Genomic DNA, 71,201 nt, shown 5'->3' with positions numbered 1-71,201 from the left:
CAACCATAACATTATTCTCGTTGCTACTTCATAACTGTAATGTTGCTACTGTTATGAATCGTCATGTAAATATCTGATATGCAGGATGGTCTTAGGCGACCCCTGTGAAAGGGTCGTTTGACCGCCGAAGGGGTCGCGGCCCACAGGTTGAGAACCGCTGGTGTAAAGGATTGAATACAGAAGAGAGATTAGGGATGGAGTTGAACCTGTCAGTGCAAAATTTTTTTTTAAAGTATAAGACCTTTTTTTTAATGACTTATAGTAAAAATAAATAAAATGACTTCTGTTTAAGCCATAGACTCTATGACAGTGATGGCGAACCTATGACACGCGTGTCAGAGGTGACACGCGAACTCATTTTTTTGGTTGATTTTTCTTTGTTAAATGGCATTTAAATATATAAAATAAATATCAAAAATATAAATCTTCGTTTTACTATGGTTGCAAATATAAAAAAAAATTCTATATGTGACACGGCACCAGAGTTAAGTTAGGGTTTTTCAAAATGCTGACACGCCGAGCTCAAAAGGCTCGCCATCACTGCTCTATGATAACATAGACGCTGGTATATTTGATTTGAACTCACTTCACTTATTTATAAAGCACACGTTGATACCATATGGGAAGTCACTGAGCAGAACCGGGCATGTGGCAGTCAGACGCCTGTCAGGTCTAAAGCTTCTCCAGTCAGCACACAGGCGAGGGCTCCTTCTCCAGGGAGAAGGCATCGGGACTCTGAGGAGGAGCTCGTTCCCCCAGCACGGTCTCCGGGAGCGCCTGTCCCTCTGCTTGGCAGGCCCAGCTGGGAGTACGACGCGCCTCTCCCAGGCCTTTGAAGCAGAAGGAATATATATGAGCCGCTGAAAAGTGTTCTGCAAGTCAGAGTTGCAAAACCAGTTTAAATTTCATCCTTAATGCTGCAGGTTAAAGAAAGCAGGGCATGGAATCGAACTCAGAACTAGACTGGAAAAAACTTAGCCCATAGCCTGGCCGGGTGGCTCAGTTGTTTGGGGTGTTTTGTTCTCTTTGTCTCTCTCTCTCTCTCTCTCTCCCCCCCCCCCCTCCTTTTCTCTCTTTCCTTCCTTTCTCTCTCTAAAATATCAATAAACATATCCTCGGATGATGTTTAAAAAAAAAAAACTTAGGGAGTCCGTTGGGTTCCATCTGAGTGGAGCTCTGCTGAGCCCTGGGTCATGAGGATTTTTAGGAAGGAGAATGAAATGGAAAAGCCTCTCCAAAAACAGACTCCGATAGCCAGGTCCCTGTTGGCATCACTGCTGACTGTGGCTGAATTGCTACTATAAACTAAAGGTATAAAAAGAGGCATGAGTTCCCTTACTCACATTTTCTTTTCCAGCAGCAGCTTTCCAGTGATCAGAGTAATTTGTGAACATAAAACTGTTACTAAAGGATGAGGGCATCCAGGGTCTAAGCCAGGGGTGGGCAAACTTTTTGACTCGAGGGCCACAATGGGTTCTTAAACTGGACCGGAGGGCCGGAACAAAAGCATGGATGGAGTGTTTGTGTGAACTAATATAAATTCAAAGTAAACATCATTACATAAAAGGGTACGGTCTTTTTTTTTTTTTTTTTTTAGTTTTATTCATTTCAAACGGGCCGGACCCGGCCCGCGGGCCGTAGTTTGCCCACGGCTGGTCTAAGCCCATGAAAAAATAATGTCTCATGTTAGGTTGTCAAACACGGAAAGTATTAAAAAGGCCCTTCCCCACACTGCTCAGCACTTTGCTTTTTTCAGTCTTAAAAGCCATTATCTCACTGTTTCATCCAAACTTTTGACTTCTCAATCTCAAGATAATTTGTTTCCTGTAGCTCATTTCTGCCTAATAGATGGTTTTCCGATATAAATAATGGGTAGGTGCAGCCGAAACCGGTTTGGCTCAGTGGATAGAGCGTCGGCCTGCGGACCGAAAGGTCCCGGGTTCGATTCCGGTCAAGGGCATGTACCTGGGTTGCGGGCACATCCCCAGTGGGAGATGTGCAGGAGGCAGCTGATCGATGTTTCTCTCTCATCGATGTTTCTGACTATCTATCTCTCTCCCTTCCTCTCTGTAAAAAAATCAATAAAATATATTTAATTAAATAAATAAATAAATAAATAAATAAATAAATAATGGGTAGGTGGGAAGTATACCTAAACCAAAAGAACAAAGGTGGTCCCCTTCTCTGTGCTATCAGATCACCAGCAGTGTTCCAGAAACCTCGATCAGCGAGTGGCACAGGCAGGTTGAGTGTGGTGAGGGAGGTGCCTGGCAAGGGGAGAGAATCCAGATGAACCATAATAGAAGGGAAGAGAATTGAAAGGTAGAAAAAGGCACATGTTTATACTTGGAGGAGATTTAAGAGCTGCCTCTACCAGGCTGTGCTGTGTGACCTTGAGGAGTCATTTTACCTCTCTGGACTTTGGTGTCGTTTGTAAAATTGGAAATAGTGCCCATCCTCACTGTACATGATTGTTGTGAAAATTAAATAAAATTGAATATGTTGCCCTGTGTGTACAACATACTTTGAAAATGTGAGATAATGTAAATGTTAATTAGCTTGATTGCTGTTCACAGCATATGCATATATCAAATCAAGCTGTACATGTTAAATGTGTGCATTTGTAATTATTCCTCAGTAAGTCTGGAAAAAATGTTGGCTTCATGAATGCAGAGACCCTGTAAGCTTTAAGTAGTCAATTAAGTTTGTGATATGAAAAGGAAAGGAAATGTTGGTGTATCAGTAGTGCTTCGTGGAGAAGACGTGAGGCTAGAGGAAATACAACATTGTTGACATATTTTAGGGTTATCGTATGAAGAAGGACTTAGATTTATCTTGAATGGTTCCAAAAAGCAGAACTGACTCATGAATAGAAGCCGCCAGGAGGAAAGTCCCGGCTCAGGGAAGGGATAAGTTTCAGCGGTTCAAACATAGGACGGAATAGTCCCCATTTCGGGAGGTGCTTCTTGGCCGAACACGTTAAAGGGATAAAAAGCAAGCCATGGATGTTTAAAGCTCCACCACATTAGGATCCCTTCCGCCTCTATTCTTCCCTGGGGATGGGTACTCCAGTTTCCTCTGTGTCCTTGACTGTGTGTGTGTTTTATTACTTACATTGTCAAGATTTTACAGCCCAGAAATGTGCTCTTCTTTCCGATCTTGTGGATTGCTTTCTTGACACTGCTCCTCTATATTAATTCAGGTTATTTTTCTTTGGGAACATTTCACTAAAAATTCCATTTTTCTCTTCATGGCCATCCCCTGTCGTCATCAACCTATCTGGCCTGAACTGGACTCAAAGTCCCCATTCCCTTTTCAGCAAAGGTCAGCGTCTCCTTTATAAAGTGCATTAGAAATTACATTCCTGATCCTTATGCCTTAAAAGGTAAATATCCACATTTATGATTTAACATGCACAGAGTTGTGTCTGTCCAAAGTTTCTTTTAGAGAGTGGACTATTTTTGTTAAAAGGGAGCTTAATTTCCTAAACTCTTACCCTATTTCTGATAATTCCAGAGCTTAAACATAATACCATATTTCATTATTTCAGAAGTTATGGTAATTCAGCAATGGCATGGTCAGAATTTTCCCCTTGAACTCTTTAAGAAAAAATATTTTAAGTAAAGTAGTACAACAAAAAAGATTGCAAGAAAATTCTTAACTTTTTTCAGAGTAAATACTTTAGATGTTACTTTAGATGTATCTCCTGAAAAAGAAACAAATGGAGTATAAGTTAGAAATAGTATTTCTCCATAGCAGGATAGTGCCATTTTTAGACTACTTCAAGCTGGCATTCCTTTGAAAAGATATCATCTCTTATCTATTCACCACTTAGACTGGTCCCTTTAGTGTTATTCCGAATTATGTTTTATGTCCTGTAGTTTTTAAGTAGCCTAAATTCTCCATCTCTATGTATGTTCATAAGATCTTAGAAAATAGTTTAAAAGCTCTGCATCTTCTATATATTTTGTGTTTATATTTGGTTACTTGCATGAAGCCACATAACCCAGCTCGTTTATTTTGGTATATCAGCAGCCAACTTGCTTAAAACACTGTATAGCTTTAAAGTGACTTGCTTTTTGCAGTCTTTGGTAAACTTACTTGTACCCCAGCTAATTTTCTTTTCCCTTTGAAAAGCCTGGCGGTGAGAGAGTTTCTTTGTCTGGACGATCCACCAGGTCCATTCGATAGCCTGGAAGAAAGCAGGGTGAGTGCCGTGTTATATGTCGCATGAAGAGAGGAACAATAACTCAGCACAGTAACTGCATTGTTCCTGGCATGGAATAGCAAACAGCAAAATATCATAACTGCAGACCATGGGGGTTTTGCACAGAAAGCTTTTTAGTGTTTGAGTCAGAGGTTTCTTTCAGTGAAATGCATGTACCTGGTTCAGTGAAAACATAAAACTCATAGATGTCACGTCGTCAGTGCAGCTCTAAAATTAAGTCCTGCATTATATCCTCTTTATTTGTACTATTTCAAAAAAAATTATTTGCAAATTTGTTTTACTGCATTTAAAAGTGTTATTTGTATGTTGAGTTTTCTTCCGTCTGAGTATCAAAGTCAAGAACCTACAGGTGAAATCAAAGTGAAAACTCGCTTTCAGAGGTGGAAGGTATTGTCTTCTTATCAGTTCAGCCCGGGCTGGTGCTGCTCAGATTACACTAATTGACGTGTTAACGTGGCCTATTTCTTGAAGCAATTGGCTAGATTATCCAAGCAGATTTCGTAATAATAGATTAGCTAGAATTTTTCTCTTGAGTTTTTTCCCCAAATGTTTAATGGTGCTTAAATGGAACAGATTTAATTGGTAGGTTTGTAATGTTTTCAATTAAACTGAGTCAGTTCTTTGTATTAGAGTGAATACCATGGCTTTTTAGAAACAGCTTTATTGAAGTCTTTATCCATAAAAGTTGCTATTTGCTAATCCATTGTGAATGTACAATTTAACAATTTTAGTACATTTTTAGAGCTCTGCCGTAATCCAGTTTTAGAAACTCCCGTCACCTGGAAAAATCCTACAGCCCTTGTGCGGCCCTTGCCCCCAGCCCCTGACAGCACTGATCTGCTTTCACTTGCAAATATGCCTTTTCTGGATATTTCATATAAATACAGTCACACTATATATATGTGTGTATGTGTGTGCGCCTATATAAGATCAGTATTCAGTTATATAATTTTATGTGTACAGTATTTATAACATTATATACATTCTGTATATATATAAAAACATAATATTTGCATCTAGTTTCTTTTACTTAGCATAATGTTTTTGAGGGTCATCTGCGTTATAGCCTCTATCAATATCTTAATACTGAATGGTTTTCCATTGTATACATACACCACATCTTGCTTACCCAGTCACCATTGAGGGACAGTGGGATTGTTTCCAGTCTACGCTGTTACGAACAGTCTTGTGTGGACCTGTGCTTTCATTTCTTTTGAGTTGATTCCTAGGAGAGGAATATTTGGTTATGTGGCAAATCATGTTTAACTTTTTTAGGAAACTTACAAAGTGTTTCCTAAAATGTCTGTACCATTTTACATTCCCTCCAGTAGTGTATGAAGTTGCAGTTTCCTCACAAATATTTTTTCTTTTTTTTTTTCCTAGGATTTAAAAATTAGGGTGATTTTACATTTAAAATTTACATCCCAGCTCCTCTTGGAAGATGCGTAGAGCTGTGGCCACTGGGTCTCCCTTCCCATAGGCTTCAAGTATCTCAGGATGAGCTGTCTGCCCTTTTCAACAGAGCAAGCACCCTCCAATCCCCACCACTCCCTATTGTCCTACACATGTCTGTACCAGGTGTCTGCAGAGATAGTGGGAGAGAGGCTGCAGAGAGAGGAGTGAGGCAAGGGCATGCTCTGAATGACCAGAGCATTGATGAAATAATATTATGCTATCTGTCTTTTGGATTACAGCCGTTCTCGTGGGTGTGTAGTGGCATTCAAGAGTTTTAATTTGCATTTCCCTAATGAAGTTTTTATGTTGATCACTTTTTCATGGGCTTTTTAGCCATTCATGTTTTCTTTGATGAATTGTCTGCTTAAGCCTTTTGCTCATTTTTTTTAGTTTGTCTTATTGAGTTGTAAGAGTTCTTTGTTTTGGAGACAAGTCCTTTATCAGATACATCATTTATAAATATTTTCTCCCAGTCTGTATGTGTCTTTTCATCTTATTGGTCTTTTGAAGTATTAATGTTTTTTAATATATTTTATTGATTTTTTTACAGAGAGGAAGGGAGAGGGATACAGAGTTAGAAACATCGATGAGAGAGAGAGAGAGAGAGACATCGATCAGCTGCCTCCTGCACACTCCCTCCTGGGGATGTGCCTGCAACCAAGGTACATGCCCTTGACCGGAATCGAACCTGGGACCCTTGAGTCCGCAGGCTGACTCACTCTCCACTGAGCCAAACCGGTTAGGGCAGCCGTGGGCAAACTACGGCCCGCGGGCTGGATCCGGCCCGTTTGAAATGAATAAAACTAAAAAAATAAAAAGACCGTACCCTTTTATGTAATGGCGTTTACTTTGAATGTATATGAGTTCACACAAACACTCCATCCATGCTTTTGTTCCGGCGCTCCGGTCCAGTTTAAGAACCCATTGTGGCCCTCCAGTCAAAAAGTTTGCCCACCCCTGGGTTAGGGCGAAGTGTTAATGTTTTTAATTTTAATGAAGTTCATTTTATTATTTTATGGCTTATGCTTTTTGTGTTGTATCATAAGAACTCTTTGCCTAATACAGGTTCACAAAGATTTTTTTCCTACTTTTTTTTTTGTAATATATTTTTTATTGATTAAGATATTACATATGTGTCCTTATTCTCACGTTACCCCATACCCCCCCACCCCCCCACCCCCGCCCCCGCTCATGCCCTCACACCCCCCCACCCCACCCCCCCCCCCCCCCCCCCGTTGTCTGTGTCCATTAGTTAGGCCTATATGCTTGCATATAAGTCCTTTGGTTGATCTTTCCCCCTTACCTCCACCCTCCCCTACCTTCCCTCCAAGGCCAGACAGTCCAATCAATGCCTCTCCATCTCTGGATCAGTCCTTGTTCATCAGTTTATGTTGTTCATTATATTCCACAAATGAGTGAGATCATGTGGTATTTATCCGCTCTCCAGTTCCATCCATGCTGTGGCAAATGGTAAGAGTTCCTTTTTCTTCTTCCTCTTCTTAAAGAATACCTTTCAGCATTTCATATAATGCTGGTTTGGTGGTGATGAACTCCTTTAGCTTTTTCTTATCTGTGAAGCTCTTTATCTGACCTTCAATTCTGAATGATAGCTTTGCTGGATAAAGTAATCTTGGTTGTAAGTTCTTGCTATTCATCACTTTGAATATTTCTTGCCACTCTCTTCTGGCCTGCATGGTTTCTGTTGAGAAATCAGCTGAAAGTCGTATGGGTACTCCCTTATAGGTAACTGACTTTTTTTCTCTTGCTGCTTGTAAGATTCTCTCTTTGTCTTTTGCTCTTGGCATTTTAATTATGATGTGTCTTGGTGTGGTCCTCTTTGGATTCCTTTTGCTTGGGGTTCTCTGCGCTTCCTGGACTTGTAAGTCTATTTCTTTCACCAGGTAGGGGAAGTTTTCTGTCATTATTTCTTCAAATGGGTTTTCAATATCTTGCCCTCTCTCTTCTTCTGGCACCCCTATAATTCTGATGTTGGTACGCTTGAAGTTGTCCCAGAGGCTCCTTACACTATCTTCATATTTTTGGATTCTTTTTTCTTTTTGCTTCTTCGGTTGGGTATTTTTTGTTTCTTCGTATTTCAAATCTTTGACTTGATTCTTGGGATCCTCTTGTCTGCTGTTGGATCTCTGTATATTATTCTTTATTTCAGTCAGTGTATGCTTAATTTCTAGTTGGTCTTTTTTCATATCCTCCAGGGTCTCACTAAATTTATCGGCAGTTTCCATAAAATTCTTGAAAAACCTTATAAACGTGGTTTTGAACTCTATATCCAGTCGTTTGCTTTCCTCCATTTCTTTCATTTGTGACCTGTTTCTTTGTCTCCGCATTTTTTATGCTTCCCTGTGTTGGTAGAGTGGTTTTGTGTGCTAGGTGTCCTATAGGGCCCAGTGGCTCAGCCTCCCCAGTTACCTGAGGTGGACACTCTTGGTGCACCCCCTTGTGGGCTTTGTGCACAGTCTTGTTGTAGTTAAGCCTTGATTGTTGTAGGTATCACTGGGAGGAATTGACCTCCAGGCCAATTGGCAGTGAGAATCAGCTGTGTCTGCAGTGGGAGAACTTGTGTGCTGAAGACACCCTTCTGGGGCAAGACTTGCTTCAGTGGGGCTTTGCTGCTCACTGAGTCTGCCCCCTGACTGTGTCCCTTATGGATCTGAGGAGTTTTAATCTGGATGGTCCCACTCTGACCACTGGGTACACTGGCTCTTGGATCTAAGGAGGTGCTAATTTAGTCTCTGCCTGAGGTTACCCAGCAGGAGCTACGAAAAGATCTGCAGATTCCCCTTCCTTTTTTGGAGTTTGGAGGTGCCCAGATGAGGCCCAGCTGTGAAGCAATGCAAGCTGCTGTGGGGCCTTGGGCCTTCTCTTGGAAGTTCTGGGTCTGTCTGGCCCAGCTGCAGTTTGTTAGGTAATTTTCAGGTTGCAAAGGGCCGGGGCATTCATATATGCAAAAGCCTCTGCTGCAGCCTGGGTGGGGCGGGGTCTCAAGGAATCAACAGGGCGGAGCAAGCAGCTATGGCAGATCCTCAGCCCTGCCCTAAGGGGCCGCGCGTCTCAGTGCCCGGGTAATTTAATTGCTGCAAGCACCTCTGAGGGAAAGCCGCCCTCAAGTTCCAAGTTCTGCCCGCTGCCAGACAGTCCAGTTTCTCCCCGTATGAGTCCTGGGTCCCCAGAGACTTCCCGGAACTGGAGTTCAGAGCAGTCGGGAGCTTGTGACTCCCTCCCGATTAAAAAAGACAGCCGCGTCCTCAGGTACCAGCCCCCTTCCGCGCACTCGAGCCTCCGTTCCTCTGTACTTTACTTCCGCAGCTCCTGACCCTCAATGTGCTTTTCTCTTTCCTTCTAGTTGTAGAATTTCCACTCAGCCAGCCCTCCTGTAGTTCTGGATGATGTCCGTTTTGTCTTTTTGTTGTATTTGTGAAGTTGTTGTGGGAGGCAGCAAGTTCAGTGTTTACCTATGCCGCCATCTTGGTTTCTCCCCATTGTTTTACTTTTTCTTTTCCTACTTTTTTTCTTAGAAGTTTTATAGTTTAGGTCTCTGGCCCAATCCCATACTAATGTTTTTGTAAGGTGTGAGGTTAGAGTCTTAAGTTTCTATAGATATCTAATTGTGTCACTCCCTTGACTGATTTGTGTTGAAATCTTTATCAAAAGTCAAATGAAAATAAAAGGACTTTAATTTTCTTCATTGATCTAATTCCCTGTCCTCATGTCGACACCACAGTCCTGTTTACTGCCACTCTCATGGCTCCTATTGACATGGCGTAGCTTTTTCCATGCTTTCTGTTTGTGTCTGTCGATATAAAGTCTGTCCATCTACATAGCATATGGTTGGGTGTTGGTCTTTTATAGACTCTGACATATCTGCCTTTTACATCTGCCATTTTGAAATTTGTTTCCTCTCTCTCATCGGTTTGGGTCTTCTTCCCCTGAACTGCCTAACTTAATTGTGTGAAACAAATACGTGTGCCATTTTGATTCCTCTGTAGAAATTTTCATCTTTTTCTTAGTTATTTCTTAGTCTGCTCGAGGTATTATAGTGTTCATCTTAACGCAGTCTACTTCAGAATAAAACTTAATTCCAAGGAATTAAACACTTGGCTCCCGACTGTTCTCTTTGCCTTTCCCTCTGTGTTGCTGCGGTTGTATATTTTATAACCTATGCATAACAATACAGTGCAGTAATTATTTCTTTTCACAATCTTTTGTCTTTTAAAGGACTTAAGAGAAGAAATGAGAAAAAGCATTTTACACACTCTTCTATCTACTCATAGATTTACTATTTTCTTCCTGTGGAATGGTGTTATCGTTTGGTATCAGTCAATCCTTTCAGCTTCAAGGCTTTAATGTCATATCTCTCGTAAGGCAGGTCTGCTGGCAACAAATTCTCAATCTTTGTTCTTCTGAGAATGTTCATTTTTGAAGCATAGTGTGTTAACAGGTCTTTTTCCTTCGCTGTTAGGTGTCATCCCAATGTCTTCCAGGCGCCACTGTTCCTGCTGAAAGTCTGCCTTTGATTATATTGTCGTTCCTCTACACTATGGGTCATTGTGCCCTTCTGTTTTCCAGATGGTTTGTTTCTTCGGCTTTCAGCGGCTTGATTATGATGTATTGAGGTATTGATCTCTTTGTGTTTACCATACTTTGGCTCATTGAGCTTCTTGGATTTGGCAGATTAATGCTCAACATCAGACCTGGAAAGTTGTTAGCCATCATTTGTTCAAATAATTTTCCAGTCCTTTTCTTCCACCCTTCTCCTTCTGGGATTCCTGTTACATGTATGTTTGTACACTCTATGTTGTACTTCATGTTTCTGAGGTGCTGTTCATTTTTCTTCAGTCATTGTTTTTCCTCTGTTCTTCAAGTTGGACAGTTTCTATGTTGATCCATCTTCAAGTTCACTGATTCAATCTGACGTCTCCAGGCTGCTGTTGATTTTTCATTTCAATTATTATACTTTTCAAATCCAGAATATTTCTTTCTCTCTCTCTCTCTCGTCATTCTGTTTTTTTGTTGAGGTTGTCTGTCTGTTCAATCCATGGTTTGTTCATTACTGTGGCTTTAGCATCTCTGTGTCTGGCAGGTTAGGGTTCCCTGCCTTGTTCTTTAAGTTGACTACATTCACTTCCATAATTTTGAAGAGTACTGTCTTCATAGGAGTGAATCTTCCTGTGAGATCTTTGCTTACTTTTTAAGTCCTTCAATAAAGGTTTAAGTTTTTTCTTAAACTTCTAAGGGAAGCTATAGGACTTATTCTTATATTTAATATCATAATTGATATTTTTATTCTAATTTATTTTATATTTTTGATTTTTGTATATTTATTTTATATGTCACATCCTTGGTTAAATCTCTCATTAGTTTGTAGATTCTTTTGGATTTACTATTTACTTACCGAACTAATACAAATTAAATCATAGTATGTTAACAGGTCTTTTTCCTTAAATATAATTATTTTTTTATATAATTATTTAGGACAGGGCAAAAACAGACCAAGGAGAATAAAAACTCATACAGTGGTGGTTAGTAATTTTCCGTTCTTCACTGAAAGATCTCTCACATATTCTCCTCAAAGAGCTAAGATAGCAGAGACCAGAAAAGGTACAGGCAAGTCGTTCAGGTTGCAAACCTACTATCTTGATTGTCCATGTTCCTTGACTTCTCATGATCTTGAGAAAGACACTATATACGTAATTAACTTTCTTTTCCTGCACATGATTTTTGTTTGTTTGTTTCTAAGGCTTTCTGCGAAACTTTAGAGGACACAAACTACCGTTTTCAGAAAGAATTACTTGAAAAACAAAAAGAGGTGGAATCGCTGAAGAAACTGCTCGGTGAGAAGCAACTTCGTATAGACACGCTAGAGAGCAGGATCAGGTGTGTTGCCATACCTGTGCTTCTAGCCAGACTGTCAGTTCGCACTACTCTGGGGCAGACGCCTTGTATTTTCATGATTTAGGAAATTCCTAGTTCCAAATGGAGTCATAGACTTCAGGCGTACTTCCTTGTAGTTGAGAAAATTGTCTTTTGGTTATTTATTTAGGAGCCTGAACATTGGAAGGATGGGAAACAGCAGGATAATAAGCCACTATCTGTTCGACAGGATAAGCATTATTCATTGTGGCTATTTAAATGGTATCTTTGTTTCTAGGCATGTATGCCAAATTTTCACATACAGAACTTCCAGTTTCCCTTCTCGTCGCCATGTATTGATGCTAAAATTGTTTTAAATTAAGCATGAACACTGTTGTCTGTGACTCCCAGTCAGCAGTGCGTGAGCCGGGTGACTGCATTCAGACTTGACAGGGTCCGTCAGGAGAGCTGCGGCCTTCCCGCAGTGGACGTCCCAGCGGGCGTGTCGGGCGGGCGCTAACCTGCCTGTCATTCCCCGCAGGGCGCTGTGTGCAGACGGCGAGGAGCCGCCGCACTGGCCAGGCACCGAAGGCGAGCGCGTCCCGGAGGTGGCGGTGCCTGCGCTCCAGGCTGAGCCAGAAGTCCCGGCTGAAGAGTGCAGGTGTGGAATGTTCCGTCCGCTGCAGCATTGCAGGGAGGGTGTTAGAGGACTCGATAGGGTATCTGTATGAACTCGCTGCGCCTGCGCCTGAGCCTCCTGGGCCAACAGGACGGTGTTCCAGGCCGCCCTACACACGAGGCTCAGGCGTCCGGCTGCGAGTTTGCTTGTCACTGGAGCTGAAGCCATGTCTGATGAACTGGGCTGTGAGTCAGTTAATTTTTTTGTAAATCTTGATAAATTACTTTAATCTCCCACAATGTCATTCTTTTTCCATTCACGGTGTGGGCACTCTACTCGCCAGCACCCTGCCTACACGACAAGAATGACAAAAAATCGTATTTTTTAAAGCCTATAGAATTTTTATTGCATATAAGTCCAAGTTAATTATTAATACTTCAGTGATAATGGTTAAGCTATAATTATAACAACAAATTTGTGTGTAGGGTAGTTACAAACTAGATTTTTATTGATAAGTGATTGTTGGGAGAGCTGAGGAATTAAAATATAGCTCAGAAAGTTCTCTGGCAGTGACACGTGAAAAATGTTACATTTCTGATTCATATTCCAGTGCTCTTCCATTTTTAAAGGTGATAGCATTCACCAGCCTTGACACTGACGCGTCTCTTTCTTCTCAGAGCTGCTGACAAGCCGCGCGGTCTCAGCGAGCCCGAAGCCTGCGCGGCGGAGGTGGAAGTGGCAGAAGTGGCCTACGATGCTGAGGACTGAACCACGTGGCTGCCTCTGTGTCTGCAGCTCAGCAGCTTCCCGGCAGAGTGGCCAGCGTTGAAAAATAGAAAGACTGAAGCATTTACAGAAAACAGCAAGAATGCATGTGTATAAGGTTTACATAAAGAGAAGTTATTGGGATAGGAACTATATTCCCTGATGCTTTAAATGGTCTTTTATTCAGTCTTTGTATTTATAGTGTGCGTAAATTATTTGCCAATATATTGCTCCAAACTAACGTGTGTTTAAATTGCCAGTCATGTTGGTCAGATGGGCATGAGCTGCATGTTGCTCTCATATACTCCTTGGTGTCTCTGACATGATAGAGTTTCGCTGACAGTTTAAGTCAGTGGTAAAGAATTGTTTTAAATATTGACATGTTTACCATCTCCAAATAGAAATTGCTTATTTAGAATGTTAACTGCTGTTTAAAAGTAGGAAACTTTCTGGTACCAAAGGAAAATTATTTGAAAGAGCTGTAATTACGTAAAATAGCCTTTATTTTAAATAGCCTATAATTCATTAATATCAAAATGCTATACTAAGCATCCCAGGTTATTGTTATACTTGTTTATTTTCCATATAATCTTCATCTTAAATCTTTACCTGTAGAATCAGGAGTTTGCCTCTTTCAGAACACTACCTCTTTTTGCTAATCAAGGCATACTCGTTTGAAAATACAGATTCTGAGTAAATAAGGAGTTATAAGAAAAAAAAGATATATATATATATATATATATTACAAAGTTCCTAACTATGTTGGCTCCTGGCATTGCCTTTTTACTCCCATTTGTGTAAATATGTTACTATAATCTATTCTTGGCCGATTTTCTTTTTAATATATTTAGCCAAGTGATGCACTTTATGGTAATTAAACTCTTTCGTGCCAAGTTGAATTGGTGAATTTCTTTAGTGAGTAGAGTCAGGGCCTGCACTTTTTACAAGTCTCCTGGGGTCTGTGAGTCAGCTTTAGGAAAAAGTGTTCATTTCAGCTTCGCGGACAGTTGTCAAAAGTGCCTTGTTTCATTTTTATAATAAGTTACTCACTTTATTTCTACTGTTTTGCATATTGCTGTTAATAAGCTTCGTACTCATGCAGCATTTTGAGATCCCAGTTGGTATATTGGACTCCATGTCCTTTCTGGAAACTGAGGGGAACTTGCTGAGAAGTGGAGTAGCCAGCCCCAGTTCTGTTCACGGCTGGAAGCTGCCGTGTCTCGATGACTGTGCTAAGACGGGTTATTTAAAATTCCACTCGCGCAGATGAACACATCCAGTGGCTGCTGCTGGCCTTTGATCTGGAAAGGAGACGGTTTTAACAAAGTTCCACACATTTTAAAAGTCTGTGTCAAAATGCCGCCAGGGTGCTCTGTCCCAGACTGCTTTCCGCAGACTGTGCCGGAGATGTGCTCTGTCCTGGGGCAGAGGCCAACACCTGCTCCACTCGTCTCTCATTTTCCCAGGCTTAAAAAGGGTTTAAAAAGAGCAGTCGTTTAAATTAATATGATTTTTTAGTTTAACGAAACAATGACCTACACTAAATTCCAGATATTATAACACTACACATCTGTTTAAAGTGAACCACACACTTCCACAATCCGGCCTTTCGGAAGATGTTATTAAAGTTTGGGGTGAGTGAAGAAAAGCTCTTACGAATTAGGTCAGCCACTGTCATTTTATAGAATTTACTTTTTACTTTTATAATGCATTTGGTTCCCAGTGTTGTGTGTGTGTAATAAATTATTTCTCAGTGCAACAGAAGCCGTGTCCGATGTTGATGCCCTCCCCTCGGCCTCTGCGTCCTCTGCCCCTACCCATCGTGTGAGCTTGATGGTAGCCAGCGACTGCTTCCCACGATGGGAGTGCGTTTTCCAGTTTATAGCAAGTCTTTCTGAAAAGGTGGGAGGCACTTCAAATGCCCCCAACATTAATAAAAGACTGAACAAAACTGAAACAGGAAACTCTTCCGTGGGTAATCTTTTAACCTTTGAAAAAGTCACTTGACTATAGGTGGTACCACGATGAAACATAGCATTTTAAACTCATCCGCCTGCCGTGCTGACATTCGCCATGTTAAGCACATTTATCTAGCGAGCCGTGTTCCTCAGATAAACCATCTTCATAGTCTGCTTCAACTGCCTGCAATGCAGTGAACAGTGGCCTTAGTCTAGGAAGGAGTTGGACTTTGTAATTTAGGAGAATAGAGGGATTTGGAGATGAGTAGGAAATAGGCGAAATTAACTTATCCTCAGGAGCTTTTCTCAGAGCGTCACAAGTGACACTGACCACGCAGCTGCCTGTCTGCGTCCCCTCCTGCACGCAGTCGGCTTCCCCTGGCAAGGCCGGCATCGAGCTGCGTCTCCAGGGCGTGGCCTAGAGGCTAAGGCTGTGTTGCCTGGGAAAGTCCTTGTCTCAGCTCCGCTTAAACCTTGAGCAATGGACAGTTCTTTTTAATCTTAGGACTGTGGCTGTCCCCTCCCTCCTGGGGCTGTCCCCTCCCTCCCTCTGAGCCACACCGGCTCGTTACCCGAAGCCTCGTGAGTCGGCCTTGTGCGCAGACGGGACTGCATTTTTCTACCTTATTTTCTTACCTCCAGACTCGTCCCTGGGTAAGCTCTGCTACAATGTACATATTTGTGTTCTGACAAAGCCCAGATTTGAGTGTTTCAGACGACGTGAGGTAGGAACTTGTCACAGCCTGTCCTGGCACACACGGCACCACCCCGATGCCAATACCCGCCCAGAACTGATGGCTGCTTGAGAGGCGGCTTTCAGAGCGGCCTGCGGAACGCAGACTTGGCAATGCTGGCTCGGGCGCTCGGCAGGCTCTTGGCCAGGGCACAGTATTGATGAACGTGACGCTTTTAACTGTAGCCTCACATTGGAGCAGACCCCACTGCCACTGGCGAGCTGACAAAAGGACTGCCGTCCGCACACACGGCAAACCACCAAACAGGACATCCCATGTATTAGGCGGTGAGCCCATGTATTAGGGCCTCTACTGTGACAGGCGAGGACAGGTTGACTTTCCCTCAGGTGAAGTGCAGCCTCACTAACTGCAATCTAAGAGCTATCAGTGCTACCTTTACATGGGGGCTCGAGTCCTTTGCTAAAGTATGGAGTGTAAGCACACCTGGGGTGACCAAGGCCATAACTGGGGGAGCCTCTAGAATTCACTCACCTGCTGGCCCCAGCCTCCAGATCCTGCACAGCAAACACCACTCGAGGACGAACCAACCCAGCAGAGGTTTGCATCGCCCTGAAATGGGAAGGGCAGGAACTAAGGACAGCTGGCCCTGGAACAGTGTGGCTCAGGGGCATGAACCCAGTCTGTCAGAAGCACGTATAGCGCTGGAGTCTGCAGCCAGCCCTTCCCGTACACGGATTCAAACAACCGAGAATCCAGGTATTTTCGCATTTGTAACCAGATTCGCAAGGTTGGATAGAAAACACTGTTTTCACCCGCGGTTAGTTGAATCTGCAGATGAGAAACACATGGCTAGGAAGGGCCCACTATTTGCAAAATCTGGCGTGTAAGTGGACCCGTGTGTTGTTCAAGGTGGACTGTACTTTTCTCGCAACCAGAGTTGAGCCTGTGATGTCACCATGGCCAATGAGACAAAGGAGGTCTGCAGGAAGGTTCTGGAATGGCTTGCTTTTCCGGTAGGAAGGTAGGCACGCTGCTGTGAGCCTCCCCGCTCTTGCTTTGATCTCAGTGTTGGCCAGGGCTCTGTGGAAGCCACCTGGCAAACAGGTGTGACCGTGTGACCGGCGATGGAGAAACGACAGTCCGGGAGACCAGCCTCTTGTTAAACCCTGTAGACTTGTGTTTTGTTAGCTGTGCCAGCACAATAGCCTCTTCCGTGTGGAATGTAGACTTAAGCAGGGTTGGGGAAGGCATGTCTTCCTGTGACGGTGGTGTGTATCTTGTTAGCAAAGAAACCATTACAGGAGAAAGGTTTTTCTTGAAGGCAGAGCAGCTCCTGTTGACATGCCAGCAGCCGCTTCCTTCTGAGGCTCCGTGGCAACTAAACATGAAAGAGGAAAGCTAATGATCTGCTGTTCTGTGCATGCATCCGCCTGCTCAGGCCACTGCAGCAAATCCAGACTCGGGCTCACACAGTGGACGCTGCTTCAGCGGGCTCTGGAGGCTGGGGGTCCCAGAGCCAGGTGCCGGCAGGCCTGGTGTGCGGAGGACCCTCCCTTTGGTGCCACTGCCTCCCTGTGCGCAGAGCAGGCTCCCCAGGCATCAGTCCTCTTGGATTGAGGCCCCACCCTATGACCTCATTGACCCTAAGTTACTTCTTTAGAGGCCCCACTGCCAAATGCACTGGGGGTTTGGGCTTCTACATATGACATTTGGGGGAACACATTCAGTCTCTCACAGTATAGGATGGCTGTAACATCACTAACGTTTACAAAGACATCTCTCAGTTGGAAAGATTCAGCAGGTGGCCTATTCCTGCGCTGATTCATTAGCACACATGGAGCACCCACTGTGCCGCCCTCAGGGAGTCCTGGGTGGTCTGGCTTTTACACCACTGGTCCGCCCACAGGGTGCAGCATCGGGGGAGAGGCAACAGGCGTGTGGGACAGACGACAGAGAGGACAGGGCCGCCCAGGAGGGAAAGATTGGCAGGAAGTAGAAGCCTCAGGCTTTATCTGCTCCTAAAAAGTGGCTTAGAGGGGCGAGCAGAGCAGGAGTCAGCCCCTCCTCTGCGAGTGACAAGTGTGAATGTCCCTGGTCCTTCCTTCCTCGCCCAGCGCATCACTTCAGCTCCACAGGGCCATGGCACCCCCCTCCCTGAGGAGGCAGGGCGGAGAGCAGCTCAGACCAGGACGCACACCTCACGCTTCACTCTAACTTCACGCACGCACATGGGATGCGCTCACCAGCGTCTGATGAGGTTCCAGGCCTTCCTTGGTGCCGTTCCCTGAGCATCCCCGGGTGTCTTGCTAGGCGGCACCCTGATGGGGTCCCGAGCTTTGCTTCCTGCAGATGGAGACGTGAGGCATGAGGGTCTGTACAGAAAGCACAGTTCTCACTGGGTTCAGTTCTGCACTGCTCTCTCTCCTGTCTGCTTTCACCAAGTCTTTCCCTGTCATCTGCCTGTTTCCCTGGAAATGACCCATTGTTCCCCTTTTCCATTGTTTCTTATGCTACCAACACACTTATTAGGAATTAATTTTAAATTTAAGGCAGCTGGTAGACACAAATGCAGAAGTAAACGTGTGTGGTCACCACGCAGCCCCTGGTGGCGGGGGTGGGGACGGGAGTGTGCAGGTGCCTGGGAGGGACTGGCCGACATGAGCGCTCAGGGGTCATGGGGTCAGTGAGTGCACTTCATAGAGGAGATAGAGCACTGCGGCCCGCGACTAAGCGTGTGCTCTGAGGTCGGGGGGACAGAGGCCGGCCTTCCTGACACCTGATCTCTCCAGGTCTCTTCCTCGCGCCACCCCACCCTGGCCACATGGCCCAGTCTCTCCAATGAGCCCCTGTAATAGTATGTTCACTGATGTCCCTGATTCCAGCTTGGCGGCTACGGCACAGCCTCCCGCGCTAGCCAGGGGGTTCTTTTTAAAACATAGAAATTGTATCATGTCTTTTCTCTACTTATGTCCAAAGGTCTCCGCTGGTGTTTAATATTACAGAATTCAGACCTGCACATGGCCTCGCAACATGCTTTTACTTGCCAACTACGCGGCGTGGAGCCATGGTGCCAGCGACGTGGCCACTGTCTGTTCCGCGATCTGTGACCACCTCCTGCCCCCCGCCCTCCCCGTGCTGCTACCACCCCGTCTGCTCCTCAGATCCTTCCAAGGTCACCTGCCCCTTCATGCACTTCTATTTCAGAATTGACTTCCAAACTGAACAAACCTACGCGTGAGACTGGGCTCTGCGGCTCCCCTCGGGGGGAGGTCACACCCGCTCTGGGCCTGGGGCTCATGGCCATGGGGCAGGCACAGTGCTGCACGGACAGGAGCGCTGAAAGGACGGCAATAGCGCAGAGTGTGGGCACCGCCTGTGGCAGGAACAGCACCGGACCCAGAGGGCAGCAGGGAGCATGGGTGCTGATGGGGCCACAGGCGGCTCTGTATGGAAAGGCGCGTGCCTGTCAGTGCCCACCACGCTCTGTTCTAAGGCGATAACTACTCAGTCCCAGTGGGGAGCCTGAAGAGAGGAAGGAGCCGCCTGCAGTACTGACCCTCCACATTCCTGCCCTTAGGGCAGTGATGGAGAACCTATGACACACGTGTCAGAGGTGACACGCAAACTCATTTTTTTGGTTGATTTTTCTTTGTTAAATGGCATTTAAATATATAAAATAAATATCAAAAATAGAAGTCTTTGTTTTACTATGGTTGCAAATATCAAAAAATTTCTATATGTGACACGGCACCAGAGTTAAGTTAGGGTTTTTCAAAATGCTGACCCGCCGAGCTCAAAAGGTTCGCCATCCCTGCCTTAGGGTCTTGGGGAGGGTGGGGTCTGCTGGAGTTGCCATGGAAGTGCATTTTTACTGCACACAGGTGACCAGAAACTGGAGCTGGCCTCTTCAGCCTCCTGCATCACACACTCCCCTTGTCATTCACCAGCCATTCGAGCCTTTTTGAGTTCGTGGAATGTTCCAAAAGCTCTCCCACCTCAAAACCTGCCAGCCGCATTCCCCTGCATTTCTTTCAATAGAAGGACAAAGCCAAACACAATTGGGGCCTCCGCTTCCTGCTTCTGCAGTCTTTCCAAAGAGTCTTGTTTCCTAGGGATGCCTGCAGTCGTTGTACAAACACTGAAAGTTAAAGAGAAACGTCCAGAGTACATGCATGAAACACACGGGCATGTTATTGAAGACACAAAGAAAGAGGGAAATTCAGGAGGTTGATCTAATGGTGGTCAGACAGCAAATGCCCTTAAACTTGTTCTTGGAAACATTTTTTCTTTGAACTCCATCTCACTACTCACATATGTCAAAGGAATCACATTGATGTGTTGTGCTGTCGGGCATACAAAGGTGTTAGGGAAGTCACTCCTAAATCCACTGTCACCGTGACGACATGCGTGTGCCTGAGCCTCGGTTGGTCCCTCATTCAATTACACAGAGAGCTTGAAACCTGGAAATGTTGGGAAGAAGACATTATTTTTTCACACGCTGCTGCTGACATAGAAGGAGATACACGCTAAGAAGTTGCGTTTTGAGAGAGGGAAATAAGACTTTCTTTAAATGCAATCAATATATCACACACACACACACCCCATCCATGCTGAGATTCCTGTCCATATCCGTGAAGTTTCTGGAAAAATAATGGCAACAAAGACAGACTGTGCTGGCCTTGGGTTCTGGCAACAGGAAGAGTTCGGATGTCTTAGGCATCGCTTTCAATGACCCAAGGCTGTGTCACCTGCATCCCTCAAGCACTGGCCATCTCCTGAGCAAGGCCCTTTACATCCCCCCAGAAGCCTGCAGGGCAGACAGGCTGCGTCCCAGCTCTGAGCGTGGTATTCGCAGGGCGAAGAGCAACTCAGACCAGGACGCACACCTCACACTTCACTCTAACTTCATTGCACGCACATGGAGATGCCCAGAAAGTTAGTTAGGCCCACACCTCCATGTACATCCTCTAGTGCGGTGATTTTCAATGGTGAGCTGCAAGCATTTTTTAAATATGCAATACCTGACTCAGGGCCACTGACCTGTTTTCCCTTAGACTCTCAAATAAAAAAACGATGGCAGCCCTAGCTGGTGTGGCTCAGTGGATAAAGCATCAGCCTGCGGACGGAAAGGCCCCAGGTTTGATCCTGGTCAAGGGCACATGCCTGGGTTGTAAGCTGGAGCCCCAGCGGGGGCTGTGCAGGAGGCAGCCAATCAATGATTCTCTCTCATCAGTGATGTTTCTATCCCTCCCTTCATCTCTGAAATCAATAAAAATACATTTTAAAAAATATACGGCTAATTAAAATGATGATGACAGCCAACACAATAGCCATCCGTTGTGAATAAATCAAAATCCCACCGTTTTGGGGGTTTTTTTTGGTCAGGTCAGCAAAAATGTACGATATTTTTGGTGTGCTGCGGAATTTTAGTAATGAGCTGCGTGTGCCCTGAGATGAGGGGTTGGAAACCGCTGCTCTAGCGCAGCGCTCTGCTGGGTGGTTCTCTTTGCTGCGAGTCCACCCACCGCAAGGACTCTGGGCAGCGAGGACCCTGGACAGCGAGGACCCTGGACAGCGAGGACCCTGGGCAGCGAGGACCCTGGGCAGCGAGGAGTCTGGGCAGCGAGGACCCTGGGCAGCGAGGACCCTGGGCAGCGATGACCCTGGGCAGCGAGGAGTCTGGGCAGCGAGGACCCTGGACAGCGAGGACCCTGGGCAGCGAAGACCCTGGGCAGCGAAGACCCTGGGCAGCGAGGAGTCTGGGCAGCGAGGACCCTGGGCAGCGAGGACCCTGGGCAGCGAAGACCCTGGGCAGCGAGGACACTGGGCAGCGAGGACCCTGGGCAGCGAGGACCCTGGGCAGCGAAGACCCTGGGCAGCGAGGACCCTGGGCAGCGAGGAGTCTGGGCAGCGAGGACCCTGGGCAGCGAAGACCCTGGGCAGCGAAGACCCTGGACAGAGAGGACCCTGGGCAGCGAGGACCCTGGACAGAGAGGAGTCTGGGCAGCGAGGACCCTGGGCAGCGAGCACCCTGGGCAGCGAGCACCCTGGGCAGCGAAGACCCTGGGCAGCGAGGACCCTGGGCAGCGAGGACCCTGGGCAGCGAGGACCCTGGGCAGCGAGCACCCTGGGCAGCGAGGACCCTGAGCGGCCCGCACCGCCGGTCCAGGTGCCGCCCGGACACGCAGGGCTGCACGCAGTGGCCGGCGAGGTCGCTGGGCCTGTGAATTCCTTCCTAAGCCGCAGTCGGCTCTCCCTCTCCGGCAGACCCAGGCCTCTCCCACTGACCACAGTCCCCGAAGGCCGCCTGTCCCGGGGAGGCAGGGCCCCGGGGGCACCGCAGCCCGGGATTGCCCGGCAGCCGCGCCTCGTTCCCGGGAGGCACCGGACTGACCCAGCAAAAGCAAGGATCCCGAACGCGCCTGCCTTTCGGGCGCCGTTAAACCGTGCGGCCTGCCTTGCTGTCTGGTTTCTAAAGAACAAGTTTCCATTTAAAAATTTCAATTAATAGAACCCACGCTGCTCTGGCAGATTTTAGGGGGCGGGAACTGGCATTTACGGTGAGCTTAGAGCGCGCCCTAGTGGCCGCGACGGGTGTAGCACTTGGTGACACTCGGCGGGAAGCCACCAGGGGGGTCAGGAAAGCCACACCCTGAACCGGGCTGCGGTCCCCCAGGCTGTTGTCGGGAGACACACCCCAGAGAGCGGTCCTCGCTCCTCTAAGGAGGTGCCCTGGCTCAGCAGGTAGCGCTCGGTGGCCTGGGCAGGCGCACAGTTCATTTACTGTATTTGTGACGTGTTCCCTTCACCTTCCTAAGGTGGGAACATGGAATTGACCCCCGCCTGGCTCAATGTGGTAACCGGCTTTCCCACTGACTTGTTTCTGTCACTGCCTGTTCCACGAGGAAGCCAGGTACAGCGCGGAAGGGAGTCTGTCATAAGCGACCGGAGTGATTCCACCTGAATCGCTGCTCCCTGGTGTGTCCCTACAGAACGTGTCCTTCTTTCCCTCCTTTTCTCGGTTCAGCTAGTTTTCTAGAAGTGGTAGGTTTAATTTGTGTCACCTTATTTTGAAAAAAATAAAATAAGATGCTTCCCCTCTCCTCCATACCTTCCTTTTTTTTTAAATGTTTCTTGTTGAAAGTATTACATATGTCCCCCTTTTCCCTCATTGGCCCCTCGTGGCCTTCCCCCCCCCCCCCCCCCAGGCCCTCAGGTCCCTTCCTTTCCGGGGAACTTGGGTGTCGAGCGAGGAGGCCCTGCCAGTGACTAGGAGCGCTGCTCCCTGACGGGGAACAGACACGCTCGCACTGAGCACAGGCACAGCAGCCAGGACCCTCCCAGGTGCCCCTGCTCCTCCCACTCCCCTTCCAGCTGCGGCTCCACCGGGCAGGGCAGGCATCAGCCTCGCTCTTCTCTCCGCAGCTGCAATGTGCTGACTGCAAAGGCTGTTAGATTTAACCCTCCTGTGGCCACATACAGACCTGTTTAAAAGCTTATTTTACAAATGAAGACAATGAGGGTCAACAGAGTGAAACAATGATCTGAGGTCACGGTGGCGGAAGCTGGACGGGACCTTCCAACCCCCTGGGAAAGGACTTACTGCCTCGTCTGCTGGGAGTGTGGCCTGGGGCGCCTCGCCCAGGGCCGTGCCCTCCTGCAGGGCAGCACGCCTCCACCAGTCACCTCAGACTGTCTCATGGGGTCGCTGAGCTCAACTTCTCCTGCTCAGTGCTCCTTTCTTCCCTTCCTTCCCATGGGGCCGATGCCCAAAGCACCCCTTACGGAGCCTCCCGCACGGGTCCTCAGCCTCAGCCTCCCAGGAGCCCGCGGCGACAGTCACACAGGTAGGAGATGACGGGGACGCGTGGACCAGAGAATCCAAGTCCGCAGCTGTGGCCCGGACCCACTAGACCACCAACTCCGACGATGGTGGTTATGATCACTCCTTCACCATTTCCACCCTTGACAACCTTACAGTCCAGTGTGTTGCCTGAAGGCTCAGGCTGATTATATTCTGAAGTTCATGATTTTCCCGTCAAGTCAAGAAATGGGACTTTAAACATTCAGTACACGGACATATTCTGATCTTGGACTTTATTTTCTCTATCAGTACTTTTAGAAACTTAGAATTTTAGCAATTACATTTTTACCCCTTAAAACACAAGTGTGACCCCAGCCTGATGTTACTTTACTAAAGTCATTAAAGAACAAAACGTTTTAGGAGAGAGGAGGAGCTCAGGAGAGCACAGGGGTCCCAGGTCTAAGGGGGCGCGGGGGCCGCGGGCCAGCTTCCTGCGTGGGCCACTGTGTGACAGAGCCCGGCCGCGCCCTGAGGCCTGGGCTGTGGCCGGTGCCCTGGTCCTGCCCACAGACATTGACAGGGGGAACAAAGCAATAACAACCGCTCCGTCTCCTGGAAATCTTAGCTGTAAAAATGACCTTGAACTCTTCGATCTAAGAGCTATGCTACAAAAGGGCTGAGTTTTCAAATAGGGACGGGGGAGCATTCTTTACCACATGGGGACTGTTATTGGCTAATCTTTTTGGCTCAGATTTGCTTTCGTTCTCTGAAAAAAAAGGGGGGGGGGGATATTCTTTTTTTAAAAAAAAAAAAACAGCGTAGAAAAATAAATAATAACTAAAACTGGAAAAACCTATCCATCTGGCCGTTTCCCAGGACGCCTTCTGCAGTTTTAGGCCCAGGTAAGTTCGCATCGTACAATTAAAATAACCTAGAAATAGCACAGTCCAGAGAGTGAGTGATCCCACACTACGAAGTGCTCACCCTTTTCACAGTCTGGCTGCTGCTGCCTCTACAGCCACAGGCCGGGGAGCAGTGCTCCTTTCTGAGGTTCTCCTGGCCTGGAACTACTTCCTGCAGGCTGTGGCCTGTGTCATCTTGGGAAGGACATGCTGGTGTCAGCAGAGATGCAGGAAGAGATTAAGGACAGGGGTCCTGGGTGGAAGGAAGCCTGAATTCAAATTCTCAACCTTGCTTTAGGAATGGTGTGACTTTACGAAGTTGTTTAATCTCTTTGAGCCACCTTCAACTTTACTATTAATATGTATTACTTATATCAATTAATTAATTAGTACACTGGCGTTTCCTTTTGAGAGGACTAATAAAGATTGAAATTCTTTCTTTATTTTTTCCATCACCACTTACCCCCCTTGCCCTCTTCCATCTCCACCAGCCCCCTCCCCTCTTCCCCTCTGCGATCACCACACTGTTGTCCATGTCCATTAGTTATTTCTCCTTTTTTTTTTTCTCCTCAATCCCTCCACCCTAACACGCCCCCCACAAGAACTGTCTGCTGCTCTCTAGGAGTCTGTCCCTGTTAATTAATACTCTGTTAATACCTCCTTCACAGCCATGTTTTTAAAACTAAATCAAATACTGAACAACACCCTCTGCACTCAGTTGGCATAAGGATAGCATGTGACGGAAGGTGATAATTGACGCTGAAAGTGCCCCTGTTGCTTTGAGAACTGACAAGAGCAGGAAGAATTTATTAAGCCTTAACTTTGTACCAGGGCCTGCACTAACTGTACGTACATATTCTCATTGACTCTCATGACAACCCAGTGAGACCAAGGGCAGTGTTCCCGTTATATCACTAAATAACTTCAGCCTCACCAAGGTTAAGAAACTTCCCAAGGTGATGTGAGGACACCTTCAATTGGTATATAAAATATAAACAAAGAGAAAGAAATTCTAAAAAGGACCTAAGTGAAAGTTCCAAAGTTGAAAAATATGATAATTGGAATGAAAAATTCACTAGAGGAATTCAACAGTAAATTTGAGTAGGCAGGGAAAGAAGTGGTGGGCATAAAGCTAGATCAGTTACAATTATTTAGTCTGAGGAGCATAAAGAAACATGAATTAAAAATTAACAGATCCTAAAAGACCTGTGTGATACCATCAAGCATACTAACATATAAGTGAAGGGACACCCCACCCCCGCAAAGGATAGCAGAGAGAGGGAGAAAGGGCCAGAAAAAATATTTGAAGAAATAATGACCAAGTACTTTCCAAATTTGGTTAGAGACATGAATGAACACCTCCAAGAAGCTTGATGAACTCCAAGTTGGAAAAACTCAGAGATGCATGCTTATACTCAAACAGCCAAAAGACAAAGGTGAAGAATCTTGAAAGCAGCAAAAGGCTCATGTAAAAAAGATTGTCAATAAAATTAACATCTGATTTCTCATCAAAAACATGGAGGCCAGCAGGCAGTGGAATGACATATTCAAATTGTTAGGTGGGGAAACCCTCTTGACCAAGAAATGTATATCTGGCAAAATTGTTCTTTAAAAAGGAAGGGGAAATTAAGACATTGCCACATACACAGAATGGAGGGGGTTCATTGCTAGTCAATCTGCCCTCAGAGACATGCTTACAGGAGTCCTTCCAGCTTAAATGAAAGGACATTAGGTAGTAATTCGAACCAACACAAAGCAATAGAGAACACCAGTCAGATAACTGCATCGGCAAATAGAAAAGGCAGCATTCACGTACTTTTATTTGTTATTCCTCTTTTTTCCAATTTTATTTAAAAGACAAGTATATGATGCAATAATTGTACATCTATGTTGATGGGCACGTATGTGTAAAGATGTAACTTACACAGTATGAAAGGGGATGGAGACATGTAGGAGCAAAGTTTTTGTTTACTGTTGAAATAAATTTGTATTAATCTGAATTAATTTGTTATAAATTAAGGTGGTATTTGTAATTCTCAAGGAAATCACTAAGAAAGTAACTCAAAAGTATATTTTAAAAGAAACTACAAGGAAATTAAAATGTTACACTAGGACATATTTAACATTTATTTATTAACTTCCTTAAGGAAGTACATAATGGAGGAATTGAGGGGAAAACAGACATAAAACATAGAAAACAAAAAGCAAAATGACATATACAGTAACTACATTAAATGTTAATGATTAAACTCGCCAATTAAAAGGAAGAGTTTGATGAATGGATTTAAAAAAGCAATCCCAATTATATGCTGTTAACAAAAGACTACCTTTAGAGTCAAGCACAGAGCCAAACTGAAAATTAAAAAAGAGAAAGATGCTTCAGGCAAATTTTAAACAAAAGACAGTTGGAGTGACTATACCAATACTAGACAAAATGGACTTTAAGACAAACATGTTGCTATTGAAATGATAGGAAAACTAGAGAAAACCTCTAACTTCCAGTTGGCTGGAGCCTGGGATAGAGACCATGGATAGAAATATACCATTTTTTTTTTTTTTTTTTTAAACTTCAATCCCCACACTAGCTCAGAGCTCAGAAAATAATATTTAGTAGATATTGGTTGACTGAATGAATACATTTATATATAAACTTCATTCCCATAAAAGTGATAGTTAAAGCTATAATTAAAAATAAGGTCTATGAAGAATGTAGATGGATGAGACAGCAAATAACTAAATTATGGAGAATGTGGAAAAGAATCACATTTGTAGCATGGAACAGACTGTGGAATCTCAGAGGGAAGGTGGGGGAGGGTGGTGGGAAGAGATAAACCAAAGAACTTGTTTGCATATATGCATAACCCATGGACACAGACCATAGGGTGGTGAAGGCCTGGGGGGGTGGGCAGGGCAGGCTAGAAGAGGTCAATGGGGAAAGGGGGACATATGTAATACTTTCACAATAAAGATTAAAAAAGAAAAGATTGACATTTGTGAGGAAGAAGGCTGAGTCCTCTAAAAAGAAAAAAAGAGTTGAGATTATGGAAATACAGGGATGTCACGGAGGGCAATGAGTAGCAAATTTTCCAAAGAGTACATGACAGGTATTAATATCAAGAGTATGTATAACTTGTACGTAAGTATACACACACTTGATGTGATTATAGGTATATTCATATGTAAAACAATCAACCACATACATGCACCTTTCAGAGAGGTCTGACTTGGAGTGTTTTTCTTGCTGAAAGGAAGCCTCCTGATATCCTAAAGAACAGTGTGCATATAACCTCGATAGCCTGCGAATACTAGGCATTTCCAGAAGAACCATTCATCATCAGAGGTGTTGCCTACTGCTGAGTGTTTAGACATCTCTCTTCTAAATAACTTCACTGCTCTGCCTTATCTGTACTCCCTTAATGTATATAAGTCATTTTCTTCTGAAAAACAGCCCACATGTCTTGTACATAGTGCAGAAAAACTTCCAGTAAGCCAGAAAACAAATTATGCAAAGTGAATTTGAAGTCTGAAGAGGACTTTTAGCTCTTTTAAGAAATGCTTTCTCCAGCGCAAATGTTAATATCTATCTTAAATTAAGAGAACAGAGGAAAGGATGTGGGGAGATGAAATTGAAATCAACTAAGATTTCATCAAGTTGCTCCCTAGGGCCGTCATGTAACGGCACCGAGATATCTTCATTAGTCTCAGATTCTCTGGATTTTTCCTTTTTTGTCTTCTTCTTCTCCTTGTTTGGATTGCTACCTTAGATACATTATCCAGTTTGTTTTCACAAGATACCTACCGTTGTGCTGTATAAAGGATTTGCTACTCCAATTTCTACTAAGTAAACCAGTGCTCAGACACTGTTTGCCAAGAATGAGAAAAAGCTGCAGTTCTGCCTTAATTATTCTCAGTGTGGAGTGGACACCTATTGTTTGGTGTGGAGTTGTCAGGTGTGAGGTGGCCAGCACCCACCCCACCCCACCCTTCTTCAGGCCGGATGCCTGGATTATGCTTTAGCAAACCTGCCTCCCTGCTTCTCATTCATGAGCGTCCAGATGGCTGACTCCAGAGCCAAGCTTGGCCAATCAAATATTCTGGCTCGAGACCTAGACTCTGGAGCAGAATAACATCTTGCTCACTTTTCCCAACAGTTGGCTGGCTCCTCAGAGGGTGGAGTCCCCGGGATCTGGCTCCCATGAGCTCCAGAGCCTCTGGTCTGATTTGCATTTTACGAATTTCCAAGTCACTTCCAAGTAATCCAGGTCTGTCGCTCAAGTTATCCGGAATGTGTAGCATACAGCCAAAAGGAACAGAAGAACCCACCTGATATACTGGAAGACATTTATTTAAAAATACGAAATACAACAGCATAGCTACTCAGCATTGCCCGGAGGTACCATGTGATGCACGGAGACCAATCGGCAGCAAGCCTCCCAGGACCTACAGGAGCCCTCCTGTGCTGAGGCTGCCTCGCTGGAACGCCTTTAGGTGTCAGATTAACACCTGTGTTATTTTTCATACTCTTCCATCTAAGGATGATTTACTTTTACACCTTTTCTCTCTTGTGTTTCACTCTCTTTACTGCCAACAGAAATGCAATATTATGATTTTATTTCAAAGCATTTTTCTTTTCAAAATAAGATGTCACCTTTTGAAAAATTTTCTTTATTTGTAACAATTAGTCATTTTAGTACTTCAAATTATCTGTGCACTCGTCGATAATGAGGAATCTATCTTCTTGCCAAGGCTAACCAACAGAAATATAATGTGAGCCATACATGCAATGCTTCATTTCCAAATAGCCACAGTCTAAAAGGGCAAAGAAACAGCAGAGATAAATTTGAATAGTTTATGTAACCCAATACATCTAAAATAATATTTTCAACATGAAGCATTATGGGAGTGTTAATGAGACAGCCCATGCTCTTTTTATTCTGTCTCTGAAACTCAAAGATTTGGGTGCCAGGGTTTTATTTTAGTTGTTTTGTTCTTGTTACTTGTCAGCTTTTATATATTCCTTTAAGTCTCGGGGGGTTTGTCCTGGGATGCGTAAAGGACTTGGAATCATTTCATTCTTTTGACGTTTGCTTTTAGTTGTTCAGGGTGGGCCCAGAGCAGCCTCTGGTCTGGGCACAATTGGACCTCACTAGTGAGCCACGGCATCAGCCTGATGCCCCCGGATTAGGGGGTCTCTCCACCGAGGCTGTGGGAACACAAACTGTCCCCAGACTGTGTGAGCCCTGGGAGGGACCTGCCACTTCTCCCAGTGGTTCCTGTGCGCCTCCGTCATTTCTCACTACATGGACGCAGGTCAGTGCCCAGCCCCACTCGCAGGGACCCTCTCCCATCTGGTCGCCAGAGTGTGCTCTCTCTCTCGCTCTCTCTCTCTCTCTCTTCCTCCTTCCCTCCCTCCCTCAGACCACCAAGCTCTCAGGCTCCCCTCCCTTTAAGGCACCTGCGGCACTGAGGACCCCTCACCAGTTTCTCTCTCAGGAATCAGTCTAGCGATGCCTGTTGTCCAATGTCTGGAAACTGCTCTTTCCTGTGCTTTGTCCAGTTTTGAAGGTAGAAGGTCACTCAAGTTCCTGTGATGGCCCAGAGTGTAAAAACCTGCTCTCTGTTCCTTTGCTAAATGCTTACCAGATGCTGCCTGCGTGCGAGGAGCTCTGCTGGGGAGGCCCCATTGAGCTGAGAGCGGCAGCTCGGCCTCGTGGTCACCAGACCTCGGGGAGGAAGAGCGATAACTGCGTAACAGTTCAAGTAAAGATACAATGGGAACCCTGCCAGGCGATAGGCAAGAAAGCAAAGTGCCGTGGACACTGTAGCAGGGAGACCTGATTTAGTCTGTGCCATCAAGAAAAATGTCCCCAGATAATGGACGTTTCACGTCAGGTTTGGTACCTGTGCTGTCGAGTGAGAAGACTGCTAAGAAGAACTGCATATGCAGAGGGCCTGTGGCAGGACTGAACCTTAGGGATCATCGTGCGCAGCCCTTAGGTTTCCCAATGAAGACAGAGGCCCAGGTCCTCGAAGGTGCGAGGGGCAGGGCAGGCGCTGGAATCAGGACCCCACCTCCATGCCCAGCTCTCTCCATTTCACTGTGCTGCTAAACAAATGTTGGGAACACCCTATATAATGACATTGTCATTTTATGGTCCATGACATAGTCTGAGCAATACATAATTTTGCAACATATTTTTATTTAAAAATAATTACAACCAGCCCTGGCCAGTTTGGTTCAGTGGATAGAGTGTCGGCTTGCAGACCGAAGGGTCCCAGGTTCGATTCTAGTCAAGGGCACGTACAGAGGTAGCGGGCTCCTCCCCGGCCTGGGACCTGTTTGGGGCTTGGGCAGGAGGCAACCAATCAATGTGTTTCTCTCACATCAATATTTCTCTCTGTCTTTCCCTCTCTCTTCCAGTCTCTCTAAAAATCAATGGAAAAATATCCTTGGGTGAGGATTAAAAATCTATATAATAAAAGCCTAGCGACCGTTATGTGGAACGACCAGAAAGATCGGTCGCTATAATGCACACTGACCACCAGGGGGCAGACACTCAATGCAGAAGCTGCCCCTGGTGGTCAGTGCACTCCCACAGGGGGAGCGCTGCTCAGCCAGAAGCCAGGCTCACAGCTGGTGAGTTCAGTGGCAGTGGTGGGAGCTTCCCCCGCCTCCGCAGCAGTGCTACGGAGCAGTGACCTGAGCAGTAAGGAGCAGCAAGCAGATGGGCGGTAAGGAGCAAGGGGTCCCAGACTGCGAGAGGGATGTCTGATTGCTGGCCTAAGCCAGCAGGCAGACATCCCCAGGGGGGGTCCCCGACTGCGAGAGGGTGCAGGCCAGGCTGAGGGACTTCCCCCACCCAGTGCACAAATTTCGTGCACTAGGCCTCTAGTAATAATAATAACGAAGGCCAAAATGTCATTCAAGATACACTTTAAAATGCCTATATTTTTAATGTATTTACAGAAAAGGCTGCAGTGTAAGTTAATGTGTAGAGCACAGGCAGATGAGCGCGAACACTTGCACGCTCCGCGGCATCGCTGCGGGGAATCAGCAGCTGCCTGGGTGCCTGAGTCACAGCGGGAGAGCCAGCGGGCAGTGGGAGCTATTCGAGCTTTTAGACATTCGGGAGCTGCATCCGTGGCCCCTCCCCAGCTTCATTGGCGGAATAAATGTCAATTAAGGATCCTTTAAGATTTCAAACAGCTGGACTCCAGTGAAACTCTGTGTGGTAGACTCACCAGGTCATCCCCACGTGCAGCCTCTCCGCCGCGGCGCCTTTGCACCTTCCGTGGCGCCACAGCCCACGACGTGGGCGCACAGAACAGAAGTCACTTCCCCCGGCTCCGCCAGCCGCCTCGCTCCTCAGGGGCTTCTACATGGTTCTGTGTTTGATATGAGAACAGACTTCCGTTTCCTGTCCACAGATACAGAGTGAGCACTGGCGTGTGTCAGGCCTGGGGTTCAGTGGGGAGCAGGCAGAGGCCCCCCTTGTGCAAGGTCTTCCTCAGTGCCCTGGGCAGCCCCCTCTGACCCCACTCCCTTCTGTTACTTTTACACGTGAGGCTGACAGACAGTCATCATCCATAAATGTAAAACAGGGCCTCTGCTCACTTCTGAACTTGGCAAAAATATTTTTTATGTCTTATGTACAGCTCGTTGATTTAGGCGTCAAAACAGCTCCCTCCCAGTTAGGAGGCCCACGCTGCCAGGTGCTTGAGGTCCTCGTCCTCTCCGCCTGCCCGCCGGGAAGGTGCTGGGACAGAAAGTGGATGCAAGTTAGTAATCGGTGACGTTCACACGTTGGCATAGAAAACAGGTATGAATGATGTATAAAAGGAGTATACTTAGGGAATAAAAGTAAGTGCTGACGGGGATATGGGTCAGGCTCCTATTTTAGATCGTGGAGGTGGGGACGCACCTGCTCGGGGCCTCGCGGCTGGGCCCAAGGAGCTGGGTGTTCTGTCTGGCTGCGCCGGGAGGGAGGAGGAAGGCACATTCGGAAGCCGGATATTTGTCATCTTCTTATTTAATTCTTCCTGCTCCAGTTCTTCCAGCTCCGCCATCAGCTCATCCTGAGCACAGGGGGAAGAAAGAATTATGGAGTTTGCGTTTCAAGCAGTGGGTTTCCTCAAACACAATAACAAGAACATCTGCTACCCAATTGATATGTGAGAGCCCAGTGAAACGGAATATTTATTTGAAGACTAAGTCTCTTTTGCAACACTGAGCAATGATTAAAAAATGAATATTTTGGGTTGTGCAAATTTGTCGTAGCTAATCTTACAATACTTCAGCAAACTGTTATGCAAGTAATTTGTGCAGCCAGAATATAAAGCCTCCACCGTTCCCAGGGAGTTTACACCTTGCCTACCCGTTTCCAATGCAGCTTTTCCTTTCTAGTGTGAAAAATTAATAATTTGTGGAACCTTTCATTTGGGTTAATGTTATTACAAATAAGCAACAGGTATAGCAAAAGCAGAACGTGCAGAAGGTAAAAAGAATCAAGGGTATTATGATTCCTTTGTTAAATTACTAAAGCCGATAGGTGTTTGGGTTAAGGAAACGTCATCTCAAGGTAGGTACCCTGTATTTCTTTCTCTTAGCAATAGTCTCAGAGCGGCCAGTTCGATCCTAAGCCACACTCTGTCCCAAGAACCTTCAATTCGCAAGACTGTTGGGAGACTGTGAGTGTAAGTCACCTACGTCAGCTAGGAGGTGACTTGTGGTTGATCATGTCACCTGGCTCCCGGGTCCTCAGGCAGACCCAACCCCTGAGAGGCTGAGAGGCTAAATTAATTTGTCCCCATTAGAATTCTGAGTTTGTTCCCATTAGAAATGACCTAAGACACTCTCATATCCATCCAAAGAAAGTCTTCATTTCCTCATTCGTTCATCATTGGACAAATTGATTGCGAGATACTCCTGGCTGGATATTGAACTCATAGCTGGGGATGCAAAGTTCAACCAAGAGTTCTGACCTTGCCGAGGCCGGTTTGGCTCGGTGGATAGAGCGTCGGCCTGCGGACTGGAGGGTCCCGGGTTCGATTCCGGTCAGGGGCATGTGCCTGGGTTGCGGGCACATCCCCAGTGGGGAGTGTGCAGGAGGCAGCTGGTCGATGTTTCTCTCTCATCGATGTTTCTAGCTCTCTATCTCTCTCTCCTTTCCTCTCTGTAAGGACTCAATAAAATATATTTAAAAAAAAAAAAAAAAAAAGAGTTCTGACCTTGAAGGAGATTATTATTAAATGTGGGAGAAAGGCACATAAACAAATAATTATCCTGCATTAAAGTGCAAGGGATAATACCAGGGGCCACAGGGGAGATACTTAAGGCAACCGCAACACTTGGTAATGATGGTGTGTATCAGACAGGAAGCAAGCTGACCGCCGTGGATTGTGCTCATGGAAAGGAAACGAAGCAGGAAAGTGTGGGGTGGGGTGGTCAGTGGAGCCGTGTGGTTTGTGGCTCTCCACAGGCTGTGTGAGTAGAGTGCCTTCGGAATGAACACTCTCGTGTCCCATTTCTGCTCACAAAGCAATCAGGAGCAAACATAGCAGATGCGGTCACAGCAGAACACATTATGCCACCCGGAGTCCGTGCCCAGAATGGCCGACCGCGCTCGCTCGGCAGGTAGCAACGGCACCACCAAGATACTGACATTTTCCTTAGCAAATGGGATGAGAGAATCATCACCTCCTCCCTCATTCCCAGACGGCAGGTGCCACCACGTGTCCCTTCGTGGATGAAAGGTTTAGTAACAAATGCAAGAGCCGCAGCGTCATGAGCCCCAGCCGGAGGAGGCCTGTTCGTCTTCCCAGGGCGGGCACACTCTCTCCAAGAGCCACACAGCCGAGGCAAGACTCCGCGGGCCACCTGGTCTCTGCGGCAGCCTCTCCGCCGCTGCTGTTCTGGTGGGGCTGGCTTCCTGCAATCCTTCAACAGGCAAAGCCACCCTCGGTGCCCGGGTCACGCCAGCTCAGGCGTGGGAAGGATCTGGCCCGAAAGCCAAGTTTCCCCATTGTTTCTCTTGGTCCCGTGGAACCACACCTCTTACCACGTGCTTCATTTTAACCAAGGAGATGTAAGAAGTAGGGTCTTCGCTGTGCTACTCTGAGATGGTTCCAGATCTGAGCTGGTGTGCGCGCTCGAACAGAACCAGGGGCGTTCCCAGCGCAGCCTCAGCTCCCGGGAGTCTGTCTCACTTCGCTGATGGAACCTGTGCTCTTAATGCCCGTCCACGTTCATGCGGTTCACAGCCCGAGGGGCGAAGGGAGGCGAACTCACCTCCCAGGCCCCAGCCACACCGCGTGCTGTCTGCCTCGCAGAGCGGCGTCTGCTCTGTTCCGCCCAGACGTGCAAGCGCCCTTCCTCCCCTGAGGGGCTACTGAAGCTCCGCCACGGAGTCTCTAACGTCACACAATCACAGGCTGTTCTTCCTTAACAGCTAGAAACGGAATGGGGAGCCGTCTGCCAAACTCTATTCATCTCTCCTTTAAACCAGAGCTACCAACACTTCATTTCCCTCTTAAGTAGGTTTCTATCAAGTACCACTTATTCTTCGATGAGACTTAAGGAAGTGTTTAAGGCGCCCTGTCTGCTGTGGACGGTGGGAGCTGCCCTGCCCCATCCTCCATGCGCCCCATTCTCCACCGCCCCATCCTCCACCGCCCCATCCTCCGCGCGCCCCATCCTCCGCGCGCCCCATCCTCCGCGCGCCCCATCCTCCGCGCGCCCCATCCTCCGCGCGCCCCATCCTCCGCGCGCCCCATCCTCCGCGCGCCCCATCCTCCGCGCGCCCCATCCTCCACGCGCCCCATCCTCCACGGCTCCATCCTCCACGCGCCCCATCCTCCGCGCGCCCCATCCTCCACGCGCCCCATCCTCCACGGCTCCATCCTCCACGCGCCCCATCCTCCATCGCCCCATCCTCCACCGCCCCATCCTCCGCGCGCCCCATCCTCCGCGCGCCCCATCCTCCGCGCGCCCCATCCTCCACGCGCCCCATCCTCCACGGCTCCATCCTCCACGCGCCCCATCCTCCACGCGCCCCATCCTCCACGCGCCCCATCCTCCACGACTCCATCCTCCCCGCGCCCCATCCTCCACGGCTCCATCCTCCACGCGCCCCATCCTCCACGCGCCCCATCCTCCGCGCGCCCCATCCTCCACCGCCCCATCCTCCGCGCGCCCCATCCTCCGCGCGCCCCATCCTCCGCGCGCCCCATCCTCCACGCGCCCCATCCTCCACGGCTCCATCCTCCCCGCGCCCCATCCTCCATCGCCCCATCCTCCACCGCCCCATCCTCCGCGCGCCCCATCCTCCGCGCGCTGCCCACCTCATCGAAGTCCTCGCCGAACCCAGTGCGCTGAGAAAACGCCTCGGAGATTTCTTGGGCGACGTCCTGCTGCTCTGTGACTTCTTGCATCAAATCATCTATTTTGTTCAGATCCCTGGGAAAGTGTATTTTGTGGGAACATTTTAGAATCTCACTTTAAAATTATGCGTTTAGTTAGGTCTACTCCCATATGTAAAGAAAATGAGTCAAGTTAATATAAACTCCTAGTTATTCCTGTAGGATAACAAAAATGATTTTATCTATCAACTTTAAAAATAATTTGCATTTCAAAAAAATAAGCCTCCACGCGCCCCATCCTCCACGGCTCCATCCTCCACGCGCACAGATATTTTAAATATTAAATGAACAGCCATCACATTTGGGAGTCACGAACGAGCAAATTATCTTATGATTTACAATATCTGTAGACCCATGTTGAAATTTTGCCTGGTAGGGCCTATGTAAACTTGAAATATATGCTGCTCTGTATCAGCTCTGCAGGAAATGGTGCGGGAACCAGACCCACATGACTGAGACCGGCAGCTCTCAGCAGCACCACCTCCTAGCAGCCCTCAGGCCGAGCTCCGAGACAAGAGGGCCGTTTGCCAGACGCCTGGCAGCTCTGCCCTCCTGACCCCGGAGGGCAGCACAGGCCTGGCTGCCCTGGGGAGTCACAGGAGGGCAGCGCAGGCTGGGAAGCCCTCAGCAGAACCCGCCCCTGCAGCCCAGGGTGCAGCGCCACGGCCCGCCCTGAGCCCTGGCCCCCAACCACCGGCCTGAGCGGCCAGGTCCCGGTGCCAGGCTCCGACTGCGCCTCTAGGGCCTGTCTCCGAGTCGCCCCTCCAGCTCTGAAGCGAGGCCGAACTGACCGGATGCCAGGAAAGTGGGCTCCTCACTGGGATTTTGATTCCCAGGGGGATAAACCTTTTGACAGTTTCTCAGACTCCCCACGTGGAAAATGCTGAGTATTCTGACATATTTCCACGTAGTAAGTAAAAAGAACGCTATTACCGTTCTCTGCCGCCCCTTATTCCCAATTCTTTTTGTAACACATATGTAAGGACTTTATGTTTTAAAGGCGTGTGGGAGGTGCGGTGCACGTTGGCACCGGTCAGCAGCAGCCGCAGGTTCAGACCGGCAGCGAGTGGGATGGCCTTGCTGAAGCCGTCAAATCGGTGGCCCCGTGGGCATGGCTGCATCGCCGGGTGCTCCCTGCTCTCACATGTGGTGGCTCAGACCTCACTGTCACGTCTACTCTCAGAAAAGGGTCAGGTCCTTGGCACTGACTTCCCAGTGTGACGTACAGCAAACTGTCGCTGGCCCCACCTCCACACTGAACGTTGATTACTGATGGCTTCTTTGTACCAGGGACTAAGTGCATGACATCTGCTATCTTAATGACCCTCACAATAACCATAAGTAGTAGTACTGTCCCCAATTTACAGGTAAGGAAGCGGAATACGGGGGAGGCGAATTAACCTGCCCCGGGACAGTCAGCAGGGGAACTGGGACCCTCTCTCCGAAAGTCTGAGCCCCCAAACCCAGGCCCATCGCTATGACTCTCATACGTCGGTTAGTGTCAGTCACCGGGTGAACCTGCTCAGAACAGAAGGCCCGCTGCCCGCTTCCAGGAGCCTGGGCACCTGCGTTCTCGTCAGCCGCTTTCCGGGAGATCTGGAATGCCACCAGGTGGTAACCACTGTCCTGTATCGAACAGCTCAAGATGCTGACGTGTAAGCCTCTGTGATTTATCTGATGAGGAGTTACAGGCGGAGTGTCAGGCAATAGTGAGGCGACTGGGAAATGCAATGGACAGAATGAAGGTCCTTCGTGTTGTCATGGAGTTTTGTTTTGTTTTGTTTTGTTTTGTTTTCTACCACTGGAACTTCTAGTCTTTCTCTGAAGGACCATTCCATTCTGACGTGTCACAGAGCCTCAACAGGACAGGCCATTCCTGCCGAATTCATCATCTGGCTCTCCCGACACTGGGGGCGCGTAGGACGCGGAGGGAGGGGCACTCACATGTTCTCATGGGCCGCTCTCATGGCCTTGGCCGCCAGGCCCATGCTCCTCAGCACCTCGGTGTTGGTGTGCGCGTTCTCCAGGGCCTCTCGCTGGAACTCGACAGTGGACAGGGTGCCATCGATCTGCGAGAGCTGCTTCTCCAGCCTCTTCTTTCTCTTTAGTGCCTGCAACGCAGCTAAACAAGGAAGAAGCCGCGTTTATAATGAGAGAACCCAGTCACTTACTCCAGAGACATTCGCTCGGCACCAACTGGGGACTGGGCACTGTTGGCACCTACGGACAAGAGACAAACAGAGGGAGTGGAGAGACTCAGGGGTGCAAGTGCCCCTCCTTCGCCGCACAGGCGCCACCCCTCAAACATTTTCAATGTTATTCTTTTCTTCCCAAGACTGGCAGAGGGTAAAAAGTCATTTTCACATTCCATAAAATAGACCACAGACACTGACTAAAAAAACAAAGAATGGGCATAAAAATATGAATAGAAATCATGCAATCTTATATAATAAAAGGCTGATATGCAAATTGTCCCCTCAATCAGGAGTTCAACCGGGAGTTCAACCAGGGGGCAGGACTGGCTAGCCAACCGCCCGCAGCCCCTCACCCCGGCCAGCCCAGCCTGATTGGCCTGGATCAGGGTGGGCCAGCCAGACACCACCCATGCACAAATTCGTGCACCAGGCCTCTAGTAAAGAAATAAAATTTTAGAGGAAGAAAGAACTTTAACGGCTGTTTATTCTAGCTTTGCTTCCTTGTTTCAAAGACAAGTTCATGGAGACCTGAAGCAGTTACATGGCTTGCTTGAAGGTAAACAGTGAGTGGCTGTCCCATACCCAGGATGCTGAGCTGCCTGTCTTGGTCTGAAATGGTTATGAGATGACCAGTAAGGTTACAAGAAACTATGAGCCCCATGAAATCCTAGAGTCCCACTGGAGGACTAGCTGGCATATTGGTGAGAGAAAAGCCTGTTGCCTTCAGACAAAAATATCTACATACCCTGCCATTAGCATTTTAACAAATAACCTTATCAGCTCCATTCAGCAATCATAAAGCTAAGAGTTCTTTTGACTATGCAACTTGGAAGGCACCCAAAAACAGGCCCTAAAATGTGAGTTGTGATAAGACATTTGGAAAGAGTGCAGGGAAAGAGTGGCCAAGGAATGTTACTATGAAGATAATTAAATGGAATTGGCAAAAGAACTCAAATAGGTTAATGGTTTCGGAGTGAAACATGTCAGTTATTGCAACAGATTTCCGAGAGAAGGCTCTTTTCTAACTCAGTTTTGGTCAATTTTTTCTTGTAATTACAATATGTTTGGTTTATCTATTCCAATGCTTTTTGTTTGGTGCACATAGTCATTATACTTGTTGGGTTTTATTGGTGATCAATATGAAATATTGCTCTGACCCGGTAGAACATTGTCCTGATATGCCAAGGTTGTAGTTTGTCCCAGGTCAAAGCACATACAAGAATTAACCCATGAATGCATAAATAAGTGGAACAACAAATCTCTTTCTCTATCTGTCTACTTATCTCTCTCTCAAATCAACAAATAATTTAAAAATGTAAAGAAATATCACTCTCTGACTGGTTTGGCTCAGTGGATAGAGGATCAGCCTGCGGACTCAAGGGTCCTGGGTTCAATTCTAGTCAAGGGCGTGTACCTTGGTTGCAGGCACATCCCCAGTGGGGGTATATAGGAGGCAGCTGATCAATGTTTCTCTCTCATCGATGTTTCTAACTCTCTATCCCTCTCCCTTCCTCTCTGTAAAAAATCAATAAAATATATTTTTAAAAAAAGAAATATCACTCTCTGTCCCATTCTTTTTGCCTTAAAGTATATTTTATTTTATATTTAAATTAAACTTTTAGCTTTCTTTTTGTTACAATTTGCCTCTAATAATTTTATGGGGACCTCTATTTAAAAAATGTTTTATATTTGGCTTTTTCCATATACTTATTACAGACTAGAGGCCCGGTGCACAAAATTCATGCTCTGGGGGGGGGGGGGTGTCCCTCAGCCCACCCTGCCCCCTCTCACAGACTGCGGAGCCCTCAGGGGATGTCCTACAGGCCACTCTATGAACTCAAGGCCACTCGATCAACTCAAGGAGACTTAGCAGCTATCCAGTACATAGAAACAAACATAGGGAAGCAGCCAAAATACGGAGACAAAGAAACAAGTCACAAATGAAAGAAATGGATGAAAGCAAAATACTGGATATAGAGTTCAAAAGCACAGTTATAAGGTTACTCAAGAATCTTCTAGAAACCTCCAAGAAATTTAGTGAGACCCTCAAGGATATGAAAAAGGACGAATCAGAAATTAAGCATACACTGACTAAAATAAAGAATAATATACAGAGATCCAACAGCCGACTAGAGGATCCCAAGAATCAAGTCAACAATTTGAAATACAAAGAAGCAAAAAACACCCAACTGAAAAAGCAAAAAGAAAAAAGAATCCAAAAATATGAAGATGGTGTAAGGAGCCTCTGGGACAACATCAAGCGTACCAACATCCGAATTATGGGGGTGCCAGAAGAAGAGAGAGAGCAAGATATTGAAAACCTATTTGAAGAAATAATAACAAAAAACTTCCCCTACCTGGTGAAAGAAATAGACTTACAAGTCCAGGAAGCGCAGAGAACCCCAAACAAGAGCAATCCAAAGAGGACCACACCAAGACACATCATAATTAAAATGCCAAGGGCAAAAGACAAAGAGAGAATCTTAAAAGCAGCAAGAGAAAAACAGTTAGTTACATACAAGGGAGTACCCATACAAATGTCAGCTGATTTCTCAACAGAAACCATGCAGGCCAGAAGGGAGAGACAAGAAATATACAAAGTGATGAATAGCAAGAACCTACAATCAAGATTATTCTACCCAGCAAAGCTATCTTTTAGAATTGAAGGTCAGATAAAGAGCTTCAAAGACAAGAAAAAGCTAAAGGAGTTCATCACCACCAAACCAGTATTATATGAAATGCTGAATGGTACTCTCTAAGAAGAGGAAGAAGAAGAAAAAGGTAAAGAGAAAAAATTATGAACAACAAAGAGACAACAAATACACATCTATCAACAAGTGAACCTAAAAATCAAATGAATAAAAAACCTGATGAACAGAATAGACTGGTGAATGCAATAGAATCAGGGGCATGGAAAGGGAGTAGACTGACAATTCTCAGGGGGAAGAGGTTGTGGGGGGGTACGGGAAAAGATTGGACAAAGAGCTTACACCTATGGACGAGGTCAGGTGGGGGGAGGCCTGGAGTGGGGTGGGAACTGAGTGGAGGGGAGCTATGGGGGGGGGGAGAAGAAGATAATTATTATTATCTGTAATAATCTGAACAATAAAGATTTTTAAAAAAAAAAAAAGATATTGCTATAACATATGTCTGCTGTTTTGCTGCCTGTGGAGTCTTGTAGGATTTCTGTGGTTTCCCATCTTACATTCAAGTCCTTTAGCCATTTTGAGTTTGTTTTTGTATATGGTGTAAGTTGGTGATCTAGTTTCATTTTTTTGCATGTATCTGACCAAATTTCCCAGCACCATTTATTGAAGAGACTGTCTTGACTTCATTGTATGTTCTTGCCTCCTTTGTTAAATATTAATTGATCATAATGGCTTGGGTCAATTTCTGGGTTCTCTGTTCTGTTCCATTGGTCTATATGTCTGTTCTTGTGCCAGTACCAGGCAGTTTTGAGAACCGTGGCTTGGTAATATAGGTTGATATCTGGTATTGTGAACCCTCTAACTTTGTTCTTCTTTCTCAGGATTGCTGTGGCTATTCGGGGTCTTCTTTTATTCCCAATGAATTTTTGGAGAGTTTGTTCTAGATCTTTGAAATATGCCGTTAGTATTTTAATGGGGAGTGCATTGAATCTGTAGATTCTTTGGGTAGTATGGACATTTTAATGATGGCATATTTTTATTCTGAAGAGTCAAATCTTCCTTCATCTTACGGAAACTGTATTCTCTAATTTTTTATTACTTCGTTCCCTTCCATTATTTCTACTTTCTTCTGAAATCCCTATTTATTTTCATATTATTATCCACACCATGACTCTACCCAAACCATTCTTTCTGTTTCCTTCTTTTGAAATCCCTGTACAATGGATGCTAGATTCCTTGGGTCTCATCCTCACTCTATTAACATCTCTCTCTTTTTGTTCTGTGTTCTGGGAGAACTCCAGAACTTTATATTCCAGATCACTAGCTAGTCCTCAGCTCTATTTATTCTTCTTTTACCCTATTTATTTATTTATTTTTAATTATATTTTAAATTTCTAAGAACTTTTTCTTCTAGCTGTTCATTTATTTGGCAGCCATTCTTGTCTTATAACACAATATCGCATGCCCACCTGCGTGCACCCCGCCCACCTGCCCACCGTTCTGCTGCATCCGCCCACACATCATGCTCACAGCTGTGCCCTCCTCGTCGTGCCCCGCCTGCCCACTGGCCGCCAGCCTTGCTGCGATTGGAACCTGTGGGCTGGGGGGGAGGGCCCAAGAGGTGCTCCATGCACCTCATGGTGACCGGTTGTTTGGTCGTTTTGGTCGTGACGCCTCTTGGCCTTTTATTATTATGAAGGCCTCTGGAACCTCCCTGAAGATACTAATATACATTTTGTTTTTAACATTTTTAAAAATTTCTTACATATCTCTCTTCTCTGGGATTCACCTTCACCTTCTCAGCTGTTTGCTTTGCTTACCTTGATGTTTCTTTTTATGCAATGCACTTTGCTCGAAATTCTTCTGATCTTGTGTTATAGGTTGATATGTATAAATGAAAACTAGGATAGTTAGTGTTTGTAGATGTGCCTCTTCTATATACAGAAGTGTGTTCCCCTGTGGCCTCTCTCTTGAAAGGGAAGGCTGCCCACAGCTCTGTGGGAGAAGTGGGTGGGGCATGCAGGAAGGCAGCTGCCTTCAGGGGGCAGGGAGCAGGCAGACAGGCTGGGGGCTCCCACAGTTGCCAGAGAAAGGCCTTCATCTGGGTGGTGGACACTTTTCTGAGCGGTGGCTTTGCTTCCGCACCCTCCCTGCCCTGCGGGCTGCGGCGGCTCTGCTCTGCCTCCCTCCCAGATGCCACACCACCATTTAAGTTCTCGCTGAACAGTACTTACCCTTTATTTATAGAACAGTTTCTATTTGTTTAACCTTTCCTCCAGGAAAGAACAAAAACAAGTCTTTTAAAAGTCATCTGGCATGAAGGCCTTTCACAATCTCACTCTGCAGAGAGGCTCCTCACATTAGTGATCGGAGCTGTGGATTTTCTCCCACACAGCGGGAATGGCCAACTGGCCCCCGTGCAAACGCCCCACCTGGGCCCGCAGCTACTGCTGCATGCATCCCACTGTATTATAATAATTTGTAAAATCTACTCCCCACCACCTCCCGACACTGATGATAAGCCCTGGGAGGCAAGATTCTATTCCCCCGATTCCCCAATCCCTAGCACATGGCCAACAAAATACAAAACAAAAACCACCTTCGATTGAGTTTTTGCTGTGTGCCAAGCTGATGTGCTTTATCTACATAATGTGATTTACGTCATTAACACTCACAAGCTCCAAGAGAAGACATTATTATAGAAAATGAAGTGAGTGAACGTTAAGTGAATAAGTCTGGTAATTTTGTGCACACAGTTGATGACAACGTGTCTAATGGAAAAAGTGTGGGCTCGGAGCCAGAGTGTGGGTCCTTCTTCTATGACTTGTTAGCTGTGTGCTTGTGGCTACGTCATTCCCTTCTTGGAGCTTCAGTTTGCTCTTCTGGAAATGGCGAGGTGATGTTCAGAATTACTGATAATTTGTGCAAAACAGTTTATATAGTCCCTGTGCATGGTAGGGTCTTGGCAACTAGGTATTATTATTATTATTAATAGCAATTCATATAAAACTCCTTCATTAATGAGATTGTGTATCTTATTTCTGAGACCACTGAGCAACAGGTTACCCGGGGTTTTTCACCATAGCTCACCCTACCAGGCACATACACGACGAGACAGCTCCATGCTTCAGTAGGTACAGAACGCAGTGCTCTTGGGCGGAGTCTGAAGCAACTAAAATCCAAGTGCGCATCTCCACCCACCACACCCAGAAGCGAAGGTTCGAAGTGTGTCCCCTCCCAGGCTCATCAAGCTGGCTCAGTATCTACACTCAGTTGGAACCTATTGATTGATCCATTTTTTAAAAATAAAAATGTTAAAGTTCTCTACTAAAGAGTATGCCACGTTTCCTAATAAGAACTCATTTTAGATTACTTTCTGAAAATCAAGAAATGCAATTTGGTATACAGGATGAGGCTTTGGAGTCACCAGGTCTACATTTCCATACCACCGCTACCAATTAATAGCTGTGCGCACTGACCTTGGTGTGTGACCTTCATTGTGCGCACTGACCTTGGTGTGTGACCTTCACTGTGCTCAGTGACCTTGGTCACTGAGCACAGTGACCTTGGTGTGGGACCTTCACTGTACACACTGACCTTGGTGTGGGACCGTCACTGTACACACTGACCTAGGTGTGGGACCTTCACTGTGAGCACTGACCTTGGTGTGGGACCTTCACTGTGCTCAGTGACCTTGGTGTGGGACCTTCACTGTGAGCACTGACCTTGGTGTGGGACCTTCACTGTGTGCAGTGACCTTGGTGTGGGACCTTCACTGTGCGCACTGACCTTGGTGTGGGACCTTCACTGTGAGCACTGACCTTGGTGTGGGACCTTCACTGTACACACTGACCTTGGTGTGGGACCTTCACTGTGCGCAGTGACCTTGGTGTGGGACCTTCACTGTGCGCACTGACCTTGGTGTGGGACCTTCACTGTGCACACTGACCTTGGTGTGGGACCTTCACTGTGCGCACTGACCTTGGTGTGGGACCTTCACTGTGCGCACTGACCTTGGTGTGGGACCTTCACTGTGCGCAGTGACCTTGGTGTGGGACCTTCACTGTGCGCACTGACCTTGGTGTGGGACCTTCACTGTGAGCACTGACCTTGGTGTGGGACCTTCACTGTGCGCACTGACCTTGGTGTGGGACCTTCACTGTGCGCACTGACCTTGGTGTGGGACCTTCACTGTGAGCACTGACCTTGGTGTGGGGCCTTCACTGTACACACTGACCTTGGTGTGGGGCCTTCACTGTGCGCAGTGACCTTGGTGTGGGACCTTCACTGTGCGCACTGACCTTGGTGTGGGACCTTCACTGTACACACTGACCTTGGTGTGGGACCTTCACTGTGCGCAGTGACCTTGGTGTGGGACCTTCACTGTGCGCACTGACCTTGGTGTGTGACCTTCACTGTGCGCAGTGACCTTGGTGTGGGACCTTCACTGTGCGCACTGACCTTGGTGTGGGACCTTCACTGTGCGCACTGACCTTGGTGTGGGACCTTCACTCTATGCAGTGACCTTGGTGTGGGACCTTCACTGTGCTCAGTTACCTTGGTGTGGGACCTTCACTCTTCTTAAGTGGCATTCTCCCATTTGAATAACAACAATGTCTAGAAGACCACAGCAGAACACTGTATTCTGGAGTCAGCTGCCCACTTTCAAATCCAGGCTCCATCCAGCCATAGCTCTGTGGCCTCCCATGAGTTGCTTATTGGGAAATGGAGATACAACTCATTCACCTGTTGGGGCTTAAATGAAATGACATGTAGAGTATCCAGTGCAGTGGCCGGCACATGGTGAGTGACCTGAATGCCAGGGGCTTCCGCAGCACCCTCACCTCCTCCACCGGCTGTCAGAGCCCAGGGTGTGGGAGCCCCGTGTCTAATGCCCACCCCTGCAAGTGTTTGTTACAAATCATAACCAGGCTGGTTTGGGCGCAGTCCTAAACACCTATGTTAGTTAATATACGGTCTCTGCCCTTCAGAATGTTTGGGAGAAACTAGAGCGCTCCCCCAGAGTTGAGATCTCTACTTACACTGTGATTACCACACCACAAACTCAGAGTGGCCCCCAGGGAGCCCTCCACCCACAGGGCCGGCAGACGGGGAGGCGAGGGGGCAGAGCGAGGCTAGGGGAGAGGCCTTCTTTGTCTTCCCACCTGAAATGGCGGTAGGAGGGGGGCGGGGAGGGCGTTTATGTGAAGCTGGTGACGGGAAGACACCTGCCTGAGCTCCTGGAGGCAACACGCTCCTGTGGCTTCCATCCGTCAAAGAAGCCGGAGATCCGGATTTGCATGCAAAATCCCCACATTCAAAATCTGATCTGCAAGTTTCAAACAGAACCACGTGTGAGCAAAACCGATGACTCCTGAGTGGCTGGATCTGGCCCCAGACACCTGATGCGCCTGGCGACGTCTGCCAGGCACAGTAAGCCTCTCACAAACACTCAGACAGGAGGCTTCTGTTCCAAAGAGCAAGACCTGTCCGGGCGGGCGCCCGCCGGGAGCTGCTGCTCACGTGAAGATATGATGCCACCGCCCCTGGGATGAACAGGCTCTGACTTTGTTTTCTAATAAACGATTTGGGAAGGTAACAACTGTACTTTTCCGAAGACATGCAATAAACTCTGCAAATCCAGCATCGCTCTGGGTTAGGCAGAAAGGGATGCATCCTGAGCCGAGGCCCTTAGCCTGTGGAGAGGGTGCAATTTAATCCTCCAAGCTCCCGTGAGGCACGAAAGCACCAGGTGAGACTGGCTGGCATTCTTCCTACAACAAAGGAACTCACTGTATTCCTTTGCGGTGGAGAAGCAGCCAGGGGTGGGGCTGGTCTCCCCGCCTGCCAGTGCTGCCTTCAGCAATGGAGTCACAGAACAATGTCCCGAGTCCCGCAGCCGGGGGAGCTGGGAAGAGCCCTCACTCCAGCCCCCCGAGGATTGGGACTGAAACTTAAGAATTACCCTTCACAAAATCCAACCAGCCCCGTGCCTCCCTGCTCCACAGTGCTGCCAGAGGAAGGCTTCGGTCACCGATGAAGACACAACACAAAGCAGAAAAGCGTAGCAGCTTCATCGCTCACATGATGAGTAGGGCATCTTGGGTTTCAAGGTCAACCTGTTGACTCCTGCACTCAGGGTGTGTGCAGGCATGCATTGCTGAGGCATTAGCTGGCAAAAAGCAAGCACCTTTTAGGAGCCATCACACCCATGACTGCAGACTCCCTGTCTGTGAAAGAGGAGACTGCATGACCGCGCTCCCCTCCTGGGCAGGGACGAGCTCCACGGAAGGACTAAAAGGCGAGGCTCGCAGGAGCAGCCTCGGTGCTTAAAATACAAACGCCACACCTCATCGTCTTTAGCTCCTAACTAGGAGGTCTCACAATCTGGTTGTTTTAGGTGAGAAACTTGAATGGAAGCCCTGGTCTTACATCCAAATCGCTTCGTCTGTCAAACACTGCTTTCTGTCCGTGGCAGCTGGTCTTGGCTCCGGAAAAGCACAACCTGGATACCCAACACCATGAGCATTTCACAAATGGAATAAAAACCGAAGTGTTTCAAAGTCACGGTTAGATGGAAACAGCTGGGGGATACTAGAAAACTCTATTATCATTTGGCCGGCACCACCCCGCTATGAATTCCCCTGGCCCTCGTCACTTTTATAAACCATTCTTTACCCCTTCCTTTCAGTCACGGGACAGGACACACTAAGGATCTAGCGTACGCCCAGCACCGTGTGGCCCCTGCAGGGACAAAGGCAGAGGCTACAGCCTCAGAGGAGCCCAGGAGGAAATGGGCCTTCAGTCCCAGTCCTCATTCAAGAAGCATTTGCTAAGCACCTACTGTGCTTCAGGAACTGGACCCAGGGATCCTAACAGGCCTGTGTGCTTAGGTCACATCCTTCACCTCCAGGGCAGAGGAGAGGAGCAGGACAGGTGTCAGTGGATGCACAGATGTGGAAGCTCGCTCTGGAGGGTGAGGGGAGGTGCCACAGGGGGCCATGGCAACACAGGCACTGGCCCACACCTCCCCCACTGAACCCCGCCAAGTTCCAGGCCTAGCACCATTGGGAATCAGAGACGCAATCCTCAGAACCAAGCTGGTCACAGCAATGTCACCAATATCAAATGCCAGAGAAAGGGAAGTGGGGAGCTAGAGGAAGACGCAGCAGTGGCGTATGACTAGGCAGCGGGGGTGCAGGTGCCTGGAGAACAGGGACAAGGGCCTGCAGAGTGTTGAGGGACATCCTGAGGAAAGGGCGTTTGGGAGAGGATTACTGATGTAAGCAAGCCAGGTACTGGGCTGAACTCTGTAAAAAGGAAAGAAAGATGTTCAAAGTCACTGATCCTCAGGGAAATGCAAATTAAAACCACAATGAGGCCCTAAGCGGTTTGGCTCAGTGGTAGAGCGTCGGCCTGTGGACTGAAGGGTCCCAGATTCGATTCCAGTCAAGGGCATGTACCTTGGTTGCGGGCACATTCCCAATAGGGGGTGTGCAGGAGGCAGCTGATCGATGTTTCTCTCTCACTGATGTTTCTAGCTCCCTTCTTCTCGGTAAAAAAATCAATAAAATATATTTAAAAAATAAATAAATAAATAACCACAATAAGATATCACCTCACACCTGTCAGAATGGCTACCATCAACAAATCAACAAATGACAAGTGCTGGCGAGGATGTGGAGAAAAAGGAACCCTCATGCACTGCTGGTGAGAATGCAGACTGGTGCAGCCACTGTGGAAAACAGTATGGAGTTTCCTCAAAAAATTAAAAATGGAACTTCCGTTTAACCCAGCAATCCCACTTCTGGGAATATGTCCCAAGAAATCAGAAACACCAATCAGAAAGCATATATGCACCCCTATTTCAGAGCAGCATTATTCATAATAGCTAAGATTTGGAAACAGTCCAAGTGCCCATTAGTAGATGAGTGGGTAAAAAAGCTGTGGGACATTCACACCATGTAATACCATGCAGCTATAAATAGAGGGATCTCTTACCCTTTGGGACAGCATGGATGGGCCTGGAAAATACTATGCTCAGTGAAATAAGTCAATTCAAGAAAGATAAATATCACATAACCTCACTTATTTGTGGAATCCAATGAATAAAATGAATTGACCAACAAAATAAGACCCAAAGCATGAAGGCATGGAACAGACTGACACACCTCGAAGTGGGGTTTGGGGGACCAGGAGAGATAAATCAAAGGCTTATATACTTATATGCACAGCCCATGGACATGGGCACTAGGGTGGTGAAGACCTGGGGGGTGGGAAGGGGCTGGGAGGAAGGGGTAAAGGGGAGAAAATGGGAGCTATCTGTAATACTATCAACAATTATACATATATATATATATATATATATATATATATATATATATGAAAGAAAGGAAAAAAGAAAGGAAGAAGATGGATGGAAAGATAAATGATATGCAACAAATTTCATGAAATGACAATATCAAATTGTTGTGGCAAAAATGTTATTTATTGCATTGCATAAGACATTATAAACTCCTTTGGATATAATGTAGACAATATTAAGATTTTTTCAGCAAACACATATAAATTTAATAAGAAATTTCCTTCCCTCAAAATATGATAATAATAGATGAAATTAATGAACTAAAATCGCAGTCAATAAAAACGTTTAAAAACTCTTTAACAGGATTTGATCTTGTAAATTCAGCCAGTCATAAAATGACTTGGATTTCTGTTCTAGAATGGAAAACCATTTTTATATGGAGATATGTTAAAATAAATATTTCAATTATGTTATCTTTGTTAGAAAATTATGAGTCAATAACTAATAAATTATTTTACAAAAAAAGAAAGGGTGATTATTAATATTATAAAGTATAAGAGATGAGAAGAAGAGCGATCAGCGCCCCTTCCCATCCCCAGAAAGACAGCGAATGGATGGAGGAAGCTAAGGTCATTTTCCAACAGAAACAACGCTCCTGTCCTTCTTGGAGGCGAGGCAGTCCACAGGGCCAGGGCCTCGCACACAGGTGAGTCTCAGCGGGGAGGTCATGGCCTCAAAGTCCAATCAGCCCTCAGTTGTCCCTGAAGGAAGAAATACTTACATAGAGGATATCTGAAATACCCGCTGACATTCTTATTTCTTGTAACCAATTGCTTCCTAGGTCAATTGCCAAACAAGTAGAATTAACCTGTTATTGGCAGGACATACCAATCTATTAATTAAAATCTACTTGATATTCTTTGTAAAAACCCAATTAATGTTGGACACCAGGCAGAATAGATAGCTACTTGAATGAGTCTTTTACTTGCTACCAGCAGTGTTTGTGAGCTCACAAATTGGTAATTCTGGTCCTGCTATTGCCTGGAATATAGGAAAACAGCATGAATATGCGCCCAGCAGTATTAAACAGAAAAATTCAGAAATAGTTGATTAAGCTTGATTCTAAAAGGTAGGCATGTGTATCCATGGATATAATTTTATATTGTGTGTGTATGTGTATATGTGTGTATATGTGTGTATATGTATGTTTGCGTGAGTGTGTGTTCTAGAATATGGTTCTATATCCTACTTGTAAACAAGTTTCTGCTCATGTGATGCAGTGACATTCCTACCGCTGTGCCTGTGGCTTGCAGGGACCCCTGAGAACCAACGAATGAAAGCCCGGGAGCCCTGCCTGCGGCTCGCTGTCTGTAATTGTGTGATTACTCCTCTGTGGTCCTGTTATCGAAATCTCAAGAAATGCATACAAGCCCCTGTCCTCACGATGACTACTGCCATCTGAAATTCTTTAAGAGGTTCACCACGAAACTGGTGATGAGCTATAATATTCTTTAATTTCTCAAATAAAAGTAGGAGAACAATACCCAATAAATCGAGAGCTTACAGAAATAGAATTTTTCAAACTGCTCACAAAATCATAGGCTTATATATGTGATCTTTAAATACATTGATTTAACATAATCATAACTTTTTCTTGCTGCAGTTTTTTAGAAATTTTGAGTTAGAATACTCAGGCTCCAAAGCTGCATTTGCTTTCACTTTAGATGCATAAAATAGATGCATAAAATATATGGAAAGAATTGGTCGTGTAAATAGCGCTGTGCATCGAAACAGGCCTGTTGAACAATGTTACTGCTGAGCAAGTAAGACACACCCGGTATGACCAGGTGGCGTATAACCCTATGTGGAAGAATAAAGAGATTCTAGAAATTCATGTTAAAATAGAAAAGAAAATGTCCTAAGAGCCAGTCAAATATTTAGATGCATAATTTTATTCCTCTAAAGTTATAGGTAAGCCAAATATAAAACTGTAAACTTTATTTCATTTAAATTAAACGACTGGCATTAAATTTTAATTTTTAAATAAAGAATTTAACTTCTACTGCAAGGATTCCTGACTTTTAACTGAGAATAATCAACTTTTTATTTTCTGTAATTAAAAAATCACCATTCTTGTTGTTGCTTTTTGGGTTTGTTTCGTTTTGAGGGTCTGTAGATTGTTGGGCTGAGGAAAGTTGATGGAGTGGCCCAGGGTGGATGGGCGTGGGGCTTCTAGCTACGCCTCGTCCCTCCCTGGATACCCACGAGTTAGACAGCTGGGTAAGGGCTTTGCCGTGGGCTGGAGAAGCCACCATCCAGGTTTAGGAACTCTGACTGCTTTAAAACAGGACCATACAAACTCTGTTTCCATAAAAAAATTAGCATAAATCAAGGAAAATCATATTCTTTGCAATTATCCAGTTTTGTGGAATTTACATGAAGCAGAATAAACGAATGCTCCAATATTTATAATGCTGCTCCAAGTTCACGAAGGAAAAAGGCAGACTCGAAGTAAGATCCATCACACAAGAAGCGGTACCCATTACCCTCCTAGAAGCAGCTAGAACAGTCAGCAAACTGTCCAACCCGAGCCACAGAGACTAGAAATGCTCTAGCCTGCGGTGTCTGAGGAAACAGCCAAGAAGATGGTGGTAACTGGAAGCCAAGATGAGTTCACAAAGATGAAAAATACCCAACTAACCTCACCGACGTCCTCACTGTGGGTTCCTGGGTGCCCACACTGTCCTGCGAACCTGCTCACATCAAAACCGTCAGGAAGGCTTTGAGCCTCCCTCAGATGTCTCGCAACAGAATTTTAAAAACCTCTCCAGGCGACCTGATGGCTCTAACACACGATCAGCTCATGAAACAACACTTGTGTGACTGCAGCCAGTTTTAGGAGTAATTCACAAGGCATATTGAAGAGAAATGGTGGGGAAATTGAGAGGACCTGGGCTGCAGATGCAGGTCAGCTGTGTTCACAGCTGGATGACAGCTGGCCCCTCTCAGTGCGACCTATGGGCCCGGAGCACCTGGGAGAAGCCTCCTGCGCACACGGAGCTGGGCCTGCACGGGACCCAGGCCACAGGCTCTCCCCTCGGTTCTTCTGCTTCAACATGCTTAACAGACTCTGACAGTCACACACACACACACACACACACACACACACACACAAAAGGCTGCCCATCAAATCTGTGTCTGATTCAACTAAAAGAAACAGCTCATATCATACAATTAAAAGGTTTAAATCGTTATTTCAAGGCAACCAAAAATAAGAGATGTCATAGAAATATATGTAAAATCCCGAGTGCCAGCTTAACAAATTGATTTCCTAAGGGGAAAAGGGTCGAACTGGCTGGCATTTTTAACTCTTTCCAAATCCAGTGGGGAAAGCCAGTGAGGGCCTCTGAATAAGCAGCTGCAAACCAGGCTATTTACCACAACAGAGGTGTGAGTGACAGGTGAGTCCCAGGACCCTGCCGCTCCTGGGAGAGGGAGGTGGGAGGAAGTGAGGAGCTTTAATGAAGTGATAGGCTCCCCAGGCTGGGTCCTCCCACTGAGGGGTGGGAGCCAGGCTGGGGAGGGAACAGGGGGAGGGGACTGAGGGGGTCCCATTTCCATGGATCTGTCTTTTCCAGAAGAGAGAACGCCCAGACATTGGTTGTGTTATTGTGCCAGAATAAACCCTCTCTTTTCCCAGGCCCCAGAGTGTGGTACAAAAGACCAGGTAGCGGAGGCACACAGAGCACTTTATGATGATGCTCGGTTGTCATTGCACCTGAACAACAGGCCAGTGAGAGGGCTGGGACCACAGTCCCATGTGAGCCTCCGTTTTCCCGGGAGGATGGGTCAGAAACTCCAGGGCAGGTCCTTCGCTGATAAACGGGGGCGGGGGGGAGGGGGGGCAGGTAGAGCTTCCTGGTCCAGGCATCCCCGTGAGGGCGGAAGTGGGGGCAGAGGGCAGTGCGCATCAGAACAGAGTTACCCGTTCCGGTTCTGGGCCCTGCACTCAACCTTCCACCAAGTCAGAATCTAGGGGCTCCTGGTGGCTGCACGTTTCACCAGACGTCCTCAGGACTTCTGACCTGGTGACCTGACGCGCACATTCTGGAAACTCGCTAGAAAGGAGGTCGCCAGGTAAGTGATCCCTCTCCCAGGGGACTGCGTGCTCCAGGACCTGCAGTCCAGGGCTGGCTGGTCACCTGAGCCGCTCTGCCCTCACAACATTGGCACTGAACTTGCCCACACGGGCCTGGTTCTCCTCACACAAAGTCCTCCGGTCCCCAGGGTCCACTGCAGAATTCAGCTCCGCGAAGGTAATAAAAAGCAAATTCAAAAGCCCAAAGAGGTTCCAACATGGCCCCGAAAGGGAGTTCAGCCTCCCAACAGAATGCCCCGGCGCCCACAAGATGCCCCGGCGCCCACAAGATGCCCCGGCGCAAGCGGGCCTCTTACTCAAACAGAAGATAAAGAGGGGAGAGGCCTCGGCACTCGGCGTTCACTGCCATCGCATGCAATGTAGGGGTTTGGGCCAAACTTGCTTCCTCGCTGCCCAAACCTTTCTTCTCTGTCAGCCCAACAGCCTTGAGGCCCAGCATACCCAGCCGGGCACACCCTTTTCACATGATGACATGTTTGCCTTTGTTGCTCAGCCCGACACAAGGTAAGCAGCAGGCCCGGGCCTCTCCCGAGGGAGAGGGGCACTGGGTGGGAATTAAGGGGCGTTCACCCTCAGGTCGCAGGGTGAGACCCTGCAGGGTGTCCTAGGGTCTCACCGGCTCGCCCCAGACCCAGCCTGGTGAGGACGGTTCAGCCCAGGAACAGGTACCCGAGGAAGCCACAAAGGTGGCCGCGAACCCGCGACTCAGAGAAGGGACTGCTGTCCTCATGTCGTAAACAGTCCTCACGTCGCACAGGGGGGCAGGTTAGTCCCTGGTGCTCCAGAGACACAGTTTGGGCCATAAGTGGAACTTACTCTCAGCTTTACAAAAACAGCTACTGTTGTAACACCGGCTGATATTTCCAGAGCACTGGATAAAGGCTTCACACAATGATGGCATCTATCCTCACCGCTCCGGTATCAGCCTCCTCATCGCCGTTATGCAGATGAGGAAACTGAGAGGAGGCTCTGAGCGTGGTCTACAGTTACCGGGTTTCTCAATGGCAGGCCAGGCTGGCACTCAAACCCAGGCTGTCTGCTGTGACACCCTGGCTCTTCACTCCAGCGGTTCTCAGCCTGTGGGTCGCGACCCCTTTGGAAAACACATATATAATTACATATTGTTTTTGTGATTAAGGACTGTGCTTTACTTATGTTCAATTTGTAACAATGAAATGGGGGGTCACCACAACATGAGGAACTGTATTAAAGGGTCGCGGCATTAGGAAGGTTGAGAACCACTGCTTCACTCCAGCACTAAGTCACTTCCTATCGAATGTAAAAAAACTGGGCCAGGATATTCCATTTGAGAAAAATCCCTGACCCTCTCTTCATGATATCATTTACATGTGCACTCACACGCACAGGGAGGTTAGAACAGTGACCCCTAGGGCGTCCCATCCATCCATATGGCAGGAGGGGTCAGCAGAGGACACCAGCCATGAAGCATCCAATATTATCAGTGCCCATGGGAGCCATGCTATGGAAAAGGTGAGGGCACAACGTAAGATAAGAGAACTTGTCCTTCTGCCTCAGTACCATGATTGTGGAGTTAGGGTCCTAACCCTTACTTACCCAGGACACAGGGAAGAATCACCCAGTGCCCACACCGCACCCCAGCCACTGAGAGCAGAATCCATGGGGGTGGGGTCCAGGCTTCAAGGGACTTTAATGCGCAGCCAGGACTGAAAACTGCTCTAGAGGACGGTCAGCAGGAGGAGAAAACACTTCAGTGACATACAGAAAGTGTGCTTTTCACACGCAGGTCACTAGCTACAGCGCCATCTGAATAACTGCATTGAGGGATGTCTGACCTCTCAAGTTTCTAACCGAATTATAAGTCTTGCTCCAAGCATTCCTCTCTTAGATCAGCGGGGCCAGGAGCACCATGACTGTTGCCAAGCCAGTTTGGTGATGCAGACTGGGGGTCTTTCTGGTGGTTTACAGTACCTGCCCAAGAAGTCTGCAGTGAGAATTCGCCACCACTGCACAGCCTTGCTACGCGTTACGGTGAAGGCATGCCTCAGACTGAGTTCTACAGGCACACGCATTAAACAAACATACGTTGGCCAAGCAGGCAAAAAGCAGTTTGTCAACCTGTTCCATGAGCTCAGTGAAGTCCCAGCTCTATGTCTCTTTAGGTTCAATACACCGAGAATGCAAGGCTCACTGAAGACGCAGCCCCGTCCCCTGGCAGGTGCTATGCCCTGCGGGAGGCCAGAGACCCACCCGAACCAGGATGCCACGCGGCACTGAGCTGAGGTGGAGCCTCAGGTACCACCCTAATGTTAGGTTAGTTATACACCCGGCACATTCTTATCACCTGTTCTCCCGTGGGGAGTGAGGAAGGCTTTCTGACTATTTTCTCCAGTCCACATACTTCGAGTGCCCACAACTTCACCAGTGAGACCCCGCTTCTCACATGTTTTTCTATTCAATTGATCTGGTTTCTATTCTACTTTTTTCCATTTCTCACTTTCTTATGCTAATGTCAGTTACTCATTTTACCAAGAAAACCATTTTTTACATTCAGAATGCTCTCAAAACTTCTGTTGTTGTAGAGAAATAGATCGCTGAAGAGTTTGTACCGGCCGGGAGTGTGGTCCCTCCTCATACCACACTAGTTGGCTATTCAACTAGTGTTCTTGACAGCATGTTAGCTGGCCAACCACCTCTAGAAGTAAAAGCTTAACTGCACATGCGTGAAGTCACTCTGGTTGTCATGTAAATTATGGCCATTCTAGCACCGACACTGAGCGAGCAAAGTCCATTTAGTACCAAGTATATTGGGTCTTACTATGTGTGTGACAATATTCCCTGGTGGCTAATGGAAGTCCGTAACTATGTGCATGTGAAATGACCTGGGTTATTTGGTGATGAGGCTATGGACAGTGCTTCCAAAGCTGGGTCTGACTGAATTCTTTCCATAGTTCAGATTACAGATAACCTCATGCTAACCAGCTCTTCCTGTTCCCAAGGCCCCGGCAGGCTGGGCAGCACCAAAGAAGTCCCCAAGAGGCAGGACAGAGAGGAAACGGCCTGCTGACGCCAGCTGCTAATTTGCACTTGGCCCTGGCATCCGTCTGAAACGCCTCTGACTTAAGGAAGCTGGGCTGATGTGCTTAGTGTTGTCTTTAATATTTTGGTGTCTTTGTCACCTCTAGTCATATACCCTTTAGTGAATTGCCATTTGGAGAACATTTTCATGTTTATTTTACATTTTTGTCTTCTGAAAGCAAATCTATATTTTTACCACTTCTGAGAAGCAGATATTCTTTTTTTTTCAGATTTTTAAAACCAGTATTTCCTGAGCAACTACTGTAAATAAGCTTTCTACAGATCCAAATGGATGACAAAAGAAAAAAGAAAAGAAAACCCCTGACTGACACTAGGAAAAGGCAGGTACATGTCACACGGGAGAGAAGGCCAGGGAACAGAAAGGCAGTGAGTTTTCAGCAAGCCCCAGGGGCCTAGTCTCGCGTAGAAACCGCATTTAATAACGTCCCCAAATATTTTCAGGCATAAAATAAAAATAGAAACCAGCACTTCACTGGAAAACAGACTATAATATGGTGAAAAGTGAGATAGTTAGCAGAGAAAAATGAAACTTGACCTTCTTATTGTTGGTAATAATGAGCACAAATGTATCAGGAAGCATTTTTACAGGAGCAGCAGGGTTTCAAGGTCCACCCAGGAGACAGTGTTCCTGTCCTGGGTTTAACGATGGCAGCATCGCTTGGGGGAGGGAGTCCAACTCCCAAGGTTCTTTATGACTTAAGGAGGCAAGTCCAGGGTTTGGTGGCGAGCAGAGTCCTGTGGGCCACCTCTGCCCTGTGTGTGCCATTGCCCTCGAGTTACAAGAGCGAATCCCTTCACCTCCTCGCTGGGTTTTCTATGTTCCACAGGTGCTGTTTAGGTCTCTCCTCTATAGGGGGCTGTACCATGAAAAATCAAGGAACTCTGGCTAAGAATAAAGGATTCAAGGTGCAACAGAAACACTAGGTATTGTTACCGACTCAAAGTTCCTTGAGTGGCAAAAACCAGTGATAAGAAATTTAATAATTAATTCCCTGACTTTTGTTTTTGTGGTTGTTATCATGTCTCAACTGCACGACAGCCGATTAAAGTCTTCAGCAGCGGAGGCACCCGGTACATACTAGAATGTACTTCAGTGGAGGTTTAGGTGCAAGTTGAAGTGTGTGATTCCACAGGCAAGAGCACGGGAGAAAGCCTGATATTCAGTGCTGAGGTCAGCAGGGCTGGACTGGGGTGAGGCCAGCCAGGAGCAAAATGTAAGGGGCCGCCAAAAACTGTAGTAGTCGAGATAAATAACATTTTCGTGCCATAGAGTTAAAACTCAAAATAAATGAATAAAAAATCCATGTTGAACAAAGCAGATATATTTTTTAAAAGAATCTTAAATAAAGAAGCACCGAGCACAAAACAAAAGAGCCAGCATGGGGGGGGGGGGGGGATAAATAATACCGATCCTGTTTTATTTAAATTTCTGATATTTTGTTCATCGTGAATTTTTTTGCATTCATTCTGAGTGTTTTAAATATTGCCTATAGTGCTGCTCATCTCCATCACCCTGCCCTCCGGGAGCGGCGGGCCCAGCGCCCTGCAGTCGCAGCCCGGGCCAGCGCCTAGAAGGGCTGGGGGAGCGCAGCCGGCCGCCTCGGGGTCCGCGAGCCCGTGCCCCCAGCAGGTGCCCGCGGGGCAGAGGGCGCGCCGGGCGCCGGCCAGCCTACCTGGCTTGTTGCGCGTGCCGTGCCTGCGCGCCAGGCTGAGCTCGCGGTGGATGCGGCTCTCCAGGTACTCCTGCTTCTTGCCCAGCATCTCCTCGGTCTCCCGCAGCCGCGCCAGGGCCTCCTGCGGGCTGGGCGCCGCGCGGCTCCGGGAAGAGCCCCGTTTAAAGAACTTGCCCAACTTGCTCATGCTGCGCCGGGGCCGCGTCCTGGGTCTGCGCTCCGACCTCCGAGGCGGCGCTCGGGGATCAACAAGCCTTCGGGGCAGGTGACACACACCCCTGGGCATTTCCTGGCGCCGCCCCGCCCTCGGCGGCCAGGGGGCGGGGAGGGGGGGGGGACGCCTCCGTGGGACATGGCCGCGGGCGGCGCAGGCCTGGGGAGTTGGGGACGGCTGGGAAGGAGGACAAAACTCCGGGGGACCGCCAGGGAGTTGCGGCTTTGTCCGTGCTGGGGTGCATGGGGTGGAGGTCAGCACACCCATGTTCCAGGGTCTTGTGGGGGCCTGAGAGCGCGCGCGCGCGCGTGTGTGTGTGGGTGTGTGTGTGTGTGTGTGCTGGGACACCCAGATAAACAAAACGCTTCCTCCACGCATGTGTTTGTGAGTGTGAGTGTGTGTGTGTGTGTGTGTGAGTGTGTGTGTGTGTGTGTGTGTGTGCTGGGACACCCAGATAAACAAAACGCTTCCTCCACGCATGTGCTTGTGAGTGTGAGTGTGTGTGTGTGTGTGTGTGTGTGTGTGTGTGTGTGCTGGGACACCCAGATAAACAAAACACTTCCTCCACGCATGTGCTTGTGAGTGTGAGTGTGAGTGTGTGCATGGTGTCCCTGCACAGCCTCTGCCCTTGTGAATAAGAACATCAGGTATGTGGATCTCGGTGTGTGTGTCCCGTGGGTGTGAGTGTGGAGGCACAGGGACCTGCGCTGTGATGCAGGAGTGAGGAGCCGCTTGCTCTGGGAGCAGCAGGTCTGACTGGGCTTGTCTCTGCAGAGCAGGAATGTGGGCAGGTGCCTGTGTGCTCTGCTCTCCGCATGGGTCATTCCCACGTCACCCTTACCTCACCCTTACGGAGCTGGAAGGGCCTGGAGGGTGGTGGTCTCTCCGTCCCACACCAGGACTTCCCAGTGAGTTTGGTGGTTGCGTTCAGCTCTGTCCTGCAGCTGAGCCCTCAGCGTGAGGTTAGTGTAGCGCTGTCCTGTGAGAGGCTGCCAGTGTGCCAAACGCCTTTACAGAGACACCTCAGTAACAAAAAGAGAAAAGCTTCAGAGAAAAGAAATGTTCTTTTGCCCACGCTTGCTCTCTCGGTCCCATCTCGGAGGCCCCCGACAGTGTGGCAAGCTGGGACCCCAGTATGAACAGTGACTGCGGCCGGCGCCAGCCCGCCATGGAGAAGTGCACGTGGACTTGAGTCTGCGGCCTGGTTTTCAAGGGCTGGTTTTCAAGGGCTGTATGTACCCCACACAACACGGCCTGTTTGAGCAACATTGCCCCACGTCATCGGGACCTGTTTGCGATCCTTAGCTAAGCACTGATTGTCTCAGGGAAAAAAGCATCCATTACTATGACAAATACACCTTGATACTCAAGATCAATAACCCAATTCGTCTGCCATCCTACTAACACAAGCAGCAGGTCGGTCCGCTTGATCCAACTCTGGAATAGCCAGTGTCAAATTTTGCCAAAGAAATCAGACATTTTCATAGGAGGCTCATTGATTTCTATCTTCCACACACAGACACAGACGCTCCTCATTCCCCAGCCACCACAGCCAGCCACTTCTTACCGTCTCCCCGGCCAGCCAAAGCACTTATGATCTGGAACACATATTTTCCGCTCATCTTCTTGTAAACTGTAATAAGGATTGTAGTTTATGACTGAATGTTTTGTGACTGTTTTGGAGCATATTTTCTCTGTTAGACTGTAGGCCCAGGAGAGTTGAGAAGTAGCACATTTTCTGCTCAGGCTCCCGCTGCTGGTTAGTTTAACGCCTTTACTGAGTGTATCTCTATATAAGGTGCTGGCAATACCAGGGTAGTCTGCCCCGAAACAGCTGCCTTCCAGGGATAGTGCCACAGGACAGGGGACCTGGGCCTGAGGGGTCTGCCTAGGGCTGCCTGTAGTGTGGGTTTCTTGACTTCATGCAGGAAAAGTTTCACAAGAGTCCAGGTGACTACGAGGGAACAGTTATTAAAGCTGGGGATGTAACACACAAAAGGGCGTAGTCTAGATCAGCGGTTCTCAACCTGTGAGTCGAGACCCCTTTGGTCGAACGACCCTTTCACGGGGGGTCGCGTAAGACCATCGGAAAACACATATATAATTACATATTGTTTTTGTGATGAATCACTATGCTTTAATTATGTTCAATTTGTAACAATGAAAATACATCCTGCATATCAGATATTTACATTATGATTCATAACAGTAGCAACATTACAGTTATGAAGTAGCAACGAAAATAATTTTATGGTTGGGGGTCACCACAACATGAGGAACTGTATTAAAGCATGAGGAAGGTTGAGAACCGCTGGTCTAGAAGAAGCAACAGCAGAGCCAGGCTGGGCTGCCCTAGCTCTCAGAGAAAAGGGGGCCTTGGGAACAGCTTCAGGGCACTAGCCTGGGATGACCTGGCCTGCCCAGTGCCCCCAGGTTGCAAGCCTCTGGGGTCCTTTACTGTTTAGGAGAGGCATGCCTGTGGGCGCAGAAGAGGGGGGAGGGAATGGTGGGAGCTGCTCCCCAGAGGGAGAGAGCTCCTGGGTCCTTTGTCTCGAGGCTTTTATTTCTCTCTTGCAGGCAAGAATCTTGGGGGGGCCTCAGGGGAGGGTTTCGGCAGAATATTCACCAGTTTTCGCAGGGCGTGGTCTCCACCGACTGGTCAGTGCCAGGGCTGGGGGTCTTCAGTCACTGCAGCTGGTCCTGGTGTCGCCCACCTGGTTCTGCTGCCTTTCTGGGTCTGGAACTGAAACACAACTGAGGCTGAGATGTTATGTCTAGGAGGTGACGTGTAGCTGCGGTAAATTGCCGTCAGTGTGCTCAGCTGTGGGTCTGCTGCCCTGCTCCCCTTGTCCTGGCTCACTGGCCTGTGCCAATAGCAGTAACATCCTTTCTCCTGGGTGCGTGCGATACGCCCCACACCGTCCCAGATGCTAGAGATTCACAGAAAAAAAAGAAAGACTGAAACCCATGCATTCTTTTTTATTTTTAATCTTCACCTGAGGATATGTTTTTATTGACTGTAGAGAAAGAGGAAGGGAGAGAGAGAGAAACATTGATTGGTTGCCTTCTGTACTCACCTGCAACCTTTTGATGTATGGGACAAAGCTCCAACCAACTGAGCCACCCGGCCAGGGCAACCCATGCATTTTTGGGGAGTCTACTTTCTAGTTGGTGGAAGACAGACAGTGAATTAAGGGAGTAATGTATTATATGTGTCATCTGGGGGGAGGGAGAATAAAGCATGGGGTGTTAGCGAATTTAACCCCTGTGCCGGGAGCGCGCGCTCCTCCTGCAGTGTCACTATTAGATGCTAGTAGTTCACTCTTTATGCGGGAAAAAAAATTAAAAACCTTAATTCAAAATGCCTTGGCAATTTTAGCTTAGTTCCTAGGATATTGGTTGGCACTGAAAGGGTTAAATTTTAGACAACATGTACCAAAATCTTGAGTCTGAAGCCTTATGGTTCAAAGGAAGGCCAGGCCAGCTGGGCCTGGAGGCAGAGGAGAGTAGTGTGAGACTGTCTCCAAAGGCAGACGGAGTCCAGGGTCCACACGATGTGCTGATAAGGATCTTGTATTTTATCTGTAGAGCAAATGAAAATCAATCAGAAATTGAGACAAGTGGTTTAATCATTAATTTATAATTCAAGGGAAAAAGGAATCAGTTTTACTGGATTTAATTTTTAGTACTTTCAGAAATGCATGTGGTATGCAAAACAAGATACATTTGAATTAGAAATCATTCCCTCCATTAATACATAACTTCAGTAGGGAAAAGATAATATTTGCATGCAAGCAAACCCTCCAAATATGTATCAGTGCTTAATCCTGCAATAAGGTATAGACTAGAGAATAAATTTTTATTTTATTTTTTTTTTTTTAATATTTTATTGGGGTGACATTAGTTAACATGAACATATAGGTTGCAGGTGTGGATTACTAAGTTACAAATCCCCATATTGCACTGTGTGTCCACCACCCAAAGTCAAATCTCCTGTCACCTCTTTGAGGACCCCTGTATCCCCTCACCCCCTCCCTCTGGCAACATCACACCGCTGTTTGTGTTTCATATTCCACATCTGAGTGAAATCATATAGTTCTTAGCTTTTCTGTCTTATTTCACTTTGCATAATGTTCTCCAGGTCCATCGATGTTGTTGTAAATGACGCTATTTCATCCTTTCTTAGGGCCGTGTAGTACGCCATTGTGTATATGTACCACGTCTTCTTTATCCAGGCCTCTATTACAGGGCACTTTGGCTGTTTCCGTGTCTTGGCCACTGTGAATAATGCTGCAATGAACATAGGGGTGCATATATCTGTGTGTATAAATGATCTCGAGTTTTCTGGGTATATACCCAGGAGTGGGGTTGTTGGGTCATATGGTAGCTCTATTTTTAATTTTTTTGAGGAATTGTCAGACTCCTCTCCATAGTGGTTGTATCAGTCTACATTGCCACCAGGGGTAAATGAGGGTTTCCTTTTCCCCCACAACCTCTCCAATGCTTGTTATTGCATTGCTTGTCTTGTTAATAATGGCCACTCTAACTGGTATAAGGTAGTATCTCATTGTAGTTTTAATTTGCATTTCCCTAATTGCCAATGAGGTTGAACATCTTTTCATGCATCTATTGGCTATATGTCTTCTTGGGAGAGGTGTATTTTCAGGTCCTCTGCCCACTTTTTGATTGGATTATTTGTTTGGTGTTGAGTTTTATGAGTTCTTAATATATTTTGGAAATTAAACCTTTGTCAGAGCTACTGTTCACAAATATTATCTCCCATCTGTTTGACTGCCTTTTTGTTTTGTTGTCCATTTCTTTTGCAGAAGCTCTTCAGTTTGATATAGTCCTATTCATTTATTTTTGCCTTTACTTCCTTTGCCTTTGGGGTCAAGCCCATAAAATGTTCTCTCTCACCCAGGTCTATAAGTTTGGTACCTTTTTTTTTTTTTCTATGTGACTTAATAGTTTCGGATCTCATGTTTTGGTCTTTGATTTAATTTGAATTTTTGTATGTGGGGACAAACTGCAATTCAGTTTTCCCAACACCATTTATTGAAGAGACTATCTTGACTCCAATGTGCATTTCTGGCTCCTTTGTCAAAAATTATCTGTCCGTATATGTGTGGTTTTATAGCTGGGCCCACTATTCTGTTGCATTGACCTGTGTATCTGTTTCTCTGCCAATACCATGATGTTTTGCTTATCACAGCTCTGTAGTATATTTTGAGTTGAGATAGCATGATGCCTCCAGCTTCATTTTTTTTTTTCTTTCAGGATTGCTTTGGCTATTCTGAATCTTTTGTGGTTCCATACAAATCTGATGAGTTCTCATTCTATTTCTTTAAAAAATGACATTGAGATTTTGTTAGGGATTGCATTAAATCTGTATATTGTTTTGAGTGAAATGGACATTTTAACTATGTTGATTCTTCCAATCCATGAACATGGGATATTTATCCCGCTTGCTTTTAATATTTAACTTCAAGTCATTAAGGTATATAAGCATCTGAGAAAAGTAAATTAAAATCCCACTGACAAAGGTACAGGAAACAGCATTGGTCAAAGATGAGATAAACCTCCTTAGTTTTATTTCTGGTGAAGAAAATTACTTAGTAGCCATGAAATCCTAAATGTTCAGTTTTGTTTCAGATTCTCTTGACAATGTCCCTTGGGGAAGAGACTCTATCCACGTTATTCTGCTCACATCAAAGACAATGATGAGATCTGCCTTGCATAGACTGGCTCAGGGTCTTTCAAGAGGTTGCAGTCAAGCTGCTGGCTGGGGCTGCAGTTATATAAAGGCTTGGCTGGCGTAGGGGAATCTGTTTCAAAGATGACTCCATCACATGGCTGTTGGCAGGAGGAATCAGTTCTTCAGGACATACACCTACCTCTCTACAGCACTGCTGAGTGTCCTCATAACACGGCAGCTCACTTCCCAAAGAATGGGTAGCCTCTCTCTGGGCGAGATGGCGGAGAAGCTCCAGGGCTCTGAGCGTCTCTTAAAGTTGCAAACCCAGCGCGGTGGCCGCACTCTCCCCCAGGACGCGCTGAGGCCTCCCCAGATGAGGGGGCAGAACTCGGGGCGCCAGGGAGGCCGCCCAGGCCTTAGAGAAGAACCTGACCAGGCCCCTATGGACCTGCGGGCCCTCGAGAATAAATTTTTAAATCAATGATGTAGAAGCTGAAAAATAACACATTAATCTTCATTCAATACTCATCCCAAAAATGTGATTTCATAAGGAGTTCTCAGCATCTGGTATATTTTTCATTTTCTAGTCTCAATTGATCTCAGCTAATAAGGAGGCTGTTGTGCAAAAGAATGGTCTTGTTCAGGGTGATTTACCGCGGTTAAGATGGCGAAGGAAATTGGGAATTTACAGATCCGTTAAAAAGACCATCATGTCAGGCTAATTGATACATTTTGGCCACCCCTTATAATCACACCCATTTTTAGGATGCCAAATGACTCTCTAGGGCAACCCAAGAATTGCCCCTTAAACACACTGCAGAATGATCGTCAAATAGTTATTCATTAAGCAGCTCAACAAGAACGTCCACATTCTTTTCATCAGCAGTTCTGTTTCTTAGAACCAAATATTCATCGTATATAGTATTGAATCATGATAATGAGTACAAAAGTAGTTATTGAAAAATCAGACGGAGGCCTAAAACCAGGACTACAAGGCTTTATTAGAGGAGAAGCACCTGCCGGGCTGCCTCACAAGGGGAGAACAGCAACCTGTGCAGGGGTGGGCACGCCTTTTGAGGGGCAGAATGGGAAGGGGTGGGGGGCTTAGTGTACTTGGTGCACACTGATTGGTGGCTTACTGCATTGTCCATATAGGACAAGGGCTTAGGGTATTTGGCAGGTGTGGATTGGTGGTCCAATGTATAGTCCATATAAGGTACATGGTTAGTCACTCAGGTATTGCTGGGCTGCTAGTTACATCATACCCCGCCCACTAGTTGGAGGAAGGGAGGATCTATCAGTTATTATGAAAAATAATAATTTTTTCAAAAATAAACGATGTGTTGCCCTGATCGGTAATGAAGATATACGGTGCCTGTGACTGAGTTTTGCCTGCATAGCTCTTCATGTTGTTTCCTATCTCTGTCTATCCCTGACCAGACAAAAAGGGACAGAATCTAATGAACACAATAAAACGATGAATAAAATAGGACCAGAGGCATGGAAACATAGAACGGACTGGTGAATCTCAGCGGGAAGGGGCAGGAAGAGGTTAACCACAGGCTTTGCATGCATATATGCATAACCCAAGGACACAGACAATAGGGTAGTGAATGCCTGGGGCAGGGCAGGAACTAGGGGGTGGGGTAGGGGAGCAAGGAGTAAAAAGGAGGGACATCTGTAATACTCTCAACAATAAAGACTAAAAAAATAAAAGAAAATTAAACTGGTTTAAAAAAGGGGACAGAATCTAAGGATTATCAGATTTGGCTGTAAAATGTTTAAAGGATATAAAGTGAGATGCAGCTTTACCGTAATATCACCTGTATTGGGCATAACCTACCCAAAGCTGATTCTTACACCATCCTTTCCCTCTAGAGCAGCGGTTCTCAACCTCTGGGTTGCGACCCCTTTGGCTGTTGAACGACCCTTTCACAGGGGTCGCCTAAGACCATCCTGCATATCAGATATTTACATTATGATTCATAACAGTAGCAACATTACAGTTATGAAGTAGCAACGACAATAATTTTATGGTTGGGTCACAACATGAGGAACTGTATTCAAAGGGCCAGAAGGTTGAGAACCACTGCTCTAGAGTTTCATTAGACCTGAATGCAATCCCATGCGATTTTGGGCTTAATTAAGGAACACACAATTTCTCTCTCAGTTAATGATTATAGCTTTCATTTTGCCAGAGACCTAGGAGCCTTCCTCTCATACTCCACATCCAACCCATCAGCAAGCCCATGGCTCTCACTACTACAAAACCTGACCCCTGGCCGCCACCGCCTGTGCTAGCATCCTGCTCCCACCCTCTCTGCTCTGCTAGATATCACAGTCAACTTCCAACCACCTCCCAGGATCGCCTTGACCTTGCTGCTGTCTCTCTGCAGAGTGAGCTAGGGTCAACCCTCCCACCCCCCGACTTTTCAAGTCCCTTCATGAAGTGCTACCGAGCCCCACCCATCCTCACATTGTTAGGGGCAGAAGTAGAATATTGGAAACTCACTATAATTATAATAAATATTAATCATCTGTTAACCATGATGGTTCTGTTCTGATTAGAGAAAGCACATTCTAACCTCGCTGTGAGTTGTACTTCCTGGGACCTGGGAGCTCACATCAGAATGCAGTCCATCCTCCCTAGGAGAACTGCCTATCATTATGGAAAGACTTACAACCTTGGGGCCAAAGCAATCTAGTCCAGGAGGCGCCTGTTCTTTACAACCCCAACCGCTATTGCCTGTAATCTGGTCCCTGGTGCAGGAGGAGGAATCAAGCGTGTTCGTATGGCACGAGAAGCACTTGCTGCCTTCTAGTCTGGGCTAAAGGCATGCATTTACTGCGTGAGCCTGATCAAGAACTGGTGGCAACAGACCTCCAGCAGTCCTTGCCTGGTCTCCTCGCCCTTGGTCTGATCCACTCTGGGATGAGAGACATTGCTCTGCTTTGGTGGTTTTTTAAACGCAGGGCATTCGGAGGTTTCTGTGGCCGGACAGACAAGGAGCATGGCGTGAAGCTCTTCTCTGTGGGTTTTGCACGCTGTAAACATTGTATATGAGGGTGCTATTTTCCTGGTGTAACTTTGCCTGTAAGCTCGCTTACATTGTTCAATGCTGGGTGCTGGCGGCCTGGTCCCAAAAGATACTCCATGGGGATGGATCTTGGGAATTGGGCTACTTACGCTTATCCACCAATTGGGGGGGGAAAAAGAAAGGAAAAGGGTGTTTTACTGCAATAGTGCTTGGCCTCACTCTTAAACATCCTCTTAACTGGGAACAAGAGGTGTTTGGGAACGCATGGTGTGAAGCTCTTGTCGGTGGGTTGTGCGAGCCTATAAATATCATATATAAGAGTGTCTAATGATTGTTTTGTGTCTCTTTGTTGTTTGGTTTAATTGTTTAAAGATGGGGCATATCCCACTCTGCGGGGGGGGGGGGGCAGGTTGCAGGGGGCCGCAGGGGGTGCAGGGGAGAGGGGCTGCTGCTTGTAGCAGGCTGACCCCGTAGCATTGACTGCAGGAACTTCCCAGCAGCTGCCAAGAGTTCCTAATCTTGGGGACCCTCCCTGCTCTCCTTCTCAAGGCATCAGATGCCTGAAATGCTTGGCTAGTGAGAGTTTGGTCTGTCTGTAATGTAACTTTGGTTACAGATGCTCTTTGCTTGCTTTCTTATCTTTTGGGGACTTAGTTCACTCCTCACCATTTTATGAAAACAGGAGATCCTCTGTCTCTGCTATTTGGGCTTTGGCCACTCAGACCACAGGTCATTTGCTGGGCTGGGTTAGTGTAAAGTAAGAGTCTAAGGCTAAGGTCCCAGTCCCTCCTTTTGGGAGCACTCATTGATTTACTGAAGGGGGTGTTTTGTTTCTGCTTTTAAATAGGATAATATTTCTTCTTATATGCAAGATTTCATGTTGTTACAGTCTATTCAGAAAGAAGAGTATGAAAAATAAACCTCCTCATTCCCACCCTCACACAAGTTTTTCTCCTAGAAGGGCCTGAGCTGCAGAAGGGCCATGAGGCAGGGGCCACTCCCAAGTTGTAAAGAAAAAAATAATAAAGTCCTTGGTAACTAAAACTTTGGAGTCCTGCTGTAGAAATTATTAAATATCTAGGTATTTTTAAATAAATGGATACTGAAATATTAATCTGAGTTTGCCCACTTTTGACATTCTATTACAGAAGAACTAGAAAATACACTTGAACTTAGTGAATGTTTTATAATCAAAATATGTCTCTCAAACGTGTAATGTATTTGCCAATCTTAAAGAATGATAACTGCTTAATTTTTGGTGGTCACCTAAAAATTAAGGTTTCTAAGAGTTAAGAATCTAACCAATTGGAAAGAAATTGTGTAGTTTTGGTAATAGAAAGCATGAGGCACGGAGATGCATTTGGAAGGAAAAAGAAAGCTGGTTAGATCTGAATGGACAAGAAGGTTTGTGAACATTGTAAGAAGCTTTGTGAACGTTATGGAAGGGTTGTGAAGAGAAATTTTAAAAGGAAATTATAGGTAATCTGAATAATAAATTTAATTAGATAAATGAATCTAAACTAAGCTAATGCAGAATTTGTTTAGTCTTTTCTAGTCTATTAAAAGGAAAAAAAGTCTTTCCAGATTTTGCGCAGGAAGCAAAAGTTCTATAAATTATTGAAATTGACACATAGTTTGTTATATTAATCAAGTACTTAATTACTTATAAAAAGTGATCTTCTTAATTGTGGGAACTGAAGTTTTGCTAGCCTATGTTTGTGTTTAATACCGTTTTGTTACTTTGACTGAATAAATAGTCTAATATTGTTTCATAATAACAATGATTATATATAATCTTTTGGTCAAAAAAGTTTGACAACCTTCCCAGGATTTGAATTTAAAGAAACTTTTTTTTTGACATAGAGTTGGCTTTAGGCCATTAAATAGGCCCTGGAATGCCTCAAGAATTTGTTTTCTCTCTTTATGAAGAAAATTTTCTCCTTAAGGTACATGGGAAACTTTGTCATTTATTAAATAAATAAATAATAACTATATTCTACTTATATGCACATTATTAAAATAGATTCTGATATGCTCTAATTGTTATTCTGGAATATTGTGTTTTGAAGAAAGGACAAGATTCCACGTAATTTGCATTTTAATAAAATCCATAACTGCGTACTTTTAAATTTCTTCTTCTTATTTAGAGGTATTCACTGTTTTGTTATAATGCATTTGGGAAAATGTTACATCTTCTGAGGGATCCATGGAAAGGACTCTGACATTTTCAGATCATCCCCTTCGGCCTGGATGAAAATTATTAGAACGCTATAGAGTTCTATAGAAGTACTGGCAGGAAAAATCAGGAGAAACAAAAAATTGATTATGGGACTGAATGAACTAATAATAATTATATAGTTTTTGTACTTTTGTTGAAAGTATTGCTGATTTTTAATTTTTGTCTTTCAGACATAAGGAAATTTGTTTATTTTCTTAAAGCAATTTGGAAAATTATCTATTTTTCTCCCTACCCTACCCCTCCAGACTTTGGCAATTCTTAGTAAGTGAATCATGGCAATACTTTCTTTGTATGAGTTCAATAAGACCAGTTTCCAATTGTGGTTTTATTAACTAAGACCATGACTGGAATGTCACGTCTGAAAGAGACATGCCCTGACTCTGGATGTTACCAGAAAGCTTTAAGGAATGAAGACTAACTTTGAGGCCAATAAGAGCACCTTGGAGAAACAGCCTGGCACTGTGCTTGGTCAATGGTTCATGGCAGTCTTTCCAGGAAAGGAATGAAGGTTGCTTTCCTAAGAGATGGCAAGGAAAGAACCCCAAGACATTTTGGGAACCTCAAGAATGTGAGGAACTGGCCTAAGTCTACAGGTATTTCAGGAAAACCTAATGGCAATTAGATGGCTCAGCTTCTTTGCCCTGGGGAGCCAATTAAAGCTCAATCATGAGATTCCAGCAAAGCTCATTAAAAAAAAAAAAAAAGCCTATATGATCAGTTGCTATTCTTATTGTGTTCATGCAAACAATCAGGCCAAATTAAAACTAGACTTAATACAGAATATAAATTGGTCTTAATTTGGCTCCTTAATAAAAATGAGGGTGATTATAAGGGGAAAACTGTGTTTCAGTAGACTCTATAACACACAGTTGTGAATATTAAACTCAAAACTTTATTTTTTTTCACCTGTGAATTGAACTGGATCCTGAATTTATCTCTAGCTTTTACCCTAATAATACTAACATTTATAACAAAGTTTGTCTCCACTAGGTTAGAAGCCCTACACATACTCAGAGAATACCACCTCTAGGCACCATTGCCACCTCCTTCTGTGCCCAGGCCTCATCGTCCCTCTGACAGAGAGCAAGGATCTCTTGGCTCTGAGAGAGAACCTCCATCCCTCCTCAGCTTGAAGCAGCTACAGAAGTGACACTGCGCCCCTTTTCTCTGAGAGAATTCAGAGCCAAGCTCCTTGAGGGGGTGTGGTGGGCAGTTAGACAGACCTGAGCAGAGCAAGGACGATGGCCAACCAGAGGAGAAATGGACACGACCCTGAGACGTGCTTCTCACCACTCAACTGCTCTGAAGCCTGCAGTGGAGGGACCTATGCAGAGCGGACCTCTACATTTTGCTGAGTAGGAGTTGGGACACTTACTGCTAACATAGAGAACTAGTGACCTGGTGCACATATTCATGCACATTGAAAGGAAATTAATTAGAAGAAATATCATAATATCACTATTCGTCCTTTCTCTGTAATAGAGTGTCAACCAAATACATGATCGACAATGACAGATCAAAACACACGCGTGCAATTGGCGCCAGCGAGAGCTTTATATGTATCGTGCATGCGCGAGTCAACATTTATTTTTAAATTGCCAGTGCATGTCATATGTACCGACTGGTCGGTTGTTTGGACGGTCAGATTTACATATGGTTGGTCACTTAGGCTTTTATATATGTGGATTATTCCATTCATTTTGGGAAGAAAGTCACATACTGGGACCCACTGTCTGGGAAAAGGATGCAGGAATGTTTTCTCTAAAGGTTGCTGCAGTAGTTCCCTGGGGCAAATGTCTGACTTTTGCTGGGTGTTCTAGTTATTGTCTTTCAATATCTAATAACTACAATATGAATTGTTCTGAAAATTTCACCCCTCCCCCCATAGTAATGGAATACTAAACTGTTGGCTGGTTGGTTTCTAATATGTGGGGTAAGTGTTTATTCATATGTCCCCGCTAACAGCACCAGGGTGTGGGGGACTGTTTCTTAGGACGACTGACTGTCTTTATCTCTCAGAAACATCCCATGGTCCGAACCAAAAGAGACCTCCTCAGGGCCGTGGCACTGGCCTGCAATGACAATGTCCTCCTGTGGAGCCCTGCTGAACATACTGCTTTAACCATTTTGTTATGCTGATAATAGCAGGCTGGCTCCTTTCATGTAGGAGTGACCTGGCTGGCTTGTAGCATGGTAAAAGCCCTGAATGCCCCTTCCAGGGCCATACAGGGGTAAATCAAGAGCT

General features: G+C 46.5%; 2 protein-coding genes and 1 long non-coding RNA gene across 12 annotated transcripts in view; 2 read left to right on the top strand and 1 right to left on the bottom strand.

Annotated features, from left to right (window-relative positions):
* SNX16 (sorting nexin 16) overlaps window positions 1-14,699 on the top strand; it is a 27,262-nt gene extending 12,563 nt beyond the window's left edge. For 6 of the 10 annotated variants that reach the window (XM_036337418.1, XM_036337421.1, XM_036337420.1 and 3 more), the window contains exons 5-8: window positions 4,138-4,207; window positions 11,439-11,532; window positions 12,093-12,212; window positions 12,848-14,699. In XM_036337418.1, the coding sequence (XP_036193311.1) occupies window positions 4,138-4,207; window positions 11,439-11,532; window positions 12,093-12,212; window positions 12,848-12,999 (436 nt within the window). In that variant the 3' untranslated portion in view covers window positions 13,000-14,699. Of the gene's footprint in view, window positions 1-4,137; window positions 4,208-11,438; window positions 11,576-11,741; window positions 12,062-12,092; window positions 12,213-12,847 lie in introns of those variants that run through there. The other 4 variants (XM_036337424.1, XM_036337426.1, XM_036337427.1 and 1 more) reach the window with 4 other exon arrangements.
* LOC118670445 lies at window positions 1,583-2,505 on the top strand. Its single transcript, XR_004972330.1, has 2 exons — window positions 1,583-1,876; window positions 2,140-2,505. It is a non-coding gene; the product is annotated as an uncharacterized LOC118670445 (long non-coding RNA).
* A 16,512-nt stretch (window positions 14,700-31,211) lies between the features above and the next one.
* CHMP4C (charged multivesicular body protein 4C) lies at window positions 31,212-58,044 on the bottom strand. The gene is made up of 5 exons (XM_036337416.1): window positions 57,771-58,044; window positions 37,657-37,834; window positions 35,635-35,749; window positions 32,217-32,370; window positions 31,212-32,051 (listed from the first exon to the last, which is right to left on the bottom strand). Exons 1-5 carry the CDS (start codon window positions 57,955-57,957, stop codon window positions 31,987-31,989), a joined length of 699 nt encoding a protein of 232 aa, XP_036193309.1. The 5' UTR covers window positions 57,958-58,044; the 3' UTR covers window positions 31,212-31,986.
* Between the last annotated feature and the right edge of the window lie 13,157 nt (window positions 58,045-71,201).

Source organism: Myotis myotis, unplaced genomic scaffold (genome assembly GCF_014108235.1).
Source record: "Myotis myotis isolate mMyoMyo1 unplaced genomic scaffold, mMyoMyo1.p scaffold_m19_p_16, whole genome shotgun sequence".
In the NCBI taxonomy this organism is placed as follows: Eukaryota; Metazoa; Chordata; class Mammalia; order Chiroptera; family Vespertilionidae; genus Myotis; species Myotis myotis.
This window is presented reverse-complemented; position numbering and strand designations above follow the sequence as displayed.

Coding starts and splice junctions, on each gene's coding strand:
- CHMP4C (XM_036337416.1), bottom strand. CDS start 57,957: ATGAGCAAGTTGGGCAAGTTCTTTAAACGGGGCTCTTCCCGGAGCCGC. Junction 37,835..57,770: donor CGGCACGCGCAACAAGCCAG/GTAGGCTGGCCG, acceptor TTCCTTGTTTAG/CTGCGTTGCAGGCACTAAAG. Junction 35,750..37,656: donor AGAGCGGCCCATGAGAACAT/GTGAGTGCCCCT, acceptor ACACTTTCCCAG/GGATCTGAACAAAATAGATG.